Genomic DNA, 72,089 nt, shown 5'->3' on the forward strand with positions numbered 1-72,089 from the left:
GTATCAGAGCATAGTCGGTCGAGTCGAGTCGTAATTATTCTGTTTCCCCTGTACGGGATAGGTGTTGTGTAACCCTATCAGTACTTATTGTTTTAGCTTGTTGGGTTTTCAGAATAGAGATGGCTGGAAGAGGTAGAGACGATGCTGCGATTGCTGAGGCTCTGGGTATGCTAGCTGGAGTACTTGGAGGGAATCCGAATGTTATGGGAATGGGAGCTGCTCGTCAACTGAGTGAGTTCCAGAAGAACAATCCTCCAATGTTCAAGGGGGTATACGACCCAGATGGTGCTCAGAAGTGGTTGAAGGAGATCGAGAGGATCTTCCGAGTGACTGAGTGTGCCGATAACCAGAAGGTCAGGTTCGGTACGCATATGCTGTCAGAGGAAGCAGATGATTGGTGGGTTGCTACCCGCACTGAGTTGGAATCTGCTGGGAATGCTGAGATCACTTGGGCTGTGTTCAGAGAGAGATTCCTGAGGAAGTACTTTCCAGAAGATGTCAGAGGAAAGAAAGAGATAGAGTTCTTAGAATTGAAGCAAGGTAACAGGTCTGTTACTGAGTATGCTGCTAAGTTCACAGAGCTGTCGAAGTATTACACTCCCTATAATGAGGCTACTGGGGAATTTTCAAAGTGTGTGAAGTTTGAGAACGGGTTACGTCCCGAGATCAAGCAGGCTATTGGGTATCAACGGATTAGAGTGTTTTCTGACCTAGTGGACTGTTGCAGGATTTTTGAACAGGATACCAAGGCCAGGGCGGAAAGCTATCAGCAAAGGGTTGATAGGAAAGGCAAGAATCAGAATGATCGTGGGAAACCGTATGCAGTTGGCAAAGGTTTCCAGAGACAGAGTGGGATGAAGAGGCCTAGTGGGGGAGACTCCAGTGCCCCTGCTAAGTGTTTCAGATGTGGTCAGGCTGGACATCGTATCCATGAGTGTACCAGTAATGAGAAGAAGTGTTTTAAGTGTGGCAAAGGTGGTCACTTGGCTGCAGAGTGCCGGTTGAAGACTGTGACTTGTTTCAACTGTGGAGAGGTGGGTCATATCAGTCCACAGTGTCCTAAGCCGAAGAGAGAGAACCAGTCGGGAGGCAAGGTCTTTGCTTTATCGGGTTCTGAGACTTCTGCAGATGATCGTTTGATCCGAGGTACGTGTTATATTAATGGCTTTCCTCTTGTAGCTATTGTTGACACAGGTGCGACTCATTCCTTTATATCTTTGGATTGTGCTGTGAAACTTAATTTAGAGATATCGGAGATGCATGGAAGTATGGTGATTGATACTCCTGCGAAAGGTTCAGTGACTACTACTTCAGTTTGTTTAAATTGTCCTTTGAGTATTTTTGGTAGGGAATTTGGGATGGACCTAGTGTGTCTTCCACTAGTGCAGATTGATGTTATCCTAGGTATGAACTGGTTGGTGTTTAACCGAGTTTATATCAACTGTTTTGATAAGACTGTGATCTTTCCTGAGAGTGAGGAAGGAAAGAGTTTGTTTCTATCAGCAAGGCAGGTGAATGAGGCAGTAGCAGATGGGGCAGAGTTGTTTATGCTGTTAGCGACTTTGGAGGCTAAAGATAAACTGGCGATTTGTGATCTAGCCGTGGTGTGTGATTTTCCTGATGTGTTTCCTGAAGAAGTGAATGAATTACCGCCAGAACGTGAAGTTGAGTTCTCGATTGATTTGGTACCTGGTACTAGGCCGATATCGATGGCTCCGTACCGTATGTCTGTTGTTGAGTTAACTGAATTGAAGAATCAGTTGGATAAGAAATTTATTCGTCCGAGTGTGTCGCCATGGGGTGCACCAGTGTTATTGGTTAAAAAGAAAGAAGGTACTATGAGGTTGTGTGTGGACTACAGGCAACTGAATAAAGTGACGATCAAGAATCGGTATCCTTTGCCGAGAATTGATGATTTGATGGATCAGTTAGTTGGTGCGAGTGTGTTTAGCAAAATAGATTTGAGATCCGGGTATCATCAGATACGTGTGAAAACTGAGGATATTCAGAAGACTGCTTTCAGAACAAGGTATGGACATTATGAGTATTCTGTAATGCCTTTTGGTGTGACTAATGCGCCTGGAGTGTTTATGGAGTATATGAATAGGATTTTCCATCCGTACCTAGATCAGTTTGTTGTGGTGTTTATTGATGATATTTTGGTGTATTCGAAATCTGAAGAAGAGCATGCTGAGCATTTGAGAATGGTTTTAAGAGTTCTACGAGAAAAGAAGTTATTTGCTAAACTGTCTAAATGTGAATTTTGGTTAGAAGAGGTTAGTTTTCTTGGTCATGTGATTTCAAGAGGTGGTGTTGCTGTTGATCCTTCTAAGATAGAAGCGGTATCTAAGTGGGAAGCTCCGAAGTCAGTTTCTGAGATAAGGAGTTTTCTTGGACTTGCAGGTTATTATAGGAAATTCATTGAGGGATTTTCTAAGTTGGCATTACCGTTGACGATGTTGACCAGAAAGGGGCAAGCGTTTGTTTGGGACTCAAAGTGTGAAGAAGGTTTTCAAGAGTTAAAGAGAAGGTTAACTACTGCTCCTGTTCTGATATTACCGAGTCCGTCGGAACCATTTGAGGTTTACTGTGATGCTTCATTGTTGGGTTTGGGTGGTGTTTTGATGCAGAATAAGAAGGTTGTGGCTTATGCTTCGAGACAACTGAAGGTTCATGAGAGGAACTATCCGACACACGATTTAGAGTTGGCAGCAGTGGTATTTGTTCTGAAGTTATGGAGGCATTACTTGTACGGGTCAAGATTTGAGGTTTTCAGTGACCATAAAAGTTTAAAGTATTTGTTTGATCAGAAAGAGCTGAATATGAGACAGAGGAGATGGTTAGAGTTTCTGAAGGATTATGACTTTGGTTTGAATTACCATCCGGGTAAAGCAAACGTAGTGGCTGATGCATTGAGTCGGAAATCATTGCATATGTCTATGTTAATGGTTAAGGAATTGGATTTAATTGAGCAGTTTAGAGACTTGAGTTTGGTGTGTGAGAATACTCACAATAGTGTTAAATTGGGAATGTTGAAGTTAACGAGTAGTATTCTGGATGAGATTAGAGAGGGTCAGAAATCCGATGTGCTTTTGGTTGATAAGTTGACTCTAGTGAACCAAGGTCAAGGTGGTGAATTCAGAGTTGATGAGAATGGTGTTTTGAAATTTGGTAATCGGGTGTGTATTCCAGATGTTACCGAGCTTAAGAAGAGTATTCTTGAGGAAGGACATCGTAGTGGCCTGAGTATTCATCCTGGAGCTACGAAGATGTATCATGATTTGAAAAAGTTATTTTGGTGGCCGGGAATGAAAAGAGAAATTGCGAGTTTTGTTTATTCTTGTTTGACTTGTCAGAAGTCAAAGATTGAGCATCAGAAGCCGTCTGGGCTAATGCAACCGTTGGCTATTCCAGAGTGGAAGTGGGATAGTATCAGTATGGATTTTGTTTCTGGTTTACCGAGGACAAGTAAGAATTTTGAAGCTATTTGGGTGATTGTGGACAGATTGACAAAATCGGCTCATTTCATTCCGATCAGAATGGATTATCCGTTAGAGAGATTAGCCGAGTTGTATATTGAGAAGATTGTAAGTTTGCATGGTATTCCGTCGAGTATTGTTTCGGATAGAGATCCTAGATTTACATCGAAGTTCTGGGAAGGTTTGCAGAGGGCTTTGGGAACTAAGCTGAGATTGAGTTCTGCATATCATCCGCAGACTGATGGTCAGACTGAGAGGACGATTCAGTCACTAGAGGATCTTTTGAGGGCTTGTGTTTTGGAAAAAGGAGGTGCTTGGGATTGTTATTTACCTTTGATTGAGTTTACCTACAACAATAGTTTTCATTCGAGCATTGGTATGGCACCGTTTGAAGCTTTGTATGGTAGGAGATGTCGGACACCTTTATGTTGGTATGAGTCCGGTGAGAGTGTTGTGGTTGGACCGGAGATTGTTGAACAGACTACGGAAAAGATTAAGATGATTCAGGAGAAGATGAGGATTGCTCAGAGTCGTCAGAAGAGTTATCACGACAAGAGGAGGAAGTCACTTGAGTTTCAAGAGGGAGATCATGTGTTTCTTCGTGTTACTCCGATAACTGGGGTTGGTCGAGCTTTGAAGTCGAAGAAGTTGACACCTCGATTTATTGGTCCTTATCAGATTTTAGAGAGGATAGGGGAGGTAGCCTATCGTATCGCTTTACCGCCGTCACTTGCGAATTTGCATGAGGTTTTTCATGTGTCTCAGTTGAGGAGATACATTCATGATCCGTCGCATGTGGTCCAAGTAGATGATGTCCAAGTGAGAGATAACCTGACTATTGAAACATCACCTATGAGGATCGAGGATCGAGAGTTGAAGCAGTTGCGGGGTAAAGAGATTGCCTTGGTAAAAGTAGCTTGGGGAGGACCAGCAGGTGGCAATGTGACTTGGGAACTTGAGAGCCAGATGAAGGAGTCGTATCCGGAGTTATTCGCTTGAGGTATGTTTTCGAGGACGAAAACTCTTTTAGTGGGGGAGAGTTGTAACACCCCGATAAAAATAAGATAATTATTTAATTTAAGTTAATATTATATTTATTAATTTAATTAAATAATTGGAATTTTTGGATTATTATTATTATTATTATTATTGGAATAATAATTATTGGAAAATATATAAAGAGAGTCCCATTTGGTAAAAAGGGTTATTTTCACGTGAAAAGGAAAAGAGACAGAAAAGTGGAGAAAGGGAAAAAGAGCCAGAGAACAAGGGTTGAAGAGAGGAAGAGCTCGAAGCCGAAGGATTGCCGGATTAACTCAGGTAAGGGGGGTTTATCGTCGATTAATGGGTATTATGGGATAACATGTAGTGGGTAGTGATAGACCATTGATTTGACTCTATTCGGAATGATGCATGATGAAATTGTGAACTTTTGGATGAACGAAATTGGATTTTGATTGAAAGGAATTCGTAGGAATTAGATGTAAAAATGTTAGAATTGGTGAAATTGAATAGGGTGTGATTCGTGTTATACGATATGAACGATTACTGTGAAAAATTGAATTGTAGGAGGTTGGAATTGGTAGATCTCGTAGCAGAGAAGACCATAGCAGATCTGGAAATCTGGTTTCTGGTCATACGCGTATGGCACTAGGCAATACGCGTATGAGATGGTCTGGTACGCGTATGGCACTAGACAATACGCGTATGGATGAGGAAGATGATGTTTTGAACGTGGTTTGGTCTCTGTTGGTACGCGTATGGGGAAGTGGTACGCGTAGCATACGCGTATGAGATAGGTGGTACGCGTATGGAATTGGCTGAGAATTGGGCCATACGCGTATGGGACTAGGCAATACGCGTATGGGCAGGATTGTGATTTTTCTGTGCTGTTGTTGTGCAGTTTTTGGTTGTTCGGCTGGATAATGTAATTTAGCTGAGGTATGATAGAGTAGGGATCATTTCCCGTTGTTTTGAGTAGTATAGGTATTAGTAGAGTGTGCTAATACTATGATTGATTATGATGGTATGCATAATGTTGTGAATGTATCTATTGTGTATGAAATTATGAATGGACTGTTTATGGCTTAGAGTGTGAGCATATGTCCATTGTGGATGATTGTTGATGTTTGCATGACTAAGTGATTTAGCTTGCATATTGTGGCCTTTATGGTGGTAGCTAATTCCCATGGTGAGGAATTAGTGAGTTAGTATTATGGATTGTTGTTGATGTTTGCATGCTAGGTGATTAGCGTGCATATCATAGCCCTTGGGGTGGTAGCTAATTCCCATGGTGAGGAATTAGTGAGTGAGTCACTAGGTCTCAAATGAGTGGGACTAGTGAGCTTGGTAGCCGTACCTGGATTTGGTCGGTGAGGTTGAACTATATGTTCACGAATAGTCGGTACCGCATGCATGGAGTCTCATTGCATAATGTATGTATGTATGGCGTATAATATGAATGGATGTATTCCAATATTATACGTGTGTTTTATGGTTGTGTTGAGTTTGAGTATGATGATGATGATGATTATGAGTTGATATTGCCGTTGCTGTATATGTGTAATCTGATTAGGGTGATGATATGTGTTAAATTACTTAGCATTACATGACATTTTATAATGCTTATTATATCGATTGAGGAACTCACCCTTACAACTATGTTTCAGGTAACGAGCAATGATTGAGTAGGAGCTAGTGCTTGGAGTCTAGTGTAGTTCCTTAGTGGGTCATGCTCTGATAGATGTAACATCGGGATGGGATGTTTTTAATTGTCTTATGGTTGGTTGTTGAACCATTTTACATGTAATGTGTTACATGGTTTGCATGTTGTTGTTAATTTCTATCCGCTGCGAATTATGCAAATGTTTCTTTTGATAAATAAATGAGTATGACCAGATATTTTGGAACACGGTGTGAAGTGATTGTGTGACACCCTTAGTTGCATATTTACTCTGATATATATAATTGTTGTTTTAATTAAATATTTGGGGTATTTTAGAAGGGTGTTACACATACAAATGAAATGGTTGGTTGTATTGTTTTATGCAAATGAAAAAATAGAGAACAATGGTAAAGCATGTTAGAGACAGAACAATGGAATACAAAGATGAATGAAGTCTAAAGTGATGCAATCATTCGGTGTTCGTAGGCATCACACTCTTGGTTATAGATTGTCTTGGTGACACTAAATGTGAAGATTCAAGTTGTTCCAAAGTATTTTCTTGTGACATCCTCTTAGAAGGAATATTGCTTGAGTATCTGCTAGGACTGCAGTTTTGGGAAACAAAACTAGTTATCTGAAAAATTAAATGAACATGCCATTAATATAGTTGGAGAGTTAGTATAAAAGTGCTCTTACAGTGGGACAATCTTTGAGAGTAAGTGGTTGTCTGAAATAACTTCTTTTCATTTAAGGTATTGAATAAAACTGACCTCATTAGAAACCATGTAGTCTTTAAACCTTATGTGTAATCATTCGAATGACTTCCTTATCAAGGATAAGCTTCACCACACAAAAAAACAAATTGTTTGTCTATTAGATTATCCAGGTGAACCTGGTAGGTTTTAGGGTGGTCATGTGATAATGAAAAGGTCACTATTACAAATAATATATTTTATGATAATAAGTTCACCTCACATATTAAAAAATCGAGGTAAATTCCTGAATGCATCCTAATTTTTTATATAAAAATATATAATATATTATGTCGGTTATTTTGAAATCTAAGGGGTAAACCTATACAGTGTACATGCTTCGAATTCCATCAGCCTCAGTTTATGTTTTTACCTTATTAAAAGTGTCATCTTCTTGAATATTTTATTTTTAATCTAAAAGTATGTCACATTTCACCTCGATCTTCTTTTCAACCGAGGTGAATATGTTTCTCTATTGTAGCATTCCGTTTCACTTGTCTAAACAATACAAACAGAACCCTAACGAAGAGCCCATAACAAAAGATCCCTAAACAACAAGAGCCATAAAAGCATATCATCTTCAATACGAAGATGTTATGTATTTATTGCTCTCGTTTCTTCTTCAGAGATCCAAATCATTTTCTTTTACTACTTCTTCAGAGATCTGATACGTCAAATATCACTATTAATATTGTTGACATATTGTTGTTGTTATTATTGTTGTTGTTGTTATTGTTGTTAGTGTAAGTCCTAGAGGCCAATACTTTTGGTACTTGTATCGAATTATTTATTAATAATAAAAAGGTTTTTTTCCTTATTATGTTTGTTTAATAAAGTCCCTAGAATAGCTAGTCCGTTTAATGTATCAAGTATGACTTAATCATGAGATCTCGTTAAACATAAGGACATTATTCTTAAAGTATTCGTAGTCAAGCTTTGTTGTGAAGTGGGATAACATTAAAGCATTAAGACTATTATGTATATAGACTGATGATCACATCTCATGGATCATGGATAAGGAGTTATCAAGTCTTAAACATAGTATGAATATTAGGAGTAATATTTATACTGGATTGACTGGCTATGAGAATACTATATAGAATGTTATGCAAAGTGTCATAAGTTATTCTCATGGTGATAGTGGTGTATACCACCCTTCGACCTGAAACCCCTATGGACCCTAGATATAGAGTCAAGTGCTTTATTTTTTATCAAACGTTGTCTGTAAATGGATGACCATAAAGATATTTGATGGGTACTCCACGAAGCATGCTAAGGGACATGAGTGACCTAGATGGAATTTGCCCATCCTGCGTAACAAGATAAATGTCTAAGGGCCCAATATTGAATTGGACAAGGATGACACAGTCTATGTCTTGCGTTCAATATAGATATAAGGGCAAAAGGGTAATTGTACATACAAGTATTATCACAAAAAGGGGATTTGTCAGATCACATGACATTTTCGTGCCTTGGGAAGCAGTGATGTGTTTCTAGATACCACTCAATGTTTATTATGTTAACTACGTGATTTAATATAATTACCAATATCGCGAAAACCTATAGGGTCACACACAAAAGGACATATTGATGAGAGATAGAGTAAATAAGGAACACCGTAAGATACAATGCACTTAAGTGAATTGTGGAACATCGTAAGGCACGGTGCACTTAAGTAGAATACGAAATATGGCAAGGTACCACGCGCTTAAGTGATTTTTTGGTATACCATGAGATATGGGAAACATACACTTGAGTGGACTTTTTAGCTTGCAGCCCATGCAAGTGGTTCTATAAATAGAACCCTTGTGCAAAAGCATTTCATTATATGAAATTTCGTTTCTCTCTCTCTCTCTCTCTCTCTCTCTCTCTCTCACTCACTCTCACTCAAAGCCTTCATTCGTAGCAGCTAGCACTGAGTCTGAATGATTCTGTTCATATGGACTGAGTAGAGGCATTGAAAACATTCAACGTTCGTGATCACTCCTTAGATCTGCATCAAAGGTTTCAATCGCCACAAAAGTTAACGATTTCTATCACTGATCATGCCCATTCGTAAGGATCACTTAAAGGAGAAAATTTTAATTTCCGTTGCATTTTGGATCGCAATTCTCCTTCAATTGTTGTTGTGGCGATGGTGTTGTTGAGATCCAAAACCCTAGAGGTTTTCTTGTTGTTTTTGTTGCTATTATAGATGTTATTTTTGTTGTTATTATAGATGTTGTTTTTGTCAATGTTGTTGAGACCCTAAACCCTTGAGGTTGTTTATTGATGTTGTTGTTCTTGATATTGTTGTTGATGTTGTTGATTGTAACTTTGTGTTGTTGTTTAATGTAAGTTATTGTTTTTTAGTTGAGTTTATTAAATATATATGTTGTACTTTAGTTGTTGTTATTGTGTTTGAGTAGAGCTTGATATTAATATTGAGATTATGTTTTTTGTGATTCTTTTTGCAGCTCTCATCTTTTTCCGTTGAGTTGAGTTTATTATATCTAATGTCGATTTTTTGTTTCACTAACCGCTCTTTAAACATATAACCTAGTAAATTGATTTTGGAAATAATCATATGAAAAATTATGTTGTATATGAAACTTATCTTACACTGATTAAAGATTTTCTAGCATTCCGTAACTCATCATTCATCTCATGTTGTTTTACCGTTAAAATCTCTCTAATACTTCTAGTTTTCGTTCAATTTTCTTCCATATTGAGCATTTTCCAAAGCATCAAATTTTATGCTTTCGAAAATGAATTAGTAGAAAAGTAAGTGTTGAATAAAGAACTTGAAACATTAGAGAAATTTTAACCATAAAATAGCGTGAGATGAATGATGAGTTGCGGGATGCTTCAAAATCACTAATCAATGTAAGTTGTTCTTCAAATATAACACAATTGTTCATATAATTGTTTTCTTAACAAATTTTGAAAAGTTATATATTCAGTATAGGGTTTGGTGAAATAAGCAATCCACATTAGATTTAATAAACTCAAAATTGTTTTACCCCTCAATTTTATAAGATAACCGAGGTGAAAATATGGTATATCTGTCGGTGAAATGACAAAACCGAGGGGACACATGTTTTCGTCATTTCAAAATTCCAAAAGGATCTTCATGGGGGTTGAACTCATGACCTTTACATATACCCATTGATTTTTTTTTTTTAAAATCGAGAGATAAAGTCTACACTTTTCATAACGTCCTCTGTTACCTCGCTTCTTTAACCAAGATTAAATGTCTTTTTTTTTGTAGTAGTGAGTGTTTTAAAAATAATTTGGAATCACCATTTTTATATTAATATAAGCAAGTAGTGATACACTAGAAGCATTCTCAAACAAGGCTTATATATTGTTTGAGTGTATGAAAAAAATGTATGATAATTGAAGAAATAAGTGAGTGAGGCTAATATAATATGACCACAAAGAAGAAGTCTATATGTCGTTGGTTAAATGAGGGGGACCGAAATTCCAAATTCTTTCATTCGTTTACGAAATTTAGATTATGTCGTAATAACATTGTTGGCCTTAAGCAAGGGGGTATTATAATTGATGATGTTGCAGGTGTTAGACAGTTGGCTATTGAGCATTTTCAATATCGTTTTTGGGAGAAGTTTCCCAAAAACCTTTTACTTGAAGAAGTGTCTTTTAATGAGTTATCTCAAGCGGCTAGTGTTGGTTTGGAGAATTCCTTTTCTATGCAAGATATTAATTATGTTATGTGGAATGTAGCTATCGGAAAAAGTTCAGGGAGAATGGCTTTTCAACGAAATTCTATAAAATTTGTTGGAAATTTATTAAACATGCTATCATCCTTTCTCCTTAGGTGATTCTCTTCATATTTATCTTCTTTAGTTTGTCGATGACACAATGCTTCTGGGCCAGCCTTCTTGGGAGAATTTAGGGACTCTAAAACCTTTGCTTTACGATTTTGAGCTTTATTTGGATCTTTCCATTAATTTCAACAAGAGTAGAACCATTGGTGTTTGTGAGATATTTGATCTAATCCTAGTATGGTCTAAGGGTAGATTCTTGGTTCAACAATCCGACAACACCATTAACATGCCATCGAAGTCTGTTCACATGATGTAGTCGAAATATGCTAGGATTGTTAGCATGCCGAATTGAGCCTGTTTGTTATGCCCAATTGTTTAAGTTAGCTTGTTCTCTAAGTTAGCTTGTGTAATGGGTCTGTGTGTAAAAGATCATTAGTTTTGTGTGTTAGTTTTCTTATAAATAGTATACTAGTGTCTCATCATTGAATAAGGCAAATCCTAATTAGGGTGAGAAATGTTATTTGCTATTTTGTAACACTTGTAATCTTGTTTCAAAGAGAAAGTAAAGAATAACAATTTATATCCAATTTCATTGTATTCTTGTTGTTTTCTTCTTTTCTATCCTTGTGGGTTTCTTACCGATCAAGAAACCAATTATATTTTGTAATTCCGGCATCGTTTTCACAACAAATTTGTGCGGTGAGCATGGAGAAGATGTTTTCAACAAAATATGAGATTGAAAAGTTCACCAGAGTAAACGATTTCGGTCTGTGGCGCTTGAAGATGAAAGCTCTACTGGTTCAGCAGGGTTGTTTAGAAGCGTTGAAGGGAGTCGCAACCATGGACGCTATGTTAAAGGATAAAGAAAATTTGACTATGCATTCGATAAAACTGCATGAAGAAAGCTAGTTTGTTCCCTTGATATTATAGAGTTTGATCCAAGGTGGAGATTTGTGAGATATTGGATCGAACTATAGTATGGTCAAAGGGTAGCTTCTTGGTTCAACAATTTGACAAGATTATTAGCATGTCGTCGAAGTCTGTTCACATGATGTAGTCGAAGTTTGTTCACATGCCTGTTTGTTATGCCCAGTTGTTTAAGTTAGTTTGTGTAATGGGCATGTGTGTAAAATCCCATTAGTTTAGTGTGTTAGTTTTCTTATAAATAGTATACTAGTCTCTCATCATTGAAATAAGGCAAATCCTAATTAGGGTGAGAAATGTTATTTGTTATTTTGTAACACTTGTAGTCCTGTTTCAAAGAGAAAGTAAATAATAGTAGTTTATAACCAATTTCATTGTGCTCTTGTTGTTTTCTTCTTTTATATCCTTGTAGATTTTTTACCAATCAAGAAACCAATTATACTTTGTAATTTCGGCATCGCTTTCACAATAGTGTCAATATGGATTCTGCTTTTTATGAAGCTGCCTCTTATTACTTATCTTGTGATGTTAGTACTCTACCTTTTCCTTTCCTTGGTATTCAAATAGGATGTAATCCAATAAGTAGAATGGCTTCTTAGAAGGTGGAAAATCTTTCTCTTGGCGGGCATGTTACTCTGCTCAATTCGGTTTTGAATGCCATCCAGCTTTTCATGATCTCTTTTTGTAAAACTCCTAAAGTGGTTATTCAAGACTTCATCAATTTTCAACGTTCGTTTTAATGAAACGGTAAGGAAAATACTAGGAGGATCAATTGGGTGGCATGGTCTACTATTTGTTTTCCAAAATTGGAAGGTGGTTTTGGGCTGAAGCATGGTGATTTATTTAACAGAGCTCTTTTGTGTAAGTGGGGTTGGAGGATTTTGGTTGAAACCAAGTCGTTATATGGCATAAAGTTCTTTGTTTCAAGTATGTAAATATCAAGAATGAAATTTGCGATAATTATCTCTCTTTTTCTCATTCTAATCATTCGTTGTGGTGGAGGGATTTACGTGTGTTGTTGAATGCGTGGGGGGCTGGTAACAATTGGTTTCGTTTGAGTCTCTCGTGCAAGCTTGGAAATGGAGCGGATATTGACTTTTGGAGGGATTGTTGGATCGGTAAAGCGCCTATCTGCATTCAATTTTCTCGACTGTTTCAGGCGTTGTAGGAGCCTTTTTTAACGTTTTTTGGATGTCGGCTTTGTGGTGCATAATGCTTGGTTTTGGTCGTTCTACTACCATTGAGAGTCATTGCCCGTGCAGGTAGCAAATGAGTATAACTGTATGTTATTGATTCCACAAGATTTTTAGCCTGACCCAAATCACCTTGATCGATTTGTTCGGTGAAGTGCTTAAGGGGGCTATTCTATGAAATATGCTTTCAACAAGTTGCGTGTGACCGGTGATCAGATTTCGTCTTTCAGTATGTTTTTTTCTTCTTCTTTGAAGCTTTTCTGGAAATCTAACGTGTCATCAAATATTCAATTGTTCGCGTGGAAGTTACTTCATTATAGACAAGATATGAACTTTCTAAAAGAGGTGTTATTTCAGGTGTGCATAATCTCGTTTGCCCTTTTATGCTTTGGTCCGGACGAGACTCACCATCATCTCTTCATTGCTTGTCGTGTTGCAAATGAGGTTTGGTTATCTATTTTGGAGTGGGTAGGGGGTTGACAATTTTTCTGTTTCTATCGTTTCTGATCACCTCTTATTGTTTGCCCATGTTATGTCGAAGAGGACAAGGAAAACTTATAGAATATTTATTTTGTTATCTGTCGCCAGGGCTATTTGGCTAATTAGGAATGGCATTTTGTTCAATGGTGGGATGAAGGGGAGTCAGGAGATTGTTTTTGTATCCAAATCTTTAGCTTGGATTGTATTAGTGCTAGATCTTTTGGTCAATTTTCGGTGTCTAAAGATAATCGATTGTCCAATTTATTTGTAGTTTTGACTTAACTCGAATTCTTTTTTATATTGGGTTGAGTACCCCTTATGCTCGCTTTAATGCAATTTTTTCTTGCTTATAAAAAAAATTGAAAGTCATAACATTGTATAAAGACTTGTATAAGTTAAAGAAGAAAATGCTCAATGGTATTCAATTCATGACACTAAAAAATTTGCATACCTTCTTCATAACATCTCTTAGATATATTCCAACATATGTAATGCCATTATTTGTCCTAAAAGATGAAACATCCAATTTTATTTTCATACTCTAACTCAAATTCAATTTTGTACTAAATTGAATAGAAAAAAAATTGAAAGTTAAGTAGATAGTTAAACATATTTATTTTTCTTTATTTATATAAAATAATTAATATAATTATTAATCTACTCTTAATTAACTTTTTATCCACTAGTAACTAACTTGTGTAAAGGCATTTGTTTATATTCAAGATAAAATAAAATAAAAAATAAAAAAACTATTACTTGTAAATATGATTGGAGTAAGCTGCAAGCAATAGAAGCCCTAGAGAAGCCTCAACAAGTAAGCCTCCATGGAAGAAGAAGACGATGTTGATATTATGATACCCGATCAAACCTTCCTCACCATTCCTTGTTCCCAATGCAAACTCCCAATCCAACCTAACTCACCCAGTACATTATGCCTTAAATGTTTCCGATCAAAAAACGATAGTATCACATTAGGGTTACCCAACAAACTCTATCTCCTACATTGCCCCCAATGTAAAACCTACTCTGAACCCCTCAAATCATGGATCAAACTACAATTACAACCAAAACAGCTTCTAGATTTTTGTATAATATTACTAGAAAAGAATTTGAGTTTCAATAATATCAGATTGGTTCGTTATCAAACAATTCCATCTCAACCCAATTCAAATATTATCAAAATTAGGGCTACTGTTCAGAAAGAGGTTATCAATGGAGAAACTCTTCAACAATCTTATCTTGTTGAGTTTGTTCAACACAACCGTGTTTGTGAATCTTGTGCTAGAGTTCAGCCTGATCACGATGAATGGAATTTTGTTGTGCAATTAAGACAACATGCATGTCTTATGCGCAGTTTCTTTCGTTTGGATCACGCTATTCCGAAGCATCGTGTTGCTGCTAATGCTGTCAGAATCAATAAGATGAAACACGGTATTGATTACTTTTTCTCCAACAGAATTCATGCTAACAAGCTTCCTGATTTTATCAAAGGACGGGTTCCTGTGAGGATTTCTGAGAGTAAGGAGCTTGTTTCTCATGATATAGATGAGTATAGATACACTTTTTCTGTTGAAGTTTGTCCGATTTGTCGCCAGGATTTGATTTTTCTGCCACCTAAAGTTGCTTCATTTTCAGTATATGTAAAGTTGAGAAAACTTTGGTGTAATGTCAGACACAGGCAACAAGTTATCTATCATATGGCAAGATTGGCATTGTATTTTAGTTGTTGGTGGATCTCTCCCTTAGAGAATTTTGCAATCAATTTATGAATGGTGATGTGAAAGAAAATATGGTGTTGTACAACCATGTAGATTGTTGTTAGTGTTAGTTTTTCAGTGAATTTTATTGTGAAAGGCGAATGAGTTAGAATTAAGATGGACATCATCATTAGAGCTTGAATATGAAGATGTGAAACTATAATAGTTAAGTTTACTGGCTGAAAATTGTTATCATCTTCATTGTCGTCATCTTCTTGATAAATAGAATTCAAATTAAATGGAGATTGTGGTGGGTCGTAATTATGTCTTCCATTTAAGTTTTGATTGGCCATTGTTAAAGTAGAAGTAGAAGTAGCAGTAGTATCAACTTGAAGAAATCTTGTTATTGAAGAGACACCATTGAATGCAATTGGTTTTGCTATTTTGGTTTTATTATAATCATGTAATTCAGTTTTAGAACTTAGTTATAAGTTGGTTAGACAATTCAAACTAAGTTATTCGTGGTTACTACTAGTTTATATGTGGTTATTACTAATTGGTTATTGACTAAACTTTATTTAGTTAGCCAATAATATAATTCTATATAAATATAGTAACACATGTTTGTAAAAATAATCGAGTGGAACAATTAAAAAGAAACTCTCTTCACTCTAATTTCATTTCATGTTAAGCATCTTCAATTTCATATACCCTCTTCACTCTAATTTTGTAAGCATCTCCAATTTCATATATCTTTTTTATGTTCATTATCTTGTATGACATGTTATCCTAAGAAATTAGTATCAAAAGCACCTATTTGATCATATCTTCCATCAATGATAAATGGAAGCACAACTTCTAATCAGTTCCCTGCAAATCTATTTGTGTTTAAAGGGAAACATTATGACAGATGGTACACGAAAATGAATGTTATATTCATATTTTAATATATGCTTGAAATTGTGAATGATGGGCTCTCAGCATTTGAAACTAATGCAATAGAAGTACAGAAGACTGCTCATCGCAAATTGAGCAAGAAATATGAGAAATGTCTATTCTTGTTCTTCCATGTGTGAATTCAAACATATTTGAGAAGACCATAGATGAAGAAACGACTAAGGGTGTGTGAGATACACTTAAGAAGTTGTATGGATGTGATGAGAAATTGAAGAAGGTGAAATTTCATTCTTTGAGAAGCAATATGAAAATACACAAATGAATGATGGTAAGGCAGTCGCAGAGTTCTTCTCAAGATTGATATTTTTAACTAATCAAATGAAATTGTGTGGTAAGAAGATCACAAAATTGTAAAAGGTTGAGAAAGTCTTGGGATCTCTAACTATAAAATTTGATCATATTGTCGTGGTAATTGGATAATCTAAGGATCTGACTAAGATGAAGCTTGAGGAATTTTAAACATCCTAGAAGGCTCATGAGTTAAAGTTGAAGTAGAGGAATTTTGAGAAGGTCAAGAAAAAGCCCTACAAGTCAAGTTTTTCAAGAAGATGAAAAAAGATGCCTCAAAGATCAACAAATGGAAATACCAGTGGAATAAGAAGAAGTGGAATGATGAAGGTGTTGTAAAGAATTCAAAGATTCAAAGAGAGAAAGAAAAGCAAGAATGATGATGAGTTTGCTCAATTGGTATCATCTTTACTTTGATGCTCTCTTTATTTTTTGTTACTTATAATTTGATTTGTTGTTATTTCAATTTGTGTGTAATTTGTGTAATTCATTTATTTGATTAGATTTTACCTTGAATAACCCCATCATTCAATAAATTAAATTTGAATCCATGTCAACGTGTTTTTTAAGTTTGAGAAAGTTTGTCAAATCAACATTTGTGTGTCTTGACTCACACGTTAGAAAACTAAAAAATAGGGTTTTTTAAAACTTAATTTGAATCAAGCATATGGCTCATTCGAATTAAAAGTCAATTTGAATTTTGTCCTTGTAAAGTTGATTCAAATCAAGGATATATAACTTGAATCATAACACTCATTAAGTCGAATCACAACTTATTTTGACTTGAATCACAACACTTCTTAAGTCGAATCATAACTTATTTTGACTTGAATCATGACAATACATTATTTTTCAAACACAAGCAAGATTTGAATCATAATTTTTTGTGACTCAAATCATGACAATACGTTATTTTTCAAAAAACAAGCAAGATTTGAATCATAATTTTTTGTGACTCGAATCATCATGAATGCAAACTGTTTTGGGTCGACCACATCGACCCCGATCAACCACTTTGAAGAAGATACAATCCTTTTGGAATCTTCTCAGCACACGATAACCATCATGTTGATGAGCACAAAGGATTTGAACTTCAAGTACACCCAACCGATCTTCGTAACTCATACCTAACTGATAGCAAGTTAGTTATTTCTTCTATATATAGATAAGGCACCAACTCAGGTATTAAGTTTCAAATTTAATTTCAATTCGCTCTTCTCCCTCACATACTGATTTTAGTGTTGGAATGTTAACCTTGCAGGTGAACCCCCTATCCGCCGCATTAGAAACTCAGATCCACCATTACTTTCTATCCTCATTTCGTGTCTAGTTCAAGTATGAAACGCAAACCATTATTCAAATCAAAATAACAATTTTCTCATTTTACTACATTTATTCAAGTCATTCTTTTGTTGATTCAAATCATAACTGCTTGATTTGACTTGAATCATTTGTTATCCTCCTCACCTTTATATGTTTAACCTCTAGCACCTATATAAATAATTTTTGTCATTTTTCTAGAGGATGGATGATGATATATATTTTTTCAAAGAAAGATCAAGTGAGATCAAATTCATATTTTCACAAATCTTGAGAAAAACCCATGAGAGTTTTTCCTTTCACAAACAGATCACCTTCTTGTTTCAACCTTGTGAAAATGTTGTGTTGTATGATATTGTTTAGATAACCTTCACCATCTTTAAACTTGAACCAATAAACCATTGTTGTGATGCTCAAATCTAAAGATTGAGTTTGAGTGGTAGATCCAAGGTACATTAGGGAAGCTAATGTTTTTTTTGTGAAGTTTTACGGTTTCTATCATGATGAAGAATCATTTTGTGTATATGGTATTTGGAGATTAACATCCAGCAAGAGAAAGTTTTCTCTATACTCCATTGAAAACTTTAGTAGAATTGTGTAAAGGTTGTTGTAGAACAAAATTAAGAGATTTCCAATTATTCTTTGGTAGAATAAAGGCTCGGACAAGAAACCAGTGGGACTTAATAAAGGTCGTCACGGAACAGAAGAGAAAATTAATTTAGACTCGTGTTGGCTAAATTGGCTTGTAGTGTTCAAAGTTATTGCTTATCCCTAGTACCAAAAATAATCTTGTATTAATTTTATAAAATAGTGGAAAATCCTACAAATTTTCAATGGTGGGACTTATAGCCATTGAAGAGTTGATTAAGTTCTAGCGATGACGAATAAGTTGAACCACTATAAATCGATTGTGTATATTTTTCTTTTTCCTATCTCGTTTACATTTATGTATATTGTTGCATGCTTTAAGTTGTTTGTCATTTTTTTAATATCATGTTATTAGGATTTACATTTCTTATAGTTATTTGTTATATAAGCTTAAATCTGTTATATGTCTAGTCCATTTGATATTCTATCTACTAATTATAATTGTAATGATTTTTACGGTTAGATTGAATAATCAATTGATCAGAATTATATTTGAGCCACATGTGAAAATTGAATTATGTACCTTTTTGTATTTCTTCTTAAATTAACATCATTTATCTTGGTAGTGGTTACTTATGACTATCTCATGTAATTGTGATAGACATTGAAATGTATCTTTTTCAAAACCTTCTCAATATTTTGTTTTCGTTTGCTATTTGTGCATCATCTTGTAAAACTCTTATTTTGTAAAAGAAAATATTTTTGATAATAGTGTTAGGGGAATATTCTATTCCACCCCTCCCACTTCTGGACCATTCAATTCCCATATCCTCCACCAACAGGTGGCTCTCATAACAAGAAATTCAATATGAATGTGGATATGAAAGAAGTGCAATGTTAATGTTGTCAAAAGTCTGATCATGTGCTACAGACTGCCGCCTCAATAAAGAAGCCAATGAGAGTGACAAAGAAGAAGCATAATTTTCACATGTAGAAAATAGTTATTCTAAGGAGGTCATACTATTGGATAACACACATGTGACACAAGATAAAACCAATGTGTGGTATTTTGACACATGTTATAGTAATCACGTGAAAGGAAACAAATATTGATTTATCAGGCTTGATAAATCAATGATATTGTATGTTAGATTTGTAGATAACAACATAGTTACATCCGAGGGTATATGAAATATTCTTGTGAATAAGAAGGATTGACAAGAAGCATCATACTTGATGTGTTATGTGTTTCTTAAATGACTAGTAACTTGATAAGTTTGGGTCAATTTCTTAACAAGAACTATACCATGAGATTATAAGATAATGAGCTAAATGTGTTTGATGTAATTTCCAAATTAATATTGAAGGCACCCTTGTCAAACAATGAAACATTCAAAGTCATGATCAACAAGCTTGACTAACAATGCCTTGTATCAACCAACATTGAGGACCAAAATTGGATTTGGCATTAGAGATATGGTCATCTAAATTTAAGAGTCTTAGCCTAATGCAGATGAAAAAATGGAGTATAAAATGGTTTGAATCAAATGTCCAAAGCAATTATGCGAAAAGGGATGAGTAGACAAGAAGGCAGTAATGTAATTCAAGCATTACTTGCCTATGAAGTCAAAGTAGAAGTTGGAGATTTTTCACTCAGATGTATGTTAACCGTTTGAAGTAAAGTCAATGGGAGGTAAATTTTCTTTCCTAACCTTCATAAATGAATTCACTGCGTGTTTGTGTGTGTGTGTATATATATATATATATATATATAATATATATATATATATATATATATATATATATATATATATATATATATATATATATATATATATATATATATATATATATATATATATATATATATATATATATAATGGATAAAAAATGAAGTATTCACAAATTACAAGAGATTCAAGTTGTTAGTTAGGAAACATGCCGAATATGACATCAATAAGTTGAGAAGTGATGGAGGTGGTGAATATAACTCTATTAAATTTGTACAATTCTGTGAGAAATAAGGAAATGAGCATGAAATTATAGAACCTTATACACCTCATCACAATTGCATTATTGAAATAAAGAATAAGAGCATCTTGAACATGGCAAGAAACACGCTTAATGAAAGACAATTGACAAACCATTTATGGGGAGAGGAAACCTGTAACACCTTAAACCCTGTATACAATTTAATAAAAAATTTAATTAAACAAAATGCAACCATTCAGGGTGTCACGCACAATCAAACGTAGTCTGCTCTGTAACACGGGTTATAACATAACAATTTAGAATCTATCATCACATGCTCACCTTCACTTAGAGTATCATTGCAGCGAAATCATTATTAAATCAAATAAACACAATATTGTTACTCATGACATTTAGTCTCATAAGCCTCAACATTCATAACACAATAAAATGAGTTATATTATTCAACTCACAACAACTTTGAGATCTCAAAAAAATATAAATAGTAACTTCAACGAAATAAAACAAGTGAAAGCAAACATTGTCAACCTGATGTTACATGATCAGAGCAAGATCCTACTAATAAAACAACTAACTAATGGAAGCCACTCCAAGAGCTATCTTCCACTTGCTTTAACCATACTACTCATGAGTATCTGCACGATGCCCATGTAAAGGCAACATTCAAATATAAGGGGTGAGGATACACTTCAATACTTAACGTGAAAACAAGCGGGAGTAGATTATCACATAACAACAACATACGCATCACTCAATCAACACCAACATATTAAGCATTTTCATTCAACAACACATCAACAACAATCAATACAAATGAAACACTTATGCAATGTACTCAACACTGACTCGTTATGCATGTGGTACCAAATATGAACAGTCAGGTTCATTTCGCTCCCTAATCCCCACCATAGGATCAGATTCCCTCTTGGAACCAGAGCACACCAAATCGTTACTATCACCATAGGTAACACTTCACTTATCCCCCGTGATAGGAATTAGCTACTCGCGCCATATCCATCACCATAGGATCGAGGCTCTCCAAAAAGAACCTAAGCTTCGACAACATGAATGCATGTACTCTCAGAATGCAACAACAACACATACATAATGACCCCTCTTCTGACTGTGTATGCCACCAATAACATAATCAACATAAACATAGCATATGTATAATTGAATATGCAATATCTTTAACAATCACCACAAGTATTCATGCTCAACAATTCCTTATAGACACATATAATCATCTTCCATACAAAGTTATTATAACTACACCACTATAATAACGTCATCAATATTTAACACTAACATTGTTAACCAATTGTAATTAACATTCTTAGCATCATAACATCATCACAAGATAACATCAACAATTACGCACAAATCTCATCAATTGTTCACGTTATCACGACACAATTAGCCACTGAAACTAATTTCATATGATGGTAAATTGTGTTAGATTTCCAACGCCTCAAACCTCGTCACAAACCGAGTCCCAAAAATCAATTTACGAAGATTTGAGTTTCAAACAACAACTTTGTGTTATCATGCTCGCCCGACGAGATAGGGGAGAGGCAAGTCAGTAGCGAAACACCTTGTCCTTTCCTGGAGGAGACCCAGCAAGACCAGCTCGCATGGGGCTCGCCCGATGAAGCTGACAGAACCCCGAAACACGATTCGGCACTACAAAACCTCTAAGCCCTTCCCAAATTTGATACCAAACATCCTCAAACATCCAGAAACTTATAGCACATGAATACCACACAAAAGCATTTACTTCCTAATAATCTAACATTTTATTACATTGATTTAACTAAAAAAAACAAAAAATTTCATACTTTAAAAATCCCAATCTCGTAACATAACTCATGGTTATGAACACGTAGCATACAAAACAATTACCTCAAATAAAGTACACGAATTTGCAAGAAATCATAGCATAAAAACAGAACTGAAATCATGTTATTCATAACATTCATTATAACTCAAAGAAAGAACAAATCTTATGGGAGGTTAAGGGTACCTCCATTCTACCCCTCATGCCTTAACACCAATTAGAGAAGCACATTTCCCCCTTACCTTAATTCCTAGCAGCACTTTGGTAAAATTTAGGTTTTATTGAACATTCCTCCTCAACTCCTAGCCTTCTCTCTATTCTTCCTTGTCTCTTGTCTCTCTCTTTTTTTTCAATTTTCTACGTACTGGTCCAAAAAGCTCATTAACTTAGGTTAGACTCTTAACTTATATCATTAGGGCAATCTTTCTAGAATTAAAATTCCGACCCAACTCTTATCCCTCTTACTCCTTCCTCCCTTCCATTTCTCATCATTTTCCTTTTTACCCAAAGTCTATATTTTCTCATTATAACTATATAAATCAAATGAGTTACTACTATTTAAATATTAAAATACTAATATTCTAGATTTAATATAGTTTTCTCCCTACACTCCACAATGCTAACCATACACCATCCAACACCTATTTCAAAATAAGACAATTAATAAAATTTGAGTGTTATAACTCTCTCTCACTTAAAGAATTCTCGTCCTTGAAAACTACCTGAGGAAAAAAAAGTCGGATACGACTCTCTCATCTACTTCTCACGCTCAAAGTCATGCTCCTCCCATCTGGTCCTTCCCAAACTAGTTTTACCAAGGTAATCTCTTTACCTTGCAACTCCTTCACCTCTCGATCCTCTACCCGTATGGGTGATGCCTCTACAGTCAGGCTATCCCTCACCTGCACATCATCCACCTGGATCACATGAGATGGATCCAGAATGTATCTCCTCAACTGAGACACATGAAACACATCATCAATATTAGCAAGTGGTAGAGGAAAAGCAATGTGATAGGCCACCTCTCCTATCCTCTACAAAATCTGGTATGGATCAATAAAATATGGCATGAGCTTTCGAGACCTCAAATCTCGACCAACGCCATTTGCCGTCATAACCCTAAAAAACACATGTTCTCCCTCCTGAAACTCAAATGCTTTCCTCCTATTGTAATGGTAACTTTTCTGACGACTCTGGGACGCTTTCATCTCCTTTTGGACCATCTTGATCTTCTTGGTCATCTCCTAAACAATCTCATATCCGAGCACAACACTCTCGTCTGACTCATACAAATACAAAGGAGTTCTACACCTCCTACCATACAATGCCTCATACGGTGACATTCTGATACTAGCATGGAAATTGTTGTTGAAGGTAAACTCAATCAACGACAAGTAGGTATCCCAAACACCTTCTTGTTATAGTACACAAGTGCTTAGTAAATCCTCCAAAGACTGGATAGTCCTCTCTATTTTGCTGTTAGTCTGCGGATGATAAGCATAACTCAACTTCAGCTTAGTCCCCAAAGCAACTTACAAACTCTCCCAAAACCTCGATGTAAATCTCGGATCTCTATCTGATACAATACTTGAAGGAATACCATGCCGTTTCAAAATATCATCAATATATAATTCAGCCAGCTTCTGCAAGATATAATTGATCCTCAGCGGTATAAAATGAGCCGATTTGGTCAACCTATCCATAATCACCCAAATTGAATTGTATCCCTTTGAAGTCTTCGACAAACTTGTCACAAAATACATGTAAATGTTATCCCATTTCCACTGTGGAATATTCAACTGTTGCATCAGACCCAACGATTTCCGATGTTCAATCTTTGACTTTTGACAAGTCAAACAAGCATACACAAACTCAGCTACTTCCTTCTTCATTCCTAGCCACCAAAATAATTTCTTCAAGTGTTGGTACATTTTAGTGTCACCTGGATGAATTCCCAACCCCCTTTTATGACCTTCCTCAAGAATACTCTTCTTAAGCTCGGATACATCTTGTACATAAACCCTGTCTCTGAACCTCATCACATCATTCTCGTCAATTCTGAAGTCACCACCTTCACCTTGATTGATCAACACTAAACGTTCAATCAATCCCAAGTAGGCCTTATGTCCTTCTCTGATCTCATCAAGAATACCACTGGCCAGTTTCAACATACCCAACTTCACATTGATAGGAGTCTTTTCACATACTAAACTCATATCTCTAAATTGCTCAATCAATTCCAACTCTCTAACCATAAGCATCGACATGTGAAACGACTTCCTACTCAACGTATCAGCTACTTACATTAGTCTTACCAGGATGGTAACTTAAGCCAAAATAATAATTCTTCAGAAGTTCATGCCATCTTCGTTACCTATTGTTCAATTCCTTTTGATTGAATAGGTGCCTCAAGCTCTTGTGATCACTGAACACCTCAAATCTAGAACCAAAAAGATAATGTCTTCGAATTTCAACATAAAAACTACAACTGCTAACTCCAGATCATGCGTAGGATAATTCCTTTCATGAATTTTTAGATGTCGAGAGGCATAAGCCACAACCTGACCATTCTGCATCAGCACACCACTTAAACCCATCTCTGACGCTTCATAATACACCACAAAAGACTCACTTGGATTTAGCAAAATCAACACTAGAGCAGCCATCAACTGCTTCTTGAGTTCTCGGAAACTTTCTTCATATTTCACATCCCAAACATAACCTTGACCCTTCCGAGTCAACTGGGTCAAAGGCCATGCTAATCTTGAAAAACCTTCGACGAACCTCCTGTAATAACCAGCCAAGCCCAGAAAACTTTTGATCTCCATAACAGACTTTGAAGTCTCCCACTGTAACACAACATAGACTTTTGACAGATCAATTGCGATACCACCACTAGAAATCATGTGACCAAGGAAACTCACGTCCTTCAACCAGACTCACACTTAGATAACTTCACATACATCTTCTTCTCTCTCAACACCTGCAATACAACTTCCAAATGCTTCCCATGTTCTTCCTTCGATTTATAATATATCAAGATGTCATAGATGAACACCACAACAAATTGATCTAGGTAAGGATGGAAAATCCTATTCATCTACTCCATAAATACATTTGGTGCATTCGATAGTTTAAACGGAATTGTTGTATACTCATAATGACTATACCTCGTTCTGAAAGCAGTCTTCGAAATGTCCCTTGGTTTCACTTGAATTTGATGATAACCATACCTCAAATATATCTTACTAAACACACAAGCACCTACTAATTGATCCATCAGATCTTCGATTCTCAGAAGAGGATATCTATTCTTGATAGTAACTTTATTCAGTTGCATATAGTCAACATACAACCTCATATTGTCATTTTTCTTCTTCACTAGCAACACTGGCGCATCCCACGGAGAAACACTTGGTCGAACAAAATTCTTCTCAAGTAATTCTTCCAATTGTTTCTTCAGTTCACCCAATTTTGAAGCAGACATTCTATATGGATACATTGACACCGCACTCATCACTTGCATCAAACTCTGGAAATGACAGTGACTTCCAAAAACTTGCACTCTTGTAAATAACGGCACGATGAACCAACTCTCCACACCATAAACATCTTAGAGAAGCATAAGCTCCTCGCCCACTTGTTTCAATCCCGCTCCTGCAGACAAGCGGTAAGAAAAACGAATGAGCAATGACAGTTTTTCACACACATATCGTGTACTAGGGAACAAACAGCATTACAAAAATCTATTTAGACAGATCGACCTGTTATGGTACCACTTTGTAACACCCTAAACCATACATACAATTTAATATGGAATTTAGTTAAACAAAATGCAACCATTCAGGGTGTCACGCATAATCGAACATAGCCTGCTCCGTAACAGGGTTATAACATAACAACTCAGAACCTGTCATCACATGCTCACCTTCACTTAGGGTATCATCATAGCGGAATCATTATTAAATCAAATAAACATAATATTGAAACTCGTGACATTTAGTCTCATAAACCTCAACCTTCATAACACAACAAAAGGAGTTATATTATTCAATTCATAACAACTTTGAGATCTCAACAAAACATAAAAAGTAACTCCAACAAAATAAAATAAGTGAAAGAAAATGTTCCCAACCCGATGTTACATGATCAGAGCAAGACCCTACTAATAAAACAGAAAACTAATGGAAGCCACTCTAAGAGCTATCTTCCATTTACTTCAACCATGCTACTTCTGAGTATTTGCACGATGCTCATGTAAACGCAACATTCAAACAAAAGGGTCGAGAATACACTTCAATAATTAACGGTGAAAATAAACGGGAGTAGATTATCACATAAAAACAACATACACATTACCCAATCATTACCAACATATTAAGTATTCTCATCCAATAACACATCAACAACCATCAATACAAATGCAACACTTAAGCAATGTACTCAACACTGACTCGTTATGCATGTGGTACCAAATATGAACACTCAGGTTTATTTTGCTCCCTAATCCCCACCATAGGATCCAATTCCCTCTTGGAACTGAAGCATATCAAATATCAACTATCACCATAGGTAACGTCTCATTAATCCCCTATAATAGGAATTAGCTACTCGCACCTGATCATCAATATAGGATCGAGGCTCACCAAAAATAACTGAAGTTCCGAAAACATGAATGCATGGACTCTCAGTATGCAACAACAACACATACACAATGGCCCATCTTCTGACTGTGTATGCCACCAACAACATAATCAACATAAACATAACATATGTCTAATTAAATATGTAACATCATTAACAATCACCATAATTATTCATGCTTAATAATTCCTTATAGACACATATAATCATATTACACACAAAGGTATTATAACCAAACCACTATGATAACATCATCAGTATTTAACATTTACATTGTTAACTAATTGTAATTAACATTCTCAGCATCATAACATCATCACAAGATAACATTAACAATTACGCAGAAATTTCATCAACTATTCATGCTATCAAGACAAAATTAGCCACTGAAACTAATTTTATTTGATGGTAAATTGTGTTAGCTTTGCAATGCTTTAAAGCTCGTCTCAATCTGAGTTCTGAAACTCAATTTACGACGATTTGAGTTTCAAATAGCAACTTTATGCTGTCATGCTTGCCCGGCGCACTGGGGGTGAGGCAAGTCTGTAGAGAAACACCCTGTCCTCGCCTGACAAAGACTCAGCGAGACCAGCTCACCTGGGGCTCGGCCGACAAAGCTAACAGAACCCAAAAACGCGATTATGCACTGCATAGCCTCCAAAACCTTCCCAAATTCGATTCCAAACGTCCATAAAATTGTATCACATGATAACCATAGAAAAGTATGTTAATTCCTATTAATATAACATGTTATTACACTAATTTAACTTAAAAAACCATAATTTTTCATACTTTAAAAATCCTAATCTCGTAACAAAGCTCATGTTTATGAACACATAGCATACAAAACAACTACCCCAAATAAAGTACACGAATTTGCAAGTAATCATAGCATAAAAACAGAACTGAAATCATGTTATTCATCAAATTCTTTATCACTCAAAGGAAGAACAAATCCTATGAGAGGTTAAGGGTACCTCCACTCTATCCATCATGTTTTAACACCCATTAGAGAAGCACATATCACCCCTTACCTTAATTCCTAGCAGCACTTTCGTAAAATTCAGGTTTTATTGATCATTCTTCCTTAACTCCTAGCCTTCTCTCTATTTTCCCTTGCCTCTTTCTCCATTTTTCCAATTTTCTAAGTACTGATCCAAAACTCTCCTAAACTTAGGTTAAGCTCTTAACTTATATCATTAGGATAATCTTTCTAGAATTAAAATTATGACCCAACTATTATCCCTCTTACTCCTTCCTCCCTTCCACTTCTCATAATTTTCCATTTTTACCCAAAATCTCTATTTTCTCATTATAATTAAATAAGTCAAATCAATTACTATTATTTAAATATTAAAATATTAATATTCTAGATTTAATATATTTTTCTCCTTACACTCCACAATGCTAACCATATATCCTCTAACACTTATTAATTTAGTTAAACCATAATAACTAACTAAATTGCACACAATTATAATTAAATAAAACACCGAAAATCACCATAAATCACCAATAATTCAAAATAAAATAATTAATAAAATTGGAGTGTTACAAAACCCTCAACTGCAGTCCACACCATCAATAGATATCCAAAAAAGAAGCTGGGGAAAAACACCCTATGGAGCCTGGGCAGACTTGAAACCAAGTGTTGGACACTTCAATATTTTGTACTCACTATGCTACATGCATGTACCTGAGAAACTTAGAAACAAACTAGATGATAGAAGTCAATCTATGGTTCTAATTGGCTATCACTCAACAGGTGCATGCAAATAATTCCTACCAAATAAGAATAAGGTGATGATAATTAGAGATGTGCAGTTTTATGAGAGCAAAGGATGAAAATGGTTGAAAGTTTCAAACAATATAATGCAAAATGATGAAATGGCACAAACTCGGGAAAGCAATGACTTGATTGAAGAAGAATTGATGGGTGAATGTGAGTCAACTAACCTCAAGCAAGCCATGAAAGATTAAAAAAAAGGAAAGAGAACCATATATGTAAAGTGTGTTTACAAGCTGAAGCTCAGACCAAATGGTGAGATAGCCAGGTAGAAAACAAGGCTAGTAGCAAAGGATTTTCTTCAAAGGTCTGAAAATGATTTTAATGACATATATACACCAGTTTCTAGACTTGAAACCATAAGAATTATATGGAAATTGCATAATATAAAGGTTAGAAGATACATCAGTTGGATGTGGATGTTGGGTAGGAATATGGAGTAGAGAAACAATCTAGAGAAGGGTGAATAGAACCTTTTGAAAAAACTTGATCGACTTTTAAAATAAAAAATCAGATTTTACGTTGCATAAAATGATTTCCAAAAATATAGATGTTATGCTTATTTTGGAAGTAATCACAAATATAATTGTACGTACAATTCACAATTATCCTTAGATTGTTAAAAAAACAATAATACAAAAAGTTACATACTATATTGAATTCACACTTGCAATTTACACGAGATGTGTCCCTTACAAAATAACAATTGCTATAAGATTCTAACACCACCATTTTTAGAATTTAATCAGCACTAAAACATAAATAGTCTCTGATTCTAAAAAAACCTACACGTACGTAATAAATCTCTACCAACAGGAATTAATGATAAATTACACTAAGAAACGATTATTTAAACACGCAATCGCCTACAAAAATTAAAATGAGAGAGAGAGAGAGATACATACATATATATATATATATATATATATATATATATATATATATATATAGAGAGAGAGAGAGAGAGAGAGAACGTGTGTGTGTGTGTGTGTGTGAGAGAGAGAGAGAGAGAGAGAGAAATAAAGAGTACATCGGGATGTATAGCGAGTTGGCTCTATCATCTTCGAAAGAGCCTACTCCACTCTCCAATGGTTTACCATTGAAAGTAGTTCTTCGAATATGTTTTGGCAAATACTACGCGAGTTCATACAATCATTAATTCATAATAGTGAAGAGAAAAATAAATCTTTTATCTGAATCTTAACTTGTACACGACCTTCATACTGAACTCTCAACAAAACCTTTACTCAATTCTCACTTCTTGAACCTTTCAACTTCACCAATCTGCTCCAAGTCTTCATGTGTGGCAATCACCCTTGATCCCTCCGATTTCTTGAGCGATGAACTATCCGAAAATTGAGAAGAACTCCTACCTTTTCACTAGAATTTGTCACCACCAGTCACAACAATCTCAATATTGCAAGCCTCCTGAAAATCTTTACCAATTCTTCAAGAAATTTTAGTTTTAAGACACGTCCCCCTTAACACTTACAAATTTTCATAATCAAGATCTGAATTCAAACTAGAGGTTAAAGATTAAAGAAATTTCGAATGCAGGATTTTTTTAGTCTTCAAAAGTTGGAAGTTGTTGTTGTTGTTGTGTTCTTGATTGTTATGAAATAAGATGACAAATGAATTTAAGTGTGTTGGAGATTAAGCACAAAAATAGGTGAAAATGGTTGTTAGATTCAGGTCAAGAACATTTGTTGACTTGAGTCAGATGAGCAAGTAGAGTAGAACAAGATCAACATAAAGAAAAGTGACTCATTTTCTGTTATTCGAGTCATGTTGTATCTCTGATTCGAGTCATGTTGTATCTATGATTCAAGTCATGAAAGGTCATGATTTGAGTCATGTACAAATCCTGATTCGAATCAATTTGGACAGGGCCAAACAGAAAAAAATGAGAAAAAAACTTTGTGATTTGAGTCGTGTAGAAAGTGTGATTCGATTCAAATTGGACAGTGGCTAACAAGACTTGTGTGATTTGAATCATGTGCAACTTGTAATTCGAGTCACAGTGTTGCATTCGAATCATGTGTAAACTGTGATTCGAGTCACAAACACCAAAAATTTCATGTTCTCCTCTATTTGATTTGATTTTAGTCATAGTTTGTGAGTGATTCGAATCACCCACAATAAATCTCAATTTTTCAAGTTTTTCATAATAGTTTGAGATTTCACTTCCCACATAACTTGAACCAACACCAAATATGATTCTTGTTCCATTAAATTGACCAAATGAGTTAAACCATAACGATCATACTCAAATACAAATAATTAAATTATGCATGCTAAAAATAATGGATTCAAAATTTAATCCAAAGATGTGCAATTGAAGAGGAGACTCAATAAACGATAATAACGAAATGAAAAGCAAAAAAATTGTATTGGGGTTCTCGCCCTTGATGTATTATAGACATGCAACTTCAGTGAAATCATCTTTTCTTAATGGACTACTAGAGAAAGAAGTTTATGTCAAGAAACCACCAAGAGAAGGTGTACAAGCTAATAAAGACATTATATGAATTAAGGCAAACACCTAGAGCATGGAACAAACGAATTGACAGATTTCTAAGAAAGTTATGATTCAATAAAGTGCACATCCGAACATGGAGTGTATGTGAAAGGCTCCAATGAGCAAGATCAAACCATATTATGCCTCTATGTGGATGATTTATTGGTCACGTGTTCAAATGAGATTGAATTTGCAAAGTTCAAATTTATCATGAAGAATGAGTTTTAAATGTCAGATCTAGAAACTTGGCCTATTTCCTATGAATGAAATTTGTGAGCAAAAAGTTTGGTGTTTTCTAACGCCAGAAGAAATATGCATAAGACATTGAAGAAATTCAATATGATTACGTAATTGCAACTCTGCAATCACTCCCATGGAAATAGGTATAAAGTTGAAGAAGGATACAAATGATGAGCTTGTATATGCAAATTTGTACAAGTAAATCATAGGATCACTAAGATATGTATTCAATATTAGGCCTGACATTTGCCAAAGTGTTGGCTTGGTGAGAAGATTCATGGAGAAGGCAATAACATGTCGTCTTCTATCAGCTAAAAGGATCCTTAGATACATTAAAGGCACGATGGACAATGAAGTAATCATGCCAATTTAGAATAATTCTAGAAGAGAAGCTAATGAATATGGCTTTTCTGACTCGGATTGGGGAGGAGATCAAGATGACAGAAAAATTACATCTAGTTATTTGTTCATGATCGGAGAAGTTCCAATCTCATAAAGCTAAAAGAAACAAGAGATAACACAACTATCATCTTATGAAGCGGATTATTTTGTAGCCTCATATGCATTATTGATGAAGATGCTATTAGAAAAATTGAAATTAAGTAAGATTGTGAAGATCAAGTTGTTGATAGACAATAAATCAACAATAAATTTGGCCAATCATCCATTGAACCATGGGAGAAGTAAACACATCGAAAGAAAATATCATTTTCTTAGAGATCATGTAACCAAAGATAGATTAGATATTGAATATTGCAAACCAAAGTTGTAACTTGCAAATATTTTAACCGATTCATTGAAGAGAGCAAGATTTGATGGTCTAAAGGAACTAATGGAAATAAGAAGATTATGCAACATGAATCCGGAGGAGTTTTGTGTGGTAATTCACTTGTGGTTATTACTAGTTTTACATGTGATCATTAGTTAAATATGTGGTTACTACTAACTTTGAATATTCCTACTAACTAAAAGTTAGTTGGTAACTAGTATGCTCCTACATAAATGATGTAACACATGTTTGTAAAAACAAAAGTAGATCAATTGAAAACAATTATTTCTTCACTCTAATTTCATTCTAACCCTCTCTAATTTCATCTATCCTTTTTATATTCATTACCTTGTTTACAAGTTATCCCAACACACTTATGAGCTCAATCTTTTCAAGTACATGGTTGTTTTAAAACAACTACATTCAATTTTTAATTGAATTTCAGTTTAGGTTTTGCTTATCCAATTGAATTGATATTGTTGGTTGTGTTTATAATGTCAACAATAGTTCATGAACTTCTTTTTCTTTTAATATTTCTAGACAGAACAATAAACTTTTTTTTTTGTGTTTTTGCCGATAAATTTTATTGGAAAGATCTCAAAGTCCATATTGATTAGAAATAGAATTTAAAAAGAGTTTATCTAAAATGCCTTTTTTCACCTTACAAATCAGTTTTGCGAGGATGATTTAAATAAAAACCTTAGTATTGGTTAATATTACTATTATAAAACCCTTCATATTGATTAAAGTAACATAAGTGAATTTGTATTTGTGTATGTTTTTTTTTTTTGCATTAAATATATAGTTTCAAGCCGGAAGATGAGGAATATTTAAGGAAGACCAATATAATGAGTGCATTAGATTCTTGTGTCTACAATATGAAGAATGCTGCAAAGAATGATTCTTTTCGGGTGATCTCATGCATTTGAACATTTTTCTTTCAATTGTTTCTTTTTTGTGTTTTGTTTTCTAGTTTAGAATATCATTTGGTGCTTCAGTTGAGCAAATAATATGTAGCTGAAACCATTTTACTGTCATCAATCCTATTCAAACCTTGTTTTACTAAATTGCTCTATAGTCTTGATTTTGATCATTTCTTATCATTTTAATCAGAAGTTGTGCACTTTAAGTATCAAATTTTAAAACAAGTCTTAAAAAATATTTAAGCATTGTAAAAAATTGATTGTGATGGGCAAAACAGGGATTTACACTTATGACTTGAAGTTATAATTAGTTTACACATGTTAACACAAAAACTCAAAAACAAAATTTGAGTACAATATTATAAAAAAAATTAATGAAGCCCCTTGAACAATTGTTTTTTTAACGCAGAAAGAATGTCTTGTACTAGTTTTAGAATCACAGAGTTAGATAGATATAAAAGCAAGAAAGCGAGCCAGAGATGGTGGCGGCGATATCAACAAGTGGAGGACACACTCATGGTGGTTATAAGATAAATCGACCACAATAGAGTTGCGGTGATGGCAAGATAGTTACAGGTGATGGAAGCTCGTGAGCAAAAGTGAAGGAAAAGAATATACTTGTGTGTTTATGTTTGTTTTAGGGAGGTTTAAAACTTGTTTGTTTTAAGGAGGTTTAAAACCCCCACAATCTAAAACATTTTTACGGTCGAATTTAAGTGATATGGCATGCAACGTCAGAAAATAGACGGAAGAAACTAAAATTGTGGACGGAAAACTTAAGTGATATGGCATGCAACGTCAGAAAATAGACGGCAGAAACTAAAATTGTGGGCGGAAAACTTTAAGAAAACTATTATTTGAAGATAACTTTTTTAGGAATTAAAATTGAATCTTAGGATATTTACGAAAATCATTATGAACCATTCACTGATAATGTAAGAAAATCATTATAGTTGCAGACAATAAAACATTAACTTTAAGGAATGTAATTTTTTTCATTGATACAATCAAAGTGAACTTAAACTCTATGTGATATTGAACTTGTATCATGAAATATAAAGTCAAATAGATAAATTTGATTGATTTTCAGTATTAGTAGCATTTCATTCTTTTCTCTTCTAATCACACAACCTCTATACTTAAATCAGTAAAAGTAGAATTAAAGCTTAATCATAACAAGGATTTAACTATAAGCGTGATTTAGAGCAAAGGGGAAAGTTTCCAATGCAGAAAACTGTTCTATAAGAAAAAGAATGTACAAAACTTTCTAAATCTCTAAAGATATATATCAGCAAGCTAACTTGTGATTCCTATTTAATTCGCACTTTTTTCCGAATGATCGGGCTTGACAAATGAAATGCTACCTCTTATCGTCGGTTTTTGTTCAATAGTTTCTACGATAGTTTGGTGTTGTCGTTCAATGGTTTCTATGATAGTTTGGTGTTCGTTTTCTTTTGCGTCTTGCTCAACCTGATCTACTCTTACTGCCAGCAAATTTGATCGTGGTGACGTTGGAGACAACTCAATATCAGAATGGTAATCATCTCGCTCATCATCATAGGCTGAAACGACGCGAGTTGAGTGACCGGTGGTTTTGTAACGGTGTAGCGTGGGGCTAATAGAGTGCACTGTTGAATCAGTGGTGCTTCCGTCCATGGTTCGCACACTCGACTTTCCATGTTTGTGTCCGTGCTTCTTTTTCACAGTATTGTGCCATTTTTTTAAGGCTTTCGATGTTTGTTCATCAAATATTGATTTTTTCATTCTTGATCCCATCTGCAAATGTTTCACCAACCTTGAAATCTTAATAACTTGCAAGTATAAATTCAATCGAAGAAAAAGAGTGACACCGATGATCAATAGAAACTCGTGAAAACGAAATCGAGTAGTACCTGAGTAACAAGAGCATATAATGGAAGAGTTATGTAACTGCAAAGGCATAGCACCCCAACCCTTCAAAACGAACACGAGAGTTAATCGATTAAGCGAACGCTACTTTGACGAAAGAGAATTTCAGATCAAACTTACCCTAAGACTACTTTGACTATCGCAATACTTTGATCCGCATGGAAACAATTTTCCCGCCCAAAAGAGTACTGCAAATTAAGAAATCATCGGTTAGCCGTTTACCATAATCTACATAAAGTATAAAAAGACGATATTATCGGTGTAAGGATGGTTATGTACCCATATCCACAAGATATATGTTATTTGAAAGGCATTCTGCAAGAGAAAAGCATCAATTAGTTACAAAGGTTAACAATCAAAAATCGAGAAACACCCCGAAAATACTTTTCTCTCATTAGTACAACGATTGAACTAGAAAACCGTCCTACTTGTATAATCGCGTATCCATCAAATACCGTAAATAACATTTATAAAAAAATTTGTACTAACTGGATTTACCAAATTGAATACCTGAAACAGGGAAAAATGGATAAGATGGAGAAGTAATTGAGGCCGACCGAACCAGAAATATTTGTCGGAGCCTTGAACAAGAGGAATCCCTTGGATAACTGCGTGTCTTTCTGTGATTTCAATAGCCATCTTTGTCAATGTAGCTTGAAGTTTTGTTCCAACCGCCAAAATTATCTTCAGCCGATTAAACGATTTGTATAGTATTAATTTGAATTTTGAACCATGGTTATCGAAATAAGATTCAAATTGTGAATCGGAAGCAAGCTTTAAACGGAGAACATAATACTTACAACAACAGGAATCAAGGATGCCCAAACTATAGCATGCCATCCTGAAAAATAAAGAGTTAACCAAATCAATATTCAAACGCAGAAGAGTAATATCGATGGAATCGACGGAGGAAAAAGTTAACAAGTTGCTTACCATTAACATTTAGGAGAAGGAAAACAACAAACGATGCCCAAAGGACCGGACTGTCGACAACAACACAAAACACTTAGCGTGTATGTCACAAGCAAACTATCGCCGAAAAGATAAGAAAATAATGTTTCAAATGCGTGGTGTGAAGATGTTACCTGACTCCGACAACTACCTTGAAGTCATCCTCTAAGGATCTTTTGATATACTTTTGGAAGTTAAATTTACTTCCTGGCGACAGGTGAACCTACACGCACGACGCACTGTTATGAAACGAACGTGAATCTGAACATTAAAAAGGTATCTTATGGAGTAGGACTCACAGCGATAAATCCGTTGCGCAGAGTCAAATAGTCAGCCTTATCAACGGATCTATAAAACTGTCTAAAGAAGCAACTCTGAAATTGACAAAAGGGAAGATATGGTTATATGTTTTCTCGAGCTATATCGAATATAGTAAAATAACTAAAGTGTCATTTTTCTTTTTCGTTAACAAGTTTTACATGCATTTACGATTACGATTCCAATCTCAAGCTAATAGAAGTGAAAAAAAATTGCATATTGTAAAGTTTGGTCTTACTATAATAAAGAAGATGGGATTTTTTGTCCAAAAAGTGGCATGTTGTCGAACAAATGATGTTTCGTGTGTAAGCCGAAATCTTGAAGGATCTGCGTGATGAGTACACAACAAGTCATGAAATTGCATGCAGAAGCATTTGAAAATAGAATTATTTTGTAATCAAAAAAGAAAAACAGTTAAATACATCGTTGAACGTCATAGTCATACCAGTAGCGAACTCATATCCATGAGACGATGTCTCCGCCTCCCATGCCTTCCATCCTCGTATCTACATAAAAAAATCCTCAATCACCAAAAAAATCCTCGTATCTACGTGTGCTGATAAAAAAATCCATGTGCTTTCAATAACCAACGGAATAAGAAAGACGCGCGGACCTTTAGTCTCCCGAGAAGCATTGTGACCGCACTATATAGAACATGAAGGACCGCTAAGAAGAATATGAGAATGTGTATCTGGTGCAATCCGTTGGCAGATATAAGGGGTTCTTTACCCTATAACAAACAAGCAAAACGAACCTTTGATATTGCGATGAAAGAAATAAGATAAATTAAATTGACAAGAGAAAATAGAAGCTATAGAGGATTTGTATTTGAAACGAGACCGATAAATAAATAATGGCAACATAGTTACCTCCTTGCATTGGACAGGAGTAGCATCTTCCGATAAATATCTGCGTTCATAAAAGAGAAGCTTCCTATGATGTTCCGCTTCGTCACTTGCATGTTGGGTACTATCATATGAACATGGCAAGAATGTGTGTGAAACATTTGCAGGAATACATATTTTAACAATGAAGGTTTGCCCAAAAGTCAAAAGCAATGAAATGAAGCCTAAAATCATCAATTCTGCAACAACAAAAAAATCAAAACAAATTTAAGATTGATTAGAGAAACATAAGAGAAATCATTAAAATTATTATAATCATTATTTTTTCACCTAAATCCGAAGAGAAAAACAATAAAAAGAAAAGAAAATTAACTCAAGATGAGTCAAAATACATTCAAATTGCTTTGAATTATGAAGGACCGACACACACCAGACACGACACTCACACGTCGACAACGAATCTAGCTAACCGACACTGACCTCGTCTTTAATCTGAAGTACTGCACTTCATAAATCATAATTTCATAACTATTAATCCGTTGACTAAAATTTTACCTGCTTTGACCTTTTCCAGAGCTTCAAGCAAAGCCCTCTTCTGTCTTTCTCCCAGCCACTGAGAAAATCCAAAACACACATGATTCATTAATAAACTCAATAACCAAAACAACCCTTCAATTTAAATTTTAAAAAAAAAAAACTACAATTTCACTAATTATATCACAATTTTCAACAAAACAATAAAAAAAATTGAATTTTTATCATAGAATCAACAAAATGAAAGACAAACCAATGCACATTACAGCAAAAGACAATTTTTATTGAAACAATTGAACCAGAAAAGGGATTGTGAATTTCAAAATCAGATAAACACTGATAACAACTACGATTGAAAAGAAAAAAAAAATGTTTGAAATTGAAATACCAATTACAATACCATTCCAATTTTGTGAAGACTCTTCTCAAGAACAATCGAAATCAAGATGAAAATAGTGCAGACACAAGCAACAGCCCATGTTGGTGTCTGATCAAGGTTTTTCGAACCGCTACTGCTCTCAGTTGAAGCCATAACCACACCGCCATTGTAGTACAGCAATGAAAAAGAAACCAAACACCGAAACACAAACATAGGTGAAACAAAAAAAAAATCGAAATTCACAAAATGAAAGCAAATGCTGATCTAGGTTTGAAAAGGAAATTGGTATCTTCAACGCGTGAGTTGATTATGGTTCAGTGATGGAAGAGTTGTATGAAATGGCTTCAAAACGTTGAATTGGATTAAAAGACAATTTTGAAAAAAAGTAAAATATACATAAATGTCTTGTTCTTGTCTTTTTTTGTCTTATGTAGTAGGAACGTGAATAATTAATTAATTAACAAAAAAGGTATTTTAATTTTTTATTAATTGAAAAAACAGCTAATTAATAACAAATATTCTGACATGAATGAAGCGTGTGGGGAAATCAAATCAGGCTTGCAATCTGGCAACAATCAAGGGAAGGAAATTTTATAAATGTTTTGGTCAAAACAATAAAATAAAGAGATTGTCGCTTTTATATGATGAAATTAAACCGGTTTGGTTCGAATAGATAAGACCGGTCACCTAATCGGTCCCGGTCTATCAAAAAACCGGTGAGCATGAAGATATAAAAGGGGACAGCATTTTATATTAAAAATTTTAATTTAATTTTATATATATATATATATATATAAAAGATAAAAGACCAATCATATACTTCAATTATTATTTATTAATTAAAATAATTATCATATTTAAAATAAAATTATTATTCAAATAAATATTAATAATATAAAATAATAAACAAATATAAGTCTAGTACTGAAAAATGTCAGATAACACAACTAATTAATCATGCAATCTTGTATAATTCTACTATCACATCCTTTAGAGCGTACTAGTACTACTGGAAGAAAAATAAGAAAATTAAGAAAAATTAAGAAAAATTAAATAAGAAAACAGGCCCTATGTTTTTGGATCCGGCGTATTGGACATTGTATGGGGTGTGCAAAAATATGGTTAACCAAATTATATTACAAAACTGAATTGCATTGCACTATAAAATAACTAAACCACTTGAATGGTTAATGAACTGAACCATTTAAATTAACCAATTATAATTCAGTTTAAAACCGGTTCATAACCAGTTTTCTTTTATAAACTGTTTTAGTTATAATTTTTTTTAATGAAAAAAAGAAAAATTATTGAGAGTGAAAAAAAATAGAAATTAAAAATATTTATAATTATAAAAAGTAAAAAATATTTTATTGAAAATTAAAAATAAAATTATAAAAAAAATCTGAAAATAAAATATTTTGTATTCCATAAAATAAAAAATAATTTTTTTCTGAAAATAGTTTTTTTTATTCATTAAAAAATATAATTTAATTTGAAATAAAAAAAATATTTTTTAGAAAAATAAAAAATTATTGTTTTTTGAAATAAAAAAATTCTGAAAAAATTATTTTCTTTTTGAAAAATAAAAATTTCAGAATAAATAATTTTTGTTTTTTTCCCAAAATTTTTGAAATATAAAAATATTTTTTTTTTCCAAAAATAAAATTCAAAAAAAAGTTATTCTGGATTTTTTTCCCCGAAAATTTAAAATTAAAATATTTTTTTAATTTTTTTTGCATGAAATTTTAAAAATATCTATTCAGATTTTTTTTTTCAAAAAAATAAAAATTTTAATTAATTTTTATAAATAAAAGTTTTTTTTTAAAAATAAATATTTTCAAATATTCTTTTTTTTTAAATTAATTATTTTTTATGAAATTAAAAAAATTGATTTTAAAAGAGTTCAAATTATAAAATTGGTTTATAATTGCAAACTCATTATAAACTAGTTTATAAATACAAACCGGTTATAAACTAGTTTTAAACTGAATTGAAACCATTTTAGCAATTAACTGCATTTTTTGTAAAATGATTATTATAAACTGAACTGAACTATAAATGTGATTTGGTTCAGTGCAGTTCATGAACCACGAACACCCATTTTGTATATAAGAGATTGTTCTTCCCATCCTAAGAATTTTTTTAGTTTTTTCATTATAATGATAAATTAAAATTATTTTTGAAAATCAAAAATATACCTTCGTCCCATTCACATAAAATTTATTTGTAATTGAGTTAAACCTCAATTTTATAACAAAAAATAATCTAAGAATGCATATTTGCATATCTTACATAATAATATTTTTGGAATCCATTGAACCATGAACAAATGCATAAACGAAATAGACGTAGAAACAGAGATAAATTAACATCGTTAATTGATATGACATACATAAAAAAATAATTTACATAGATAATCATTAACGTAAATCGAACAATACAAATCAGCATCAAGTAGGACGTTTCAATATTTTCAAAATATTTTCGATCGATCTCGCAATATTCGCATCCAGCTCGATCGGACTTTTTGTTTTGTAACAGTGAAATGTACTCCACATAATAGATAAATTTGCATTTGTCTTCAATTCAATCTCGTTGAACTGTATCTTTACATCGTTGTCAATAGAGAACGAACGATAATAAAGTTTCACAACTCTTCGATTTTCTGAATACATAGTCTCTTTTTTATTTTAGATCGACAAGACGGGTGATCTATGAGAACCTAAACTGAAGAGGAGGCTTTCCACGATTGAAGTAGACAAAAGCGAGATATGCGTACTGAGACGTTGTGTATGTTCTTTGTGTGTTTGTGCTACCAAATTTAGTGGATACACTATGTTTAGTTTAATTAAATTTGTGAAATTATGGTGAGTTCGAAAATTCATTTTCGAATAAACCCCAATTAGTATTTTTTTTTAAACATTTTGGGTGCGTTGGAATATGTATTTCCGGATTCACCCCGCACTATTCACATATAACCTGTTTAAAAAATACAACATGCTATAAAAAACAAAAATTAAGAAAATTTTGGAAAACTGAAACATATATTGAAATGTATGAAAATGTACCCATTTGACATCATTAATATTAATTCAAGAATACAAAAAGAAATATTATTAACCACATAAATACATCGTTGAATCAAAACATTTGTCATCGTCTAAATCTATATATATAGATGATGTAATGTTATATTTGTAAAAGGCCTTGTCTAAGAAGATATCCTTAGACCGCATTAGAGGAGATGACGATAAAATATCGCCCAAAGGGAGGTATCGTCTTACCTCGTGGCTTCCCATCACCTCTACGTGGGAAACGTGAGATAAGACTCTTCTTGGACAAAAAGAACGTCAAAGTCAATAACTGACCCACGACTCCCTTGGAAATAGGGATTCAACTGTCCACCATTAATTTAGTGGACGGTGACCCTTTTCAAGAAAACTTGTTCCTGATAAATATTATCTGATTAATCTCTCTGAGGCGAGTCAGGTGAGATTACAATCGTACTGTATGTATGGTATCTTTTTTGTCTTTTATTTCTTCCTCAATGGGAAGTCTTTTTATACCTATCACACCTCCAAGGGTCATTTAAGAAGTGTCCATTTGAATCTCATGTTTAAATGGTGTTGATAACGCCTGTCACTCACTTTTACTATCATGTAATGTTTCCTCCATTATTTTTTGTAACTCTCATGCAATCATGAAGCTACCATGTAACTGTTGCGTGTGATCGTTCATGTAGTCTGTCAACACTCTCATGAGACAGAGTCCAACTTGTTCACGTCATTTGTCGACACTCTCATAAGACCGGGTCCGACTTGTTCATGTCGTCTACCAACACTCCTTTCGAGGATTCAAAAGCCCTATCATCGACCTTATACTTTTGAGGGTTCGACCAAGACTTCTTGTTCTGAGTCTTGTCTCCTTTTCCCTTGAACTTGTTGGAATCACCATATTTCTTCCACGTCTGAGCCTGTAGAGCTTGTATCGAATCTTGAACATCTTTCCTTCGACGATCCTCATCTCATGTGCCTCAAACAAACCAACCAAATCTTCCATTTTTATAGTTTCAAGATTGTTGGATTCTTGAATGGCTAAAATAATATGATCAAAGTGAGAGGTCAACGTACGCATTACATTCTCAATTATCATCTTATCAGTTAGAGTTCCACCACAACCTTTCATGAGATGGACAAGATTTTGCATGAGAAATCTTATCAAAGTTCGTCGCATCTACCACCAATTGAATATAAAACACAGCCTTGCAGTATGTCTTCTTGGCCTCTTTGTTTGCAACTTTTTGAGCATCAGTTGTGTTCTCAGCAAGCTCAGGAACGCCATTAGTAACCACTTCTAGAGTTTCATGAAAGTTATACAGAGATTGCAACTGTTTTCTCAATCGGATCCAATTCTTGCCGTCAAGAATTAGAAGAGAATTCAGAATGTCATTGTTACCATTCATCTTTGCAACAAAATGCGATTAACAATCCATGATCCGAAAACACGATCACCGACGTATAACTCTTGAAAACGTGATAAAGAAATTAACTAGAACTCTAGATACCAATTTGTTAGTGCGGGAGACACGTTTAATGAGGAAAGAAAAAAAGAAAGAATGAAGAATAAGGATTGTTATTATTAAATGTTATGAAAGCTATAAAAAACTTAATTACAATATACATGTATTTATATACAAAGTTATATGTACTCTAAGTAACTAATATATCAAATCCTAACCCCTATAAGTTGATGAATCACAACAAATATCATCCCATAAACCATATAAACCATATAAGTTGATGATAAATTTTGCTTTGCATGTTTATATGAACTTTAAACGTCACATACACAGAATTAACATTCATCATCTCTATTTTTACAATTTGAGTGTAAAGAAATTGAGGAATTAGAACATTAATAATTTTAAATTTTACTATTGGAGGAAAAAAGAAAATTAGAGTGCAACACAAATTTACAAGAAAAAATAACTTCTGGTTGATGTTTTTGCTATTGGTTGGTTTTCATATGTAACAATCATCACTCCATATACCTGATACTGGTTTGAACCAGTATGAAGATTAGGTTTGAAACCAACCAAGAGAAGAGAATAGTCTCAAAAACAACAAGATCATTCTATAAGTATGGAAACATTGAAAAAAAATGATACAATAATTAGCCAATAAAAAGGGCACATCATAAACAACCTTTATAAAGTGCCCTACACAATACTGAAGCCTGTGACAACATTAGTTGCAATTTAGATGATAGTAACATAAAGAAGAACAATGATACTACACGAATGGAACAGTAAATGCAGAAAATGAGAAGAAATAAGACTTATAGGATTAGTAGCTTTCAATGAGTATGAAGAAAACATAGAAGAAGCAAATTTCCTAAACTCAAGCGACGGATATAAAAAGTTATTGCAAAACACAAAAACTTAAAACGACTCTGATCAGTTCATAAATATCTCAGAAAATCCAACACCTTTGTCCTTAAAACTGTGTTTTAAACTCTATATCAGGATAGAAATTACTTTTGTTTATTCGATCCTCGACTTCTTCTTCTCCTTAGAGTCCTCGCCACTCAGATTAAGACCACCCAGCTTCTCTTCCAAAGTTGGTTCTTTACCGCCTAGTGACATGCCATGCACCTCATTAGTGATTTCTTCTAAATCTTTTAAGTACGGCGGACGCTCTGCAGGTCTCTTCTGGCAAAGTTTCTCTTCAGATAACTTGATTAAAATCACACCATCTCCTATGTGCTGCTCCTTCAATTCAATCTCACTATCACTACAACTAGAGCTAGCCTCAAACAAGTCATAACCAACAGCATGGTCACCCCTTATCAAAACATTACCCAGATGAGTCTTGATCTTAAATCTCTTCTCATTCTTTCCCAAATCTTTCACACGAGCAACCTCAGCATCAGCTAAACCGAATTTCTTACCATTAATAGTAACCTCGAAATAAACCTTACCGATATTGAGTACAACATATTCCACTAAATCTTTCCTAGAGAGCAAAGACTTGAAGCAATCCCTCCAATACATATCACCATCTAAACAACACAGCTTCGAGGTTAATGGATCAAACAAACCAAGAATGTTAGTAAGTTTGCTACAAATCATAATAGGACCGATATTTCCGAAACGCGAAGCAACAGAAGGAGGCAGGAAAATCAAATCCTCACAGCAAATTGAACAAACTTGAACGAAAAAAGTGTATCCAAAACTGTCATAACTACTCTTCTTATCATGAGAAATAAGTCCCTTACTCTCACAAACACTCACAGGATTTATTCCCTTGATAAAATCAACTAACTTCCTAGCACAAACTTCTTTAGCGAAAGTGTAATCAGTACCGTGTTTCAGCTTATTGATTCTGAGAGCATTAGCAGCAACACCATCCTTCAAAATAAAATTTTTCAAATGCAAATAATTATGCGCATGAGAATCATGTTTCCTTAATTGCACAATATAAACCCATTGATTAGGATTAGCCTGAACCCTACTACAAGGTTCACAGATGCGGTTGTCATGAAGAAACTCAACAACATAAGATTGTTGAAGAATTTCTCCATTGATATCCTCTTTCTGAACATAAACCCTAGTTTTGGTAATATTTGAATTGGATTGAGATGTAATGATTTCAGCACCGCGAAGCCTCAGTTTATTGGAACTGATATTGGTTTTCAACTTTATCATGCACAATGATAGAAGCAATGTTGATTTTGATTGTAGATTGACCCATATTTTAGAGAGGTGTAAGTAGCAATTGCATTGGGGGCAACGTACTAGTTTGAGTTTGTTGGGTAACCCTAATGTGATGTCGGTTTTTGATTGCATGCATTTATGGCACATGGTTGCTGAGTTTGGGAAATCGTGTTGGCAAGAGGGAAGGGTGTGGGATGTTTGATCATGATTGTCTTCCATTGATCAATGGAAAAAAAGGTGTTGCTCGATTTGAAATCTAAAGTTTAGGGTTTATGTTGCATCTTGTTGTGGTTTTTATAGGGATTTTGTTGTTTGGAACTGTGTTTTATTTACTAAACAAATATAAACCTTTGGTAATTTGTTTTTAAATCATTTTAGTAAAACAAACTTAATAATTTAAGGATTTAATTGAAATAGGATGTTAAAATTGATCCAAGTCATAAATATAAATGTTATATTCAATTTTAATTGAAATACAAAGTGGTTTCATAAGGATAGATTAAATCGGTTTAATTTGTTCGGTTCACTAATTCTGGATCTTATTAAAATAAAAGGTATGATATTTTTAAAAAATCTATAACTTTCAATGATTTTTAAAAAAATAATCCTAAATTTAAAATTTCGGCTATTACAAATGATTCAATTTATATTGTTTTAACATTTGACTTTCATAATAATAAGAATGAACACTGTTGATTATGAAGATTGAGAGAGAGTAGTACCATAAACTTTGTATGTGATCTTCATGGTATTGTTATATTGAGGGAAGCTTTATATATATATATATATATATATATAATTTGAAGTTTTCTTAAGTTAGTTGAAAAATGTGAAAGTTAGTTAGTGTTTATATAACTAATTTTCTTAGCTGGTGCAACTAATATTTTAACTAACTTTACATACTTTTATATACTACTCTAATATCCTCTCACAAGTTCATAGTTGGACCAAGAAAACAACTTTGAGTTTGGATTTGAAGTCATAAAAAAATGTACGAGACAAGGACTTTGTGAGCGCATCAGCAACTTGTAATGTACCAGGAATATGTTGAATGACAAGCTTGTTTGAGGCTACCTTTTAACGTACAAAGTGGATGTTGAACTCAATGTGTTTAGTTCTTGCATGGTGTTTACTATGAAATTTGATAAACAAAACAAGTTTGATTTCACTTAAGGGATAAACTCGAAAATATCTCAGGATATATTGTGTGAATATCAAAGATTTGAAACATATTTTGACACTAAATTCAAAACATAAAAGAAATAAAATATAATTGAAATAAAATTCAATGCAGTAAATAACTGAAAATAAAGACTTAATTTATAAAAAATGAAACGGATATACATACATTCTTAACTATTTTCTCACAAACACACTGATGCTTTGAGTTTTATAGAATTTGTGGACAATTGTGGACTCCTAAAATATAAGTGAATTCTTACTTATATACTAGTCCTAAGTTAACCTTTTACAAATGTCGATTAAGCAAAATATGTCACGTCTTCGTTTCCATGCAACCTTCGTCTTAGATAGGCTCTCACGTGTCCTCAAATAACTGTCTGATCTTATCCACTTACACCTTATTCGATTTCTTGGAAAATAAATATTTTGGCTACTCTTAATTTCATTAGGTCCTAAAACCAATAAACTCCCTGGTCTTTGACTGACTGCAATTCGACCAAAGTTGATACTATTTCTCGACAAATCAAATTCGTCGAGATCTTCATGGTCGTAGCTGACCACTTCGACTTTTGGCAATAAACTCATTATCACATCTTTATAATTAATGTTTGTGTCAAAAATCTGAGGTACCAAATTAGAAGATGACCAAGGAAGAGATTTTGTACCTGAACCGCTAGTGGCTAAAGAAAAAATTGACATCTGGCAGAAACAGATACTCATCCCTTTTGCCCTTTCTGATAAACTTTTAGCACTCTTAGAACCGTTTTCGACGGCTAAGTCACAACCTAAGGAAGTAAAAAAATTATCCCCATGTTATCCTGTTATGATGCCTTTTGCGTTTGAAGAACGCTCTCTCGTCATGTCCTTTATGGAAATACTCATGCATGTCTTTCGATCCGCTCCCCCTACTCAAAACAAAGAGTACATTGCTTGGCTTGACAAAGTCCAACTTAAGAGAAAAAACCAATGGGAGAAACTAGGCATCTTCGATGTGATTCAAATATCTAGAACTAGCCTTAGGTATAACCCTGCCATGTTACTTGCATCGATCTTCTTCTAGGAAGGTTCTACAAACACATTTCAATTCCCTTGTGGAATGCTTACGATGACTTTATTCGACATAAAGGCTATCACGAGACTTAAACCTACGGGTGAAACTTTCACCCCCATAATAGAAACCGACAATGAGTTCATCTCCAAATGCTTTAGCTTCAAAAATTACATCATCGACCACCATAATAAGAAAACTGAAAAGGGTCTCCGACCAAGAACATATCACTTTCTTGACCCTTTGGCTCTCCTACTATTTTTCTTATGGATCTCCCTACAAATAGCTAATAAATACGTCCCTCTAGCAATCCAACTTCAAGAGGGTCAAACAAATTCTCTAAGAAAGCTACTTTTAGCCAATCTATATAAATCAATTTAAAATGCTTCTTTTAAGTTGAAACATGTTCCTGAGATAGACAAGTCATATATTCTCTATGACCCTTTGTGTCTTTTACAACTCTGATTAAATGCTACATTCGAACAAAAGCTACACATAATCAGTTCAAAAGCTTTGATGGAAGAGAATGAGTGTATGAACATCGAAGGCATTAGACTTGCCCTAACCACTCCATATGATACTCACTCATGAATAACCTTTATGAAGTACATTAACATGTTCCTCGATTCGACAACCTTCATTTCGACCATGACCCCCTTTGTGGATAAATGTGTAGGCCGGACCTGGTTTCGAAATAGGTTTCTTGGCATGACTCCCTCCGCAACTGCAATATCGAACTCCGTTCGGGCAGCCTTCTTAACTTCGACACTCTTATCCACTCGTATTGAAACTGAAACTGCTGACTTCGGCTTTATTAGCTCTCAGCCCAATCTAGTGGCATGACTCCCTCCGCAAAAGATGACATTTTCTGGTCAAAAAGGAAATTTACTACTCAAGAATATAGAGACTTCTTGGCGTTCACTCGTCAACAAGTCCTCGAATTGCCCACTTTCTACTTTTAACTGTCCTTCTATTTGATAGTGGAATTTAACAACTAATGGACGAACTACTTCCAAGGCCACTTCTCTGAAGAAAACTTCCACAAGAGATTATTGATCGCCTTTTCCAACTTTCAAGAGAATCCATAGAAACACACAAGTTCATATTAATCATTTATTCAAATTCTTTTCAGTCATACCTGTAGTGGTAAATTCATGACCGTTAAGCTATGGATAAACTTAACGTTAATAAAACCAGAGTCGTCATCGCGCTTTTATTGTTTCCAAAGAAAAAGGGAAAAGTACGAACAAAACCCAAAGATAATAAGTTTTCAAATCAAAACTAATAAAATGCTAGAGATTACAAGTAAGGGGGTTGGTTACACAGAGGGAAGGTGTTAGCATCCAAAGTGTCATAGGTACTCCTAGGGAGCCCTTTTTTATGTGTGTATGTGTTTTGGTATAAAATGATGTTTGCAATAAATAGAGTGTGGAGATTATCGTAGTTTGTGGTATCAATTTCAAAATGAGTGGATTGCTTTTAATCAAAAATTAAGTTTAAAAGAGGCACAAAAGGCCTAAAAGAGTTTGAATGAGTGTTAGTTATTTTTGTCTTTTGAAATTTTAAGTAAATATGGTTAAGTTCATTTACAAGTTTGATTTAAGAAAAAAAGTTCAAAAATGCAATGGCATAAGACCAACGTTTAAATTTGTAATAAAGTCTAAATTTAGAAATCACAAGCAAAGAGGATTTTGAAAGGGGGGGAGATTTGAAATTTAAGAAATGGGAGGAGATGAAGAGACTAATCATAAGAACAAAATTAAAAGTTAAGAGTTAAAAATATCTGACCAATGGGATGTAATCCAATAGACAAAAATGTCATATAGAAACCCACTTTTCCTTTGGACTTTGGAATCAAGCAATATCAATAAGCAAGTAGCAAAGTAAAGAGCAAGGCATCAAATAAAGGTAGCCACATTCAAGCTAACAACTTCATAGTCTTCTTTTTAATATTCCCATGTATCAGATGACATACTCCTTGAGTGGCTCAGAATAAGGCATTGAACACAGGTTCAAAGTAACATTTGCATCAAGACCATGTAGCAGATGAACTCAAGTGGATCCCAATACTTGCCTCAGATGAAAGCTTAAATTATGATAACTTGGTTTCAGAAATGTTGGTATTGGCCAAGTCCTTTTGCATAGGGAATGTTTCTTAATTCTAAGTCCAAAGCCCAGATCACATCCAACAATCCACACAAACATTTTTTAAGTTTTTTTGTTGTTTATTATTGTAATACCCCAATTTTGACCCTAAGATCCCTCATGTTATCTCATCATATGCATTAGCATTGGGATCACACCTTGGCATCCTCCTTACCCCTTATTCATTGGGTTTGTATTGGGAGAGTTCACCAAGCACCATTTGATTGTATCATACTTTGAATTTTTATCATTTTTACTAACCAAAATACCAAAAACATGTCTTTGCATTTGTCTAACTCTTTTGTAGGTAGGGCACATGCTCACCTTTGATCTATCAAGCTCATATCTAGGGTTTAAGATCCTCATTGCTAAGATCTCAATCAAGAATTATCTACAATGGCTCTAGGCATCATATATGTATCCCCGTGATCTTCACATGTTATTTTGATCAATAAATCATCAAGATTTTAGAGTTGGTTTGCCTTGGAAATCCTAGTCCATCTGGGTATCTTGTGTAACTTCTTCAACATTTGATCAAATATTTCAAGGGATACTTCACATTTTATCATCTTATGCATATATTATCATCCATGAGTCCCAAAAGTCAAGAGAATTGCAAGCTAGCAAGTTGGTTGATGGTGGTTGACCAGAGGAATTCATCTGATCAAATCTAGGGTTCCCTAGACCCTATCTCCTACAATTTGTGTCATATGGAAATGATCCCAAGAGAAAAGTTACTTTAAATGACATTACAAACAACTTTCATGTTGAGGTCTCACTACGCCAAATAAGGGAAAATAGGGCGCTTTTTTTGGCCTATAACAGCGCTTTAAAGCGCCCTCTAATCTGGCGCTGGCATAGGTAAAGACAGCGCTTTTTTCCTGGTGAAAGCGCTCTCTAAAGTGGCTCTTTAAGCCCTTTAAGGGCCACTTTAGAGGGCGCTTTTTAAAGAAAGCGCCCTCTAAAGTGGAAACTTTTAAGGGTTTAGAGGACGCTTTTACTGGAAAGCGCCCTCTAAAGTGGAAACTTTTAAGGGTTTAGAGGGCGCTTTTACTGGAAAGCGCCCTCTAAAGTGGAAATTTAAAGGGTTTAGAGGGCGCTTATTTTGGAAAGCGCCCTCTAAAGTGGGTGGTTATTTAAATTTTTTTTTTAAAAAGCGCTATATTTTTTTATTTATTTTAGACAACCTGTATATTGAAGCAGTACACCTAAAACTGTATAATTTGAAGCCCTTTTTCACACATTGCATTCAACAAGTCTTATATACAACAATCCATACATATACAACAATCCACTGATATATAATCATTTAACTTCTAAAGATTCTAAATATACAACCAATTCATAACTTAAAAAGAAATAAAACTAAGTAGCAAAAGCATCTCTGAGATGTATGTTTTTTTTGCTAGCCGCAGTCTTCTTAGCAACAACCTCTTTTTGTTCAATATCAATAGCATGAACCTAAAATATCATAAAATTAGTTAGGTGAAGTATAAGATCAAGAATTAACATTTTATATGCATAAATATCATATAATTGTGTTTATACCTTTTTTTTATGCAACTGACTCGATTTGCTGCGTAATCCCCTTATATTTTTGGTCCCTTATCTTTTGAAGATAGAATTGATATTTGTTTAGATGAACATGTTCCATTGTCGTAGAGGGATACTTTCAAATATCCAGCATCATCATCTACGCGAATGAGGCTTGACGACAATGGAACATCTCCATCTAAACAAATATCAATTGATACTTTCAAGTATCCCTTGCCCCTTGCACGAATGATTGACTTCATAATAGCCATTTTACCTGTAATAAAGAAAACAATTAAAATCAGATGACAAATATAAAAACAATTAAAATCATAAAATCCATTTTACCTGTAATAAAGAAAACAATTAAAATCATTTGACCTGTACCTTTTTCACTAAGTTCTCTTTCTTTTCTTGGTTGGAATATGTTCTACATGTCTCTTAACAACACGGACGGTTGGATTGATCCAAATACCCTCATTATGATCATTTCTAATATATGAATCATTTGATATAATATTCTCATCTTGATCATTTCTGGTAAACGATTCAATCTCAACATCAATATCACCTTGATCTCCAGTGTTTTCATCAATTACTTTGTTGGAAAAAAGAACTATAGACCATTTCGTACTTTTCGGATCATTGACATAGAACACTTGTCTAGCTTGAGAGGCTAGAATAAAAGAACTATAGACCACGGTAGTGATGATTTGAATTTAAGAATCTCCGATGACCGAGAAAGACATTCTTCTGACCAAACTCCAAGCGCTTCCAATCTGTTTTATCTTCACAAATAGGACACGCACATTGACCTTTTATGCTATACCCTGATAGATTTCCGTATGCTAGAAAATCATTAACTATGCCAAACAACATCGCCCTCAAGTTGAAACTTTCTTTCCTATATCCATCATAAACCTCCACACCGGTCTCCCACAAAATCTTTAAATCTTCGATTAAGGGCTTCAAGTACACGTCTATGTCATTCCCTGGTTGTTTAGGTCCAGAAATCAACATAGACAACATCATGTACTTACGCTTCATACATAGCCATGGAGGTAGGTTATAAATCATAATAATCACAGGCCACGTACTGTGTGAGATACGCTGGATACCGTGTGGGTTCATTCCATCAGTAGGTAATGCCAAGCGAAGGTTTCTTGATTCTTCTCCAAATTCAGGATAATCATTATCAATTTTCAACCACTGTGGTGAATCTGCCGGATGTCGATACTTTCCATCTATAATTCTTTCATCTGCATGCCAGGTCAAGTGTCTTGAATCGGTTTCACTACGAAACATGCGTCTAAATCTCGGAATAACAGGAAAATACCACAAGACTTTTGCTGGAGACAACTTGTTCTTATATCGCGAGACACCGCATTTAGGACACTCATTTAACGATGCATACTCATTTCGAAACAAAACGCAATCGTTTGGACATGCATGTATCTTATCATAGCTCATGCCAATAGAGCACAACATCTTTTTGGTCTCATATGTTCGATTGGGAAGAACATTATCCTCAGGAAGCATATCTTTCAAAAGGGCTAATAACTCTGTGAAACTTTTATCCGACCATCCATTGCCCGCCTTTAAGTTGTACAACTTTAATACCGCAAACAATCTTGTGAATTTAGTGCAACCATCATACAAAGGTTTCTCTGCATCACTTACCAACCTCTCAAACATTTCAGGATAATCCTTAAGATCTCCTTCAAGTGCTTCTGCAATCTCTTCAACTCGATCACAATCTATGTATCTGCGCCACTATAGTTTGAGGCATAGGTCGTACTATCCCCCGGTTCAACATTCTCGTTACTTTTCTCACCATGCAAATTCCAACATGTATAACTTCGATCAATTCCATGCCTCATTAGATGCGATGTCAACTGAACTGCATCAACCCGTTTCCCATAACAACAACCCAAGCAAGGACATATCATTCTACTGGGGTCTTCGGCGTGCGCAATGTAACACCCCGATGAAATTAAGATAATTGTTTAAATTAAGTTAATATTTTATTTATTAATTTAATTAAATAATTAGAAAATTATTGGATTATTAATATTATTATTGGGATAATATTATTGGGTTTTATTATTGGAGTATATAAGTTGGAATAATAAAAAGTCCTAATTTTTGGGGAAAAAGGTTAATTTCACGTGAAAAGGGAAAAGAGGCAGAAAGGGCAAAAAGCAAAAGAACGAAGGTTGAAGGAAGGGAAAGCTTGGAGCTCAGAGACTGCCGGATTAACTCAGGTAAGGGGGGTTTATCATCGTTTGATGGGTCTTATGGGATAGCATGTAATGGGTAGTGATGAACCTCTGAATTTGACTCTGATTGAAATGATATGATATGCGATGAATTTGTGAAATATTGATGAACGAAATTGGATGATAATTGATGAAATTGTAGGAATTAGATGTAGTAAGGTTAGCGATTTGAGAAGTTGAATGTATCTGAGTTGTAATTGATAAAACGAACGAACGTGTATGAAAAATTGGACTGTGAGAGGTTGGATCTGAAGGATCTCGTAGCAGAGAAAACCCATAGCAGATCTGGAAAACTGGATTCTGGTCATACGCGTATGGCACTAGGCAATACGCGTATGAGATGGCTTGAAAATGAGGGTTTTGGCGCTGGTACGCGCCATACGCGTGTGATACGCGTATCCCTGGAGTGGTACGCGTATGGTGTATGTTATACGCGTATGAGTGAGAGAGATGATGTTTTGAACGTGAAAGCGTCTCTGTTGGTACGCGTATGAGGATGTGGTACGCGTAGCATACGCGTATGGGCGTGGGCGATACGCGTATGGGATGGGCGAGGAAATGCGCCATACGCGTATGGGCATAGGCGATACGCGTATGGGCAGACTTGTGGTTTTCCTGAGCAATGGTTGTGCAGTTTTTGGTTGTTTAGGCTGAGTGATGTACTTAGCTGAGGTATGATGTTGTAGGGATCATTTCCCGTTGTTTTGAATAGTATAGGTATTAGTAGAGTGTGCTAATACTATGAGTGATTACGTGGCATGATATGATATGCTTTTGTTGATGATATGTGATGGTATACATGATGATGTGAATGTATGCATTTGTGAATAGACTGTTTTATGGCTTAGAGTGTGAGCATATGTCTATTCTTGAGTTGTTGTTGTTGTTGCATTGCTAGGTGATTAGCATGCATATTGTGGCCCATTTGGGGTGGTAGCTAATTCCCATGGTGAGGAATTAGTGAGTAAACCATTTTGATTGTTGTTGATGTTTGCATGCTAGGTGATTAGCGTGCATAGCATGGCCCATTTGGGGTGGTAGCTAATTCCCATGGTGAGGAATTAGTGAGTGAGTCACTATGTCTCAAATGAGTGGGACTAGTGAGCTTGGTAGCCGTGCCTGGATTTGGACGGTGAGGTTGAACTATATGTTCACAAATAGTCGGTACCGCATGCATGGCGTCTCATTGCATAATATATGTATGGCGTGTAATATGAATGGATGTATTCCAATATTACACGTGTAATTGTGTTGGTATTGTTGTGTTGTTATTGAGTATGATGTTGAATTAATATGCTGTTCCTGAATGTGTGTTTTGATTAGGGTGATGAAGTGTGTTGAATCACTTAACATAACATGATATTTTATAATACTCATTATATTGATTGAGGAACTCACCCTTACAACTATTTTTCAGGTAACGAGAAATGAGTTGAGTAGAAGCTAATTATTGGAGTCCGTAGTGGGTCGTGCTCTGATAGATGTAACATCGGGATGGGTTGTCTTAACTTGTTTCGAATGTTTTATTGTTGGTTGAGAACCATTGTCCATGTAATGTTTTACATGATTGATGAAACTATATCCGCTGTGTTTTATGCAATTGTTTAAGTTTGAAATTAATAAAAGAGCATGACCGTTACATTGTTGAAAAGTGTGGAATATTGTGTGACACCCTTAATGGGCATAATCACTCTGATGTTATATTTTGATATTTAATTAAATTATTGGGGTATTTTATAAGGGTGTTACATTAGTGGTATCAGAGCATAGTCGGTCGAGTCGAGTCGTAATTATTCTGTTCCCCTGTACGGGATAGGTGTCGTGTAACCCTATCAGTACTTATTGTTTTAGTTTGTTGTGTTTTCAGAATAGAGATGGCTGGAAGAGGTAGAGATGATGCTGCAATTGCTGAGGCTCTGGGTATGCTAGCTGGAGTACTTGGAGGAAATCCGAATGTTGTGGGAATGGGAGGTGCTCGTCAACTGAGTGAGTTCCAGAAGAACAATCCTCCAATGTTCAAGGGAGCATACGATCCAGATGACGCTCAGAAGTGGTTGAAGGAGATAGAGAGGATCTTCCGAGTGACTGAGTGCGCCGATGACCAGAAGGTCAGGTTCGGTACGCATATGTTGTCAGAGGAAGCTGATGATTGGTGGGTTGCTACCCGCACTGAGTTGGAAACTGCTGGGAATGCTGAGATTACTTGGGCAGTGTTCAGAGAGAGATTTCTGAGGAAGTACTTTCCAGAGGATGTCAGAGGAAAGAAAGAAATAGAATTCTTGGAATTGAAGCAGGGTAACCGGTCTGTTACTGAGTATGCTGCTAAGTTCACAGAGCTGTCGAAGTATTACACTCCCTATAACGAGGCTACTGGGGAATTTTCAAAGTGTGTGAAGTTTGAGAACGGGTTGCGTCCCGAGATCAAGCAGGCTATTGGGTATCAGCGGATCAGAGTGTTTTCTGATTTGGTTGACTGTTGCAGGATTTTTGAACAGGATTCCAAAGCCAGAGCAGAGAGCCATCAACAAAGGGTTGATAGGAAAGGCAAGAGTCAGAATGATCGTGGAAAACCGTATGCAGCTGGCAAAGGTTTTCAGAAGCAGAGTGGGATGAAGAGGCCTAGTGGGGGAGACTCTAGTGCCCCTGCTAAGTGTTACAGATGTGGTCAGGCTGGACATCGTATCCATGAGTGTACCAGTAATGAGAAGAAGTGTTTCAAGTGTGGAAAAGGTGGTCACTTGGCTGCAGACTCCCGGTTGAAGACTATGACTTGTTTCAACTGTGGAGAGTTGGGTCATATTAGCCCACAGTGTCCTAAGCCGAAGAAGGAGAATCAGTCGGGAGGCAAGGTCTTTGCTTTATCAGGTTCTGAGACTTCTGCAGATGATCGTTTGATCCGAGGTACGTGTTATATTAATGGCTTTCCTCTTGTAGCTATTATTGACACCGGTGCTACTCATTCTTTTATATCTTTGGATTGTGCTGTGAAACTTAAGTTAGAGATATCTGAGATGCTGGGTAGTATGGTGATTGATACTCCTGCGAAGGGTTCAGTGACTACTACTTCAATTTGTTTGAATTGTCCTTTGAGTATTTTTGGTAGAGACTTTGGAATGGACCTTGTGTGTCTTCCACTAGTACAGATTGATGTTATTCTGGGTATGAACTGGTTGGTGTGTAACCGAGTTTATATCAACTGTTTTGATAAGACTGTGATTTTTCCTGAGATTGAGGAAGGAAAGAATTTGTTTCTATCTGCAAGGCAGGTGAATGAGGCAGTGGTAGATGGGGCAGAGTTGTTTATGCTGTTAGCGACTATGGAAGCTAAAGATAAACTGGTGATTGGTGATCTAGCAGTGGTGTGTGATTTTCCTGATGTGTTTCCTGAAGAAGTGAATGAATTACCACCAGAACGTGAAGTTGAGTTCTCGATCGATTTGGTACCTGGTACTAGGCCGATATCGATGGCTCCGTACCGTATGTCTGCTGTTGAGTTAACTGAATTGAAGAGTCAGCTGGAAGATCTGTTGGATAAGAAATTTATTCATCCGAGTGTGTCACCGTGGGGTGCACCAGTGTTATTGGTTAAGAAGAAAGAAGGTACTATGAGGTTGTGTGTGGACTACAGGCAATTGAATAAAGTGACTATCAAGAATCGGTATCCTTTGCCGAGGATTGATGATTTGATGGATCAATTGGTTGGTGCGAGTGTGTTCAGCAAGATAGATTTGAGATCTGGGTATCATCAGATACGTGTGAAAACTGAGGATATTCAGAAGACTGCTTTCAGAACAAGGTATGGACATTATGAGTATTCTGTAATGCCTTTTGGTGTGACTAATGCGCCTGGAGTATTTATGGAGTATATGAATAGGATTTTCCATCCGTACCTAGATAATTTTGTTGTGGTGTTTATTGATGACATTTTGGTGTATTCGAAATCTGAAGAAGAGCATGCTGAGCATTTGAGAGTGGTTTTAGGAGTTCTGCGAGAAAAGAAGTTATTTGCTAAACTGTCAAAGTGTGAATTTTGGTTAGAAGAGGTTAGTTTTCTTGGTCATGTGATTTCCAGAGGTGGTGTTGCTGTTGATCCTTCTAAGATAGAAGCGGTATCTAAGTGGGAAGCTCCGAAGTCAGTTTCTGAGATAAGAAGTTTCCTTGGTTTGGCTGGTTATTATAGGAAGTTCATTGAGGGATTTTCTAAGTTGGCGTTACCGTTGACGATGTTGACTAGAAAGGGGCAAGCGTTTGTTTGGGACTCAAAATGTGAAGAAGGTTTCCAAGAGTTAAAGAGAAGGTTAACTACTGCTCCTATTCTGATATTACCGAATCCGTCGGAACTGTTTGAGGTTTACTGTGATGCGTCATTGTTGGGTTTGGGTGGTGTGTTGATGCAGAATAAGCAGGTTATAGCCTATGCTTCGAGACAACTGAGGGTTCATGAGAGGAACTATCCGACACACGATTTAGAGTTGGCAGCTGTGGTATTTGTTCTGAAGTTATGGAGGCATTATTTGTACGGGTCAAGATTTGAAGTTTTCAGTGACCATAAAAGTTTAAAGTATTTGTTTGATCAGAAAGAGCTGAATATGAGACAGAGGAGATGGTTAGAGTTTCTGAAGGATTATGATTTTGGTTTGAATTACCATCCGGGTAAAGCAAATGTAGTGGCTGATGCATTGAGTCGGAAATCATTACATATGTCTATGTTAATGGTGAAGGAATTGGATTTGATTGAGCAGTTTAGAGACTTGAGTTTGGTGTGTGAGAGTACTCACAATAGTGTTAAATTGGGAATGTCGAAGTTAACAAGTGGTATTTTGGATGAGATTAGAGAGGGTCAGAAATCCGATATGCTTTTGGTTGATAAGTTGACCTTAGTGAATCAAGGTCAAGGTGGTGAATTCAGAGTTGATGAGAGTGGCGTTTTGAAATTTGGTAATCGGGTATGTATTCCGGATGTTACCGAACTTAAGAAGAGTATCCTGGAGGAAGGACATCGTAGTGGCCTGAGTATTCATCCTGGAGCTACGAAGATGTATCATGATTTGAAAAAGTTATTTTGGTGGCCGGGAATGAAAAGAGAAATTGCGAGTTTTGTTTATTCCTGTTTGACTTGTCAGAAGTCGAAGATTGAGCATCAGAAGCCGTCTGGGCTAATGCAACCGTTGGCTATTCCAGAGTGGAAGTGGGATAGTATCAGTATGGATTTTGTGTCTGGTTTGCCGAGGACAAATAAGAATTTTGAAGCTATTTGGGTGATTGTTGACAGATTGACGAAATCGGCTCATTTCATTCCGATCAGAATGGATTATCCATTAGAGAAATTAGCCGAGTTGTATATTGAGAAGATTGTAAGTTTGCATGGTATTCCGTCGAGTATTGTTTCGGACAGAGATCCTAGATTTACATCGAAGTTCTGGGAAGGTTTGCAGAAGGCTTTGGGAACTAAGCTGAGATTGAGTTCTGCATATCATCCGCAGACTGATGGTCAGACTGAGAGGACGATTCAGTCACTAGAGGATCTTTTGAGAGCTTGTGTTTTGGAAAAAGGAGGTGCTTGGGATTGTTATTTACCTTTGATTGAGTTTACCTACAACAATAGTTTTCATTCGAGCATTGGTATGGCACCGTTTGAAGCTTTGTATGGTAGGAGATGTCGGACACCTTTATGTTGGTATGAGTCCGGTGAGAGTGCTGTGGTTGGACCTGAAATTGTTCAACAAACTACGGAAAAGATTAAGATGATTCAGGAGAAGATGAGAATTGCTCAGAGTCGTCAGAAGAGTTATCATGACAAGAGGAGGAAGTCACTTGAATTCCAAGAGGGAGATCATGTGTTTCTTCGTGTTACTCCGATAACTGGAGTTGGTCGAGCTTTGAAGTCGAAGAAGTTGACACCTCGATTTATTGGTCCTTATCAGATTTTGGAGAGGATAGGGGAGGTAGCCTATCGTATCGCTTTACCGCCGTCACTTGCGAATTTGCATGAGGTTTTTCATGTATCTCAGTTGAGGAGGTACATTCATGATCCGTCGCATGTAGTCCAAGTAGATGATGTACAGGTGAGAGATAACCTGACTGTTGAAACATCACCTATGAGGATCGAAGATCGAAAGTTGAAGCAGTTGCGGGGTAAAGAGATCGCCTTGGTGAAGGTAGCGTGGGGAGGACCAGCAGGTGGCGATGTGACTTGGGAACTTGAGAGTCAGATGAAGGAGTCTTATCCTGAGTTGTTCGCCTGAGGTATGTTTTCGAGGACGAAAACTCTTTTAGTGGGGGAGAGTTGTAACACCCCGATGAAATTAAGATAATTGTTTAAATTAAGTTAATATTTTATTTATTAATTTAATTAAATAATTAGAAAATTATTGGATTATTAATATTATTATTGGGATAATATTATTGGGTTTTATTATTGGAGTATATAAGTTGGAATAATAAAAAGTCCTAATTTTTGGGGAAAAAGGTTAATTTCACGTGAAAAGGGAAAAGAGGCAGAAAGGGCAAAAAGCAAAAGAACGAAGGTTGAAGGAAGGGAAAGCTTGGAGCTCAGAGACTGCCGGATTAACTCAGGTAAGGGGGGTTTATCATCGTTTGATGGGTCTTATGGGATAGCATGTAATGGGTAGTGATGAACCTCTGAATTTGACTCTGATTGAAATGATATGATATGCGATGAATTTGTGAAATATTGATGAACGAAATTGGATGATAATTGATGAAATTGTAGGAATTAGATGTAGTAAGGTTAGCGATTTGAGAAGTTGAATGTATCTGAGTTGTAATTGATAAAACGAACGAACGTGTATGAAAAATTGGACTGTGAGAGGTTGGATCTGAAGGATCTCGTAGCAGAGAAAACCCATAGCAGATCTGGAAAACTGGATTCTGGTCATACGCGTATGGCACTAGGCAATACGCGTATGAGATGGCTTGAAAATGAGGGTTTTGGCGCTGGTACGCGCCATACGCGTGTGATACGCGTATCCCTGGAGTGGTACGCGTATGGTGTATGCTATACGCGTATGAGTGAGAGAGATGATGTTTTGAACGTGAAAGCGTCTCTGTTGGTACGCGTATGAGGATGTGGTACGCGTAGCATACGCGTATGGGCGTGGGCGATACGCGTATGGGATGGGCGAGGAAATGCGCCATACGCGTATGGGCATAGGCGATACGCGTATGGGCAGACTTGTGGTTTTCCTGAGCAATGGTTGTGCAGTTTTTGGTTGTTTAGGCTGAGTGATGTACTTAGCTGAGGTATGATGTTGTAGGGATCATTTCCCGTTGTTTTGAATAGTATAGGTATTAGTAGAGTGTGCTAATACTATGAGTGATTACGTGGCATGATATGATATGCTTTTGTTGATGATATGTGATGGTATACATGATGATGTGAATGTATGCATTTGTGAATAGACTGTTTTATGGCTTAGAGTGTGAGCATATGTCTATTCTTGAGTTGTTGTTGTTGTTGCATTGCTAGGTGATTAGCATGCATATTGTGGCCCATTTGGGGTGGTAGCTAATTCCCATGGTGAGGAATTAGTGAGTAAACCATTTTGATTGTTGTTGATGTTTGCATGCTAGGTGATTAGCGTGCATAGCATGGCCCATTTGGGGTGGTAGCTAATTCCCATGGTGAGGAATTAGTGAGTGAGTCACTATGTCTCAAATGAGTGGGACTAGTGAGCTTGGTAGCCGTGCCTGGATTTGGACGGTGAGGTTGAACTATATGTTCACAAATAGTCGGTACCGCATGCATGGCGTCTCATTGCATAATATATGTATGGCGTGTAATATGAATGGATGTATTCCAATATTACACGTGTAATTGTGTTGGTATTGTTGTGTTGTTATTGAGTATGATGTTGAATTAATATGCTGTTCCTGAATGTGTGTTTTGATTAGGGTGATGAAGTGTGTTGAATCACTTAACATAACATGATATTTTATAATACTCATTATATTGATTGAGGAACTCACCCTTACAACTATTTTTCAGGTAACGAGAAATGAGTTGAGTAGAAGCTAATTATTGGAGTCCGTAGTGGGTCGTGCTCTGATAGATGTAACATCGGGATGGGTTGTCTTAACTTGTTTCGAATGTTTTATTGTTGGTTGAGAACCATTGTCCATGTAATGTTTTACATGATTGATGAAACTATATCCGCTGTGTTTTATGCAATTGTTTAAGTTTGAAATTAATAAAAGAGCATGACCGTTACATTGTTGAAAAGTGTGGAATATTGTGTGACACCCTTAATGGGCATAATCACTCTGATGTTATATTTTGATATTTAATTAAATTATTGGGGTATTTTATAAGGGTGTTACATTAGTGGTATCAGAGCATAGTCGGTCGAGTCGAGTCGTAATTATTCTGTTCCCCTGTACGGGATAGGTGTCGTGTAACCCTATCAGTACTTATTGTTTTAGTTTGTTGTGTTTTCAGAATAGAGATGGCTGGAAGAGGTAGAGATGATGCTGCAATTGCTGAGGCTCTGGGTATGCTAGCTGGAGTACTTGGAGGAAATCCGAATGTTGTGGGAATGGGAGCTGCTCGTCAACTGAGTGAGGAAACGTCATAAGCTGTCGTGTAAAACAAAGCAATAGTGCAAGTAATAATGTATGCTAGAATAAATACACTCATAAGCTGCATAGTGTACCTTTGATTGGTAGAAGGAGGAAACGTCGTAGATCTAACAGAGGTGGAAGGAGAACGCCTTAGAAGTAGCGAAAATCGTAGCAGTGAGAACCCTAACGTGAAAAAGAACGAAAATAACAGAGAGTGAAATAACAAAATGCGCAGTATGTTATAATTTTAATGTTTACTAAAGGGGACCTTAGAGGGCGCTTGTGGAAAAAAAGCGCCCTCTAAAGGGGGCCTAAGAGGGAGCTTATGAAAGCGCTCTCTAAGGCTTTCCAAAAGCGCTTTATAAACTGGAAATGCACATGGAGTTATAGAGCACTTTTTTAAAGCGTCCTCTAAGGGTAACCTTAGAGGGCGCTTTCTAAAAAGCGCCACGTATTGTTGTCCCTCTATCTCCTCCTTATTTTTTCGCTTCACCTTAGAGGGCGCTTTATTACAAAAGCGCCCTCTAAAGTGCGCTGTCTATTCCAGTTGTTCGCTCCTTATTTTTTCGCTTCACGTTAGAGTGCGCTTTTGTAATAAAGCGCCCTCTAAGGTGCGCTGTCTATTCCAGTTTTTGGCGTAGTGTCTAGAGCTAGTTTTGCTTGGAAAGTCATTTTTTATGATGAAAGATTATAGGTCATTTTGTCTAAACCCTAATTTGGAGGTCAACTTCCCAAGACCATAACTTTCTCATTTTTTATGATATGAAAGATTTACAAGTTTCACAATAAAATTCAAGATGTCTACTTCAACTATTATGTTTGTAGGAAGAGCTAATTCAACTTTTATGAGCATGTGATATGAGGATACATTATAGGTCATTTTGGACCAATGCCATTGAACAAGTGATTTTCCTCAACTTCAAAAATGTATAACTCCTTCATATTAAATCCAAATGAGGTCAAATTTGTGACCATTATGAAGGGATTTGAGAGATATACAACTTCGATGAAGGAACTTTTCTCACAATCGTTTCTACTCTTGTTTAGTTCAGCCAAATAGATTTAAATTTTATTATGATCATTTTTTGAAATTAAATTTTTTAATCAAAATCATATTTTTCTTAAACATATAAAAACATTAATTTTAAGCCATCGATTTCATTTAAAAGGAGTATCAACGGTGGTTTGAAAGCGGTAAGCCCTAAAAGTGGAGCATTATTGGTACTCCCCGAGCAGTTGGTGTGATCCCTGTTTCATCCCCAACAGCTCTTTAACATCCGATGTTTGTTGATTTCCCCAACTGAGTTATTCATCTTCTCCAGCTGAGTTTGTGATTGGCCTCCCTTGAGTTGTAGGCATTTCATTGCAGCGGTTTGCATGGCTTCGGCAGAACTTTATTTCCCCATAAGTCGCCATCAGATTCGTCCTTAGTCAGAGTTTCTCCCTGATTCTGAGCAGTTATTTGTGTTTATCCCTTGTAGGGTTGTCTCCCATTTGATTTGGTGTTGACCTAAAATTCCCCGCAGAGTTGATAGTAGTTTCCTCAGCGGATCCTCTCCTTTCTTCCCCAGCTAGGGTTGAGCCTTCGAGATGTTTGATCTCTCTCTAGCAGTTGTTTCCCTTCTGTGAAGATTGGCTAGGAATTGTATCAATGATTCAAACCAGCGACATTTTGTATCCTTTGCGATTATTTTGTCAACATAATCATCATATATACATATACATATACATATACACTCATATAGCTTCCATTATTGCATTAGTGCATTTTTGTAATCCTCTGCTATGATGGTACTTTATCCCCATGCAGGTTCGGTGTGTCTGTCCTCCTTGAACTGTAGAGTGTCAGCCCCCTAAGCAGAAAGACTTTAACCTTTCTCCCTTCCCCATTGAGTTGTTTCCTCGTGGATGATTATTATTTCAGTTTCCTCCCCAGTTGATTATATGGATTGAACCACTCCCCCTGAGTTATATCCTCATTGGGTTGAGTCTTGATTGACCGTTTCTTTCTATATCTTACCTAGATAGATGTCCTTGGTCCTCTAAGAGTCTATTACCCACTAAATGGTAATATTCTTCTTAGTTTGCAGTTTGTTACGTCTTGTCCAATACCCAGCAAGCGTAACCCTTTTTCTCTCCAGAGGATTCATTTTCACGTTTCCTAGGAAGTATATCCTTGATATGTTCATCCTAACCGATGACAGATATTTTCTTCCCCTACTTTGAGTTTATCCTTGATATATTCATCCTAACCGGTGATTGATATTCTCTTTTTGGTATTCTACCCAGCAAAAAGGTAGTTGTAATCCCTATTTTGTTCCCCAGAGAGTTAATCCTTGATATGTTCATCCTAATCGGTGATGGGTTTCCTTCTCTTTGCGGTCTTCTGCCCAATAATCGATAGTTGTAAATCATGCTTTTTCTCCCCTTTGCAGAGTTTATCCTTGACATATTCACCCTAATCGGTGACGGATATCCTCTTTGTGGTTTTCTATCAAGTAACTGATAGATATAATTCTCATTCTTCCCCTCGGAGTCTATCCTCGATATGTTCATCCTAACCGGTGACGGATGTTCTCTTTTTGGTATTCTATCCAGCATTCGATAGATGTAATTCCTACTTTGTTCAGGAGGTTTGTCCTTGATATGTTCATCCCAACCGATGACGGGTATCCTCCTTAACATCCCTCAGGCAAGTCTATCCTTGATATGTTCACCTTAACCGATGACGGATTTTCTTTCCTTTGAGTCTATCCTTGATATGTTCACTTTAACCAGTGACGAATATTCTCTCCCCTTTGGTCTCCTGCCCAATAACTGGTTTTGGCTTTTCCCAGCAGTTTATTCTTACCCAGTAACTGGTAATGAATACACCTCCTGGTTGCCCTCAGCGAGTCATCCTTGATATGTTTACCCTAACCGGTAACGAATGTCCTCCCTGTCAGATTTTGTTATCCCCGTACCCAATAATTGGTAGTGGATAATATATTTATGCTCTTTTTGTGTTAAAGATCTTTTCTTCCCCAGTCGAGTTTGAGTGTGTATTTCTTTAGTGAAATCGTTGTTCCTTCTTGGTTCGAGTACTTCGGTTTTGTTCTGATCTACTTGTTTCCCCTGCAGATGTTCCTTTTGTCTCCTGGCTGAGTCTTTCCATTGATTTATGGAATCCCTCGTGTTCCCCCAGTAGTCTCTTAAGTCATAGCCTGGCCTACGCACAACCCTTTTATCCCCTCAAAGTCTTTGTCTCCCCAGTGAGTTTTTCCTTTACATAATGCATTATACTCATGTGAACTTTCAGTCTCTCCGGATTCTTTTCCTTTGTGGCAACATTTCCCCATAAAGATTCTTTTTAACATTCATATCATATGCATCATGAGGTCTCATAGGGACCAAAATTTGTTTCTATATGTTATTATTTAAGCCCACTCTACTTAGTCGATACGAAGATTTTAACCTTCATCTCCTCAGTTAGATCGTCCTTAAATAGGGGCAACTGTAAAACCCCAATCTTGACCCTAAGATCCCTCATGATGTCTCATCATATGCATTGGCATTGGGATCACACCTTGGCATCCTCCTTACCTCTTATTCATTGGGTTTGTATTGGGAGAGGTCACCAAGCACCATTTGATTGTATCATACTTTGAATTTTTTTATCATTTTTACTAACCAAAATACCAAAAACATGTGTTTTGCATTTGTCTAACTCTTTTGTAGGTAGGACACATGCTCACCTTTGATCTATCAAGCTCATATCTAGGGTTTAAGATCCTTATTTCTAAGAGCTCAATCAAGAATGATCTACAATGTCTCTAGGCATCATTGTTGAAAAGTATATTTTCGGTAAATATTTTAATATCGTATCCACAGAGATTGGTTGTTATTATCGCCGTTCTATAATCCAAATTGTCATAAGTTCAAAATGTAACAAAGTTGTTTTGTTTGAAAAGTATCTTTTGAGTAAAATGCCACTAAAACAATAAAATAATTTTAATCAAATGTAAAAGTCTTGGCAAGATTGGAGTTCACCATTCAAATTGCTTATGATTCCTTATGACAACTATATAGACTTAAGATTATTGATGATGTTCAAGTATCCTCTCAATATCATTTATGTCTAAATGATATTGTGATAATCACTATATTAATCTTTAGACGATTTCTCCACTTAACTATCAATATAGCAATCTTTAATGGTTGATACAAAAGAAGAGTAGTGAATAAATCTATCTCTACAACTTATTCACTACTTGAAAATATATTTTATGTCAAGACTTAAATAATCTCTTTCAACAACTACTCAAATCTAATATTCAACTTAGGGAAAAAATATCATTCAATACATCAATAACCTTTTATCATATATAAGAGTCAAATGAAATACATAAACAAATAGGAATAGCTACTACCTCCAATCTTGACAAAATGGGGTTTAGCTCTTCATCATCATTTTGGACAGCAAAATGCAATGGTGAAACAAACTCTATTTTTCTCTTACAATGTGTGAAAGTATGAATGAATAAATCAATGTTTTCCATTCTGTTTTCTTAAAGAGTCTAACCTTTCCTAAAATGTTCATTTTAATCTAAAACTGAAAAGCACTCTAAAACAGATACAAAACTGTCCAATACAACTAGCTTCAAAACAGAACACTTGGCCCAACAAATTGCTTGCTGGTTTCGCAAGGTTCGCGGCGCCATCCCTGGTCGCGGCGCGAACTAAAGCTAATTCAGCGTCCTTGCCTTGCAAGCTTCATGCAATAATTCTCCCAAGTGTTAATCTTCCAAATTATGCCTCCAAATTGCATTCAACGCTTCTTCCAAATTATGCTTATGCACTTTGAAGCTCTCTTGTTCAAAAACTCTACAAAACTAACAAATACGTGAAATAACTACTCAAAACAACATCAATTAAACTTAATTGCATTTATACAAAATTGTGAGAATAAAAGTGTGTAATTACATCAAAAATTGGTAAAAGGGACCAATAAAATTATATGAAAAGTAGTACTAATTGGTCCCTAACAACTCTCCCCAACTTATCATTTTGTTTGTCCCTAAACAAAAGTTTCCACCAACACAACCAAAGCAATGACACAAAAGATTGAAACAAGGATTAACCAAGGACATTCAAATGGTTCAAAAGTGTATGGCACTTTCTCAATCCACCTATCTCAATGCTAGATAAAATATGAATAAGAGCAATGGTTGGGTGCAAAAATCATACCAAGGAATTCAAAGCCATATATGTCAAAATTGAATCAAACTTACACACACATCATAATAATGATAAATAAACATGAAGGTTTACTTTCACTCATCTAAGCAATTAAATCAACAACAACTCAAATCATGCGGTCATCAAAACAAATACCAAATCATGTGAAAAATGAGAATCAATAGGTCTTTCAAGGGTTGTAATGTGGCTTGGGTTACAAGAAAGGACATGATTAAGAGAAATCAACAAAAATGCCTATCCTAAGGGAGCATTCTCATACATTCAACTCTACACAATTTCCATTTCTTTGATCCCCGTCTTTTTTTCTTTTCTTATTTTTTTACATCCACACAACCATGAGCCTTTTCTTTGTTTTTTTTCTTCTTTCTTTTCTTTTTCTTTGCTCTATGGTTTCAAGGGTGATTTCTTTTTCTTGTTTCTTTTCATACTTTCACCCTTTTATAAAACATCATTTTTCCAAGTTTCTAATCAACTCTTTTTACTTTACTCTCCCCAACTTTAGATTCCAAAACCAAATTTATTCAATAATGCTCCCTACTTAGACATAAGCAAAAGGCAAAATTTGCAAACAACTCGGTTTGAGGGTTTAATTGACACGAAAGAAATTAGGATTCATTTATTCACAAAATTTTCAATTGATTTTACACTTATCAATCAAATGAATCCTAAAGTAAGCTCAAAGGGGGTTAACTAAGGATCACTCCTGACAAGGTTAGTTGATTCAAAACTTTTTGGTCAAGTGGTTTTTCTCATGACAAACAATGCCTCTATCATTTTCAATATTTTCACACAAAAATAGATTAATGCATGATTTAGCATGATAAGAATGAGTTAAAATAATGTTCGGTTTCCCGCATTTTAGTGTACAATGGAAAGCTTCCTCACAATTGGTTAAGTCCTATTTTGATTCAAAAATGACATGTATTTCAATGAATTTATGATATGGAATTTGCAACACACCATCAAACTACTCATGTTAAGTCTAGAAAGCGATAAAGTGTACCTTGAAATGCCGACACTAATTCTTATCATCACCACTCGAAGTGTCTTATGCTTCCTTCTTTGCGAACATTTCTTGTTTGCTTTAAGCTTGACTTATGAATAAGAAAAATTAAACAAACAAATGTTGGTAAACCAAATTCATTGTAACACACTTAAATCTCACAGAATATTCATGCAATTAACAAAACAAATTAACAAACCAAAGTTTTGGTGAACTAGAGCCACCCAAAAGTACAATCATAATTAAACAAAAGCAATAATAATACAAAAAACTCAAAATAAAAACTACACTAATTCAACAAACTCCTCAATCTTGTATTGCTTTGACCTTGGCAGGATCACCTTCAATACCCTTCTCGCTGATAATAAAGCCCAACAAATAACCAGAACGAACACCAAAAGTACACTTATTGGGATTCAAGCGGAGTTTATACTTCCTTAAACGCTAGAATAACTTCAATAAATGCTCAACATGTTCTTCTTCATCACTGGATTTAGCAATCATATCATCAACATAGACTTCGATCTCTTTATGCATCATATCATGAAAAAGAGTGGTCATAGCTCTCTGGTAAGTTGCACCAGCATTCTTTAGACCAAAAGGCGTCACTTTATAACAAAATGTTCCCCAGGGTGTAATGAATGTGGTCCTCTCCATATCCTAGGGTGCCATCTTGGTCTGATTATAATCGGAAAATCCGTCCATAAATGAAAAGACTTTGAATTTAGCTGTATTATCTACCAACATATCAATGTGTGGCAGAGGAAAATCATCTTTCGGACTAGCCTTGTTCAAATCTCTGTAATCAACATACATATGGACTTTCCCATCCTTCTTAGGAACGGGCACGATATTGGCCACCCATTGCGGATACTCAGTAGTAACAAGGAAACCGACATCGATCTGCTTCTACACTTCTTATTTGATCTTCACTGCCATATCAGGATGAGTCCTTCTCAACTTCTGTTTGACTGGCGGGCATTCTGGATTCAACGACAATCTATGCTCCACTATCTAATAATCTAAACCAGTCATGTCTTGATAGGACCAAGCAAACACATATGAATACTCTCGAAGAAGATCAATCAACCCCTTCTTAACCTTAGGACACAATTGAGACCCAATCTTGACTTCCTTCACGTCATCTTTGGAACCCAAGTTGATTAACTCAATCTTCTCTTCGAATGGATGGACTGGATTCCCTCTGATAAAGATGCTGATAGCAGCATGGTCTATGAAGTTCGGCATACTGGGAAATAGGATGATCCCATAGATCATGACAGCTAGCTGTGCGTGAAAAACTTCCCAATTCCCCTTAGCTGCTTCAACTCTGGCAATCCTCAACAGAAACCTCAAAGGCAGACCTACTACTTCCCCACAGGGCCTCCAATTCTTACCAACCTCCTCAACGCTCAACCGGAGAGCTCTGGCAATCAATCTGAAGTCGACCTCCTTTGGGACGTCCAAGAAGGGAGTCTGATGCTGAATAGGGATACTCAACAGGATAGAGTACTCCTCAAGGGTAGGTGCAAGCTGATAATCCTGGAAGGTGAAGCATCTGAGCTCTGGATCATAGAACTGGAGTAGTGTCTGCAGAGGTATTGGGTCCACTACTGTCTTCAACAATGTCAAGATATCTCCATACTGCCCAACAAAACTCCTCAGACGGTCATCTATCACAAGGCTCCCCAACTCGACTAGTGGAGTCAACGGCTCACGATGGAAAACGTAGACACAGGTCTTCCGCTTCGGCTCTGGGACTGTCGCCATCTTTATCAGTAGACAAGCTCGTGAATGTACCTGAGAAATGATATGCATGCAGAGATTAGTTCTTTTTTCTTTTTCTTTTTTTTTTTCTCTTTTTTTTTCACTTTTTTTTCAATGCGTTTCTTTTGAAAAATAAATATGCTATGATGCACATGATGCAGACTGGACTGGCTGGTTGCGCAAACTCTGATTGCTGGGTTGAAACTTTAGCCAAAATCGGAACATAAATCCAACTTAAGGTCAACTGAAAACTGTCGTCTGAACTAGAGTCACCAACAGAACCAAGTCACCAACAGAACCGAGTCACCAACGGTACCTGTAATGAATAACCCTTCCCCACTCACGGGTGTAGTCTAGGCCAGGGTGAGGCTGAGAGAAACGCAGGATAAACAACCCTTTCAAGAAATATTATCCTGTGCACACCCGATGTATGCACCGATAATACCCCATCAGAATCTGAACTGCTCGTGATATCAATGTTCCGCTAAGTGGCGTACACCACCCGCTTCCCATGAATCACTCTATTCCTAGGTATCCTAGATTGCACTCATGGTCTGGGTATTGGACCTTTTACCTCAACTGACTCCCCCCCCACACAGAGAAAAACAGACAGCCAGCCAGTAATGAATAATGAATATGAATGCAAACATCAATGCACACAATCAATGCAAACAAATAAATGTACATATATACAATGAATGCAATAAAATACAACAAGCAGAAAGCAACCAAAACCCTAATCCTAGAGAGCGCTAGGAGAGACTCGCTCAGGGAAGATGGACCAGCATAGGTCAACTTCTCTATGTCCCCAGCAGAGTCGCCAGCTGTCGCATTACGCGAAAAACCGGCGGGAAAAGAAAAAAACAACAGAGCCGCCACCGTGCGTTATTTATCCCAAAAGAGGGAAAGGAAACGCTCGAAGTAAACCTAGGAAAGAACATGGTCTCGCGACCAAAGAGGATGGGTTCGGGAGTCGGTTATGCGAAGGGAAGGTGTTAGGCACCCTACGCATCCGTAGTACTCTACGGGATCCACGCACAAAAGGAAGGAAAATTGGTTGCTAAACACTGCTCAAACTCACACACACTGGCTGAAAGAGACAACAGAGACTGACTGAAACTGACTCGGCAGGATATCGCATCCTGGGCCTACTTAGTCTATCAGGCATAGACATCAGAGTCGAAGTAGTTCGGACTGGGGAAACGAAACATGCTCGCTAGGATATCGCGTCCTATGCATACGTATCTTCTCGGACGAGAGAAGAATCAGAGCATTCGTAGCTCGGCTGACACGCACACAAACAAAACAAAGCAAAGGCAAACGTGGAGCCTGAATGCCAATTGCTGGACTTACATCAGCATCCGAACCTAAACGCACACAACAGATAGATAGGGAGTCGGGGACTCAGCCTATAACTGTCAAACAACACATACAAAAAAACAGACAGCAAATGCTAAGGAGTACACGGACTCGAGCCTAGCAAAGGTCAGACAACACACACAAAAGAAAGAAAAGGCGCCCGGAGAGATCAGCTCAATCTCCTGCCTACATACTTCATCTGGTATGAAGATCAGGGCGATGTAGTTCCCCTACGCAGGGACAAAGGACTAGCCTAACCAGATAACAGAGGGAGACACAACACTAGGGAGACTACGACTCGAGCCTAGATGTTGTCATGCAAAGTCAACCCTAAGTTAAGGTTCCTAGCTAAATGGCACACGGGCCAACCTATCCTAGACACGGCTTGCACAGGAAGCAAGGGTCTCGATTGCAACTAGGGCAAGAGAAAAGGGAGGTCTCAATCGCAACGCGGACGAGAGAAAAGAGTTAGTGTTAGTGGTTAGTCAAACTCGGCAAGACATCGCGTCTCGTGCCTACGTATCTCACCTGAACATGAGAATCAGAGTTGCCGTAGTTCGGCTAAACAACTCTAAGCATGGCTCACACAGGAGGTAAGCCACACAGACCTGACTTGCACAGGAAGCAAGTCAAGCACAACCTACCTTGCACAAGGGCAAGTCTAAGCTAACCTAAAGAGGCAAAGCAAACAGGCAATCATAATCACAAGAAGCACACTCTATATGCATACAAGAGGCTCAAGCAAAAGGTTAGGCACTAGGGCCAACTGGGATAGGGTAAGTGTTGCTCTTAACCTTGCCATTGAGAGGCTAAGGTGAAGCAGATGAATAGGAGATGAGGGGTGTGCCTCATTGCTTCTATCCCTAATCAGGGAGAGCATCAAATAATAGAAAGTGGGGGAGTTCAGAAAGATGGAACTCTTTCCCCATTATTGACTCGATTAGATCTTGGGTTTTTATCTCGATGCTTCAACCATGTAATGGGAGCAAAGAGAGGACACACTGAATAGTGGGGGATAGGCTACTTATCCCTACCTTCCACCAATTGCCTCAAATGAGGACTTCTCCTGCTTGGGACAATTTTAAACAAACACAGACATTGCCTCTTAAGGAGGACTTCAGACAGTTTGCCCGGTCAAATAACAGACCGGGTCTCCAGACTACATGAAGTAAAAGAGATTATACCTCAAGCAAGTTGCTAAAAAGCAAAGCAAAGCAAGTTCAGAGAACTTAAGCAACTAAGGTACCTGAAAAAGTCAAACCAATCAGTAAACAGTTTCAAAGTTAAAACCAAAAGGAATGGGTAAACAGTCAACCACAGAAGGTCAACTGTGCAAAGCAAGACTCAAACACATGAGTCAAACCATCTGCAAAACAAAGGTTAGTACATGATATGTAATCAAAACCAATCACATTTGTATGATCTCAATGGCAATGGTGCTCAACCTGAAACAGGAACTCAATAGTAAGCACAGAAGACCACT

The 72,089-nt window shown here is 35.9% G+C and overlaps 2 protein-coding genes across 2 annotated transcripts; both read right to left on the minus strand.

Moving 5' to 3' along the window:
• Positions 1-33,878: 33,878 nt before the first annotated feature.
• On the minus strand, positions 33,879-38,153 carry LOC127117734 (MLO-like protein 10). The gene is made up of 15 exons (XM_051047840.1): positions 37,779-38,153; positions 37,400-37,457; positions 36,869-37,083; positions 36,613-36,729; positions 36,445-36,505; positions 36,238-36,326; positions 35,981-36,055; positions 35,816-35,904; positions 35,664-35,713; positions 35,531-35,571; positions 35,241-35,414; positions 35,010-35,045; positions 34,851-34,918; positions 34,715-34,775; positions 33,879-34,598 (listed from the first exon to the last, which is right to left on the minus strand). The coding sequence occupies exons 1-15, from the start codon at positions 37,968-37,970 to the stop codon at positions 34,137-34,139; spliced, it is 1,788 nt and encodes a 595-aa protein (XP_050903797.1). The 5' UTR covers positions 37,971-38,153; the 3' UTR covers positions 33,879-34,136.
• A 5,146-nt stretch (positions 38,154-43,299) lies between these two features.
• On the minus strand, positions 43,300-44,463 carry LOC127121677 (uncharacterized). The gene has a single exon (XM_051052130.1). The coding sequence runs from the start codon at positions 44,461-44,463 to the stop codon at positions 43,300-43,302; it is 1,164 nt and encodes a 387-aa protein (XP_050908087.1).
• Between the last annotated feature and the right edge of the window lie 27,626 nt (positions 44,464-72,089).

This window comes from Lathyrus oleraceus, chromosome 2 (genome assembly GCF_024323335.1).
Source record: "Lathyrus oleraceus cultivar Zhongwan6 chromosome 2, CAAS_Psat_ZW6_1.0, whole genome shotgun sequence".
In the NCBI taxonomy this organism is placed as follows: Eukaryota; Viridiplantae; Streptophyta; class Magnoliopsida; order Fabales; family Fabaceae; genus Lathyrus; species Lathyrus oleraceus.

What these genes read in the sequence shown, in the direction of transcription:
- LOC127121677 (XM_051052130.1), bottom strand. Translation starts at nt 44,463, where the DNA reads ATGATAAAGTTGAAAACCAATATCAGTTCCAATAAACTGAGGCTTCGC.
- LOC127117734 (XM_051047840.1), bottom strand. Translation starts at nt 37,970, where the DNA reads ATGTTTGTGTTTCGGTGTTTGGTTTCTTTTTCATTGCTGTACTACAAT. An exon ending in TGCTTCTCGGGAGACTAAAG is followed by an intron (nt 36,506 to 36,612) that starts GTCCGCGCGTCT and finishes TTTTTTATGTAG; the next exon opens with ATACGAGGATGGAAGGCATG. An exon ending in CATCCTTGATTCCTGTTGTT is followed by an intron (nt 35,415 to 35,530) that starts GTAAGTATTATG and finishes AATCGGCTGAAG; the next exon opens with ATAATTTTGGCGGTTGGAAC.